We start from the raw sequence: 70384 nt of genomic DNA, 5'->3' as shown, positions 1-70384 counted from the left end.
TCTCTCTCTCTCTCTCTCTCTCTCTCTCTCTCTCTCTCTCTCTCTCCCACCCCCATCCCTCTCTCTCTCTCTCTCTCTCTCTCTCTCTCTCTCTCTCTCTCTCTCTCTCTCTCTCTCTCTCTCTCTCTCTCTCTCTCTATGATAACTATTATGCCTGCGGTCAGTAATGCATCCCGGATGAGAACCACCATAGAAGATGTGAATTGTTTGTTTGTGTGCGTGTGTCTGGGTAGGTGTGTGTGTGCATCATTTTTTTTGGTGTGATCATCGGTAATACTGCAAAGAAGTTAGGAATTATTATTATCATAATTATTATTTGTATTATTATTAGTATTAGTAACAATTTTGCCGTGCCTGCCAAAATAGTCTGAATGCTCTCAAAACTGTTCCAAATGAATCCTTAATTAATTTAAATTATTCCATTCTATTCTATTCTGCCTTTATATCATTTTATTTGTGAATGTTCAATGTTAGCGGAGGTCTGTTTAGGCCTTTGAAAGGAAACAATTCAATTTGTGAAAGGAAATCCCTTTATTGTTAATGCGAGACAGGCCGACTATAATGGCGATATGCAGCCTATACTCTTTAACTAAACTATTCATAACTATTGACAATAAGTCTATGAATAGCCTATTGCTCATATCCCTAGCTTACTTCACCACTACTACTACAACTACTAGAAATGTAATGCCATGGACCAAAACTAATGATTAAGAAATATGAATAGGCCACTAATGATAATCCAACTATTCTGTAATGGTTTCAGTTGTGTTTGTACTTCAACTGCTGCTAGTGAAAGGACTCACTGGGGGACCCCCCTGTTCAGCTAATCACAGGGGCTTATCTCCCCGTAACACGAGAGCACCGTATATATAAACACGCACTCACACACACACATGCACACACTCACCTCAAACACACACCACAGACGCACCTCACACTCACACATACACACACACACACACACACACACACACACACACACACACACACACATACACACACACACACACACACATACACACACACACATAGACACACAAACGCATACACACACACACACACACACACACACCTATCACAAACACACACACACACACTTACACAAACACACACAGCAGTGTCTGTCAAACTATTTAGCAGTGTGTCCATTATGGGGTGCAGCTAGCAGTCATGTGGCAAAACCGAAACTCCAGGGAGAGAGATGAAGGGGGAGGGGGGGGCTTCTTTAATTGCATTACTTTTTTTTTGTTTAGCACACACACACACACGCGCACACACACAGAAGTACACGCGCGTTCCCGCAGTCAAACACACGCATGCACACACACGCACATACGCACGCAACTAGTCTTTGAAGTACCCACAGCGTCTTCAGCGTGCATGTGGTCGCGCTGTGGGGTAAGATTAGAATTCATAGCTTCCTCTCCTCTCTCGCTCTCGCTCTCGCTCTCTCTCTCTCTCTCTCTCTCTCTCTCTTTCTCCCTCTCTCTCTCTCTCTCTCTCTCTCTCTCTCTCTCTCTCTCTCTATCGCGCCTCGCTTTTGCTCTCCCTCCCTCGCTCCCTCTAACGCTGTCTCTCTCTCTGTCTCTCTGCCTCTCTGTCTCTCTCTTCCTCTCTCTGAGTTAGTATTGGATTACAGGTTCACACGCTCGCGAGCAGACCGCCCGTCGCCCCGACCAATTGCTCCATTCATTCCAACGCCGGAGACGGCCGTCGGTCCCTGATTGGTTATCAGCGTTGGCTTACAGAACTTTCCCACGGCTAGCGCGTGCTGACAGCCGGCCAGCCACTCCTCATCACAGCCGGGACAGCGTTTGAGGACAACGCGGAGGGGTGGAGTCAGAGACAGTCACGGACCGAACGTTCATTGGACCGCTGTCAAAAGTTTTTTTTTCAAAGGAGGGGGGCTCGCTTGAGCCAACTGCGCTGTCGCTCAAGCCCAGAGTAGCGTCTTAATTGGCTGTTGGTTGGCCAGGCCCCGCCCCTTATTGGCAGACAGGAGCATTGAAATGATACCGTGGGAAAGCTGAACGTTTCAAACGGATGAGCTGCGGTGGGTGAACTTCAACGGACGCACTTCTGGCAGAGAGGACCAGCGCACAAACACGGACTGTAATAGACTGAACACAAGAGCCTCAACATGAAGAGGAATCACGACTTTAGTTCCTCTGACAGCGAACTGGATGAGAATATTGAGGTGGAGAAGGAGAGTGGCGATGAAAATGGGTTAGTTTGACATTGTTTTCTTTTTCATTATTATTATGGTGGGATTTATTAGGTCACACATGACCTGCACCACAGCATAGAGACAGAAAAATAAATGTTTTCCAAGTTATTTCGAAGAATTCTAAATATGTAAACAAACTAATTTCATATTTTCCTCAACAGCAACATGAGCTCTTCTCTCGGGTCTATGTCTCCCGCAACGACAACACAGGTGCAGGCTAGAAAACGCCGTCGAGGGGTGAGTTATCTAAAGCCTGCATTTATTTGCTTTGAAAACATAAAAAAAACGTCATTGTGTCATGTAAACTGTAGGCGGTCAGCTGACCCATTTCTGTTGTTGTCCTCCTCAGATCATCGAGAAAAGGCGTCGTGACAGAATCAACAACAGCCTCACGGAGCTGAGGAGACTCGTCCCCAGCGCCTTTGAGAAACAGGTAAAACCTGTGAGCTGCGTGCACAAATACACAACTCCAAGAATTGAATATCCGTGACTGAAACTTATCCACACGCAGAGCCTCTTTCCAGCGGGCTGTATAGCTACTTTTATCAAGCCCTCATCGGCAATTGTTTGTTGTTCTGTCTTTTAATCGTAGGGTTCGGCTAAACTGGAGAAAGCTGAGATTTTGCAGATGACGGTCGACCATCTGAAGATGCTCCATGCAGCCGGAGGCAAAGGTAAAACAAGTTTACAGAAAATACTTTCAATTCGTCTGGAAGTCCCACGAAAACCGGGTGAACAGCTGAGATCGGCCAGTTTTAGGACCGACTGAACGAATAAATAATAAATAAATGTTAGGCCTATTTAAAAACAATATTTGCAGACAAGAAGTTTCTAAAAACATGTTTTGGTAAGATGATCTCTCTCTAAAATTGTGATGTCTTCATTACAACATAACCCAGGTTTTTTTGGACTAAGCCCATATAGAATATCGAGAAATAATTTGGATAGTTCTGGAAGGATTAAAAAAAAGGCGTTGCGTAATTGAGTAGAAAGTCCGTCCTGAGCCCCATGCTAACCGACCGTCCCCCTGCAGGCTACTTCGACGCCCACGCCCTGGCCATGGACTACCGCGGCCTGGGCTTCAGGGAGTGCCTGGCCGAGACCGCCCGCTACCTGAGCATCATCGAGGGGCTGGACAGCGCCGACCCCCTGCGGATCCGCCTGGTCTCCCACCTCAACAGCTACGCCAGCCAGCGGGAGGCCCACAGCGGCCTCAGCCACCTGGCCTGGGGCTCCGCCTTCGGCTCCCCCGCCGCCCATCTGGCCCACCCCCTGCTCCTCCAGCACCACCAGCACCTCCCGCCGGGGACCCCCGCCCTGGCCTCGCTGCCCCGCAGCGTGACCAGCAGCCCGCCCACGCCCCCCTCGTCCTCCTCCTCCCCCTCCTCCCACTCCTCCTCTTCGTCCTCCTCCTCGGCGGCGGACGCCCTCCTCGCGGGACGGAGGAGTCGGAGCGCCACGCCCCACGCTGACCAGCAGGGGCCCATCCGGGTGCACCCCGCCCCCGCCCTCGCCTCCTCCACCCCCAGCGGCACCGGGGCCTCGGCCGGCGGGCTGCACCCGGGCCTGGTGCCCTCGTCGGGGGCCAAGATGCCCTCGGCGCTGCCCCTCACCGCCCTGTCGGCCTTCCCCTTCCCCTTCAGCGCCTTCCCCCTGCTCTCCCCCGGCACCGCGGCCGCCGCAGCTGCTGCCATGGGCTCCCAGGGGCCCGCACCCAGCGGGGGGAAACCCTACCGGCCCTGGGGCCTGGAGATAGGGGCCTTCTGAGGAACACTGAGACGCTCTCTGAGAGACTTCACAGACAGAACTAGCAGAGCTGGATTCTCCACGGACAAACGCTGTTTGTGTTTTTCGTCACTAAAAAGAAAAGTGCTTTCTTTTTTTCTTCCTAAAATGCAATTTTCTATGCAAGATGATAGTTATAAGATGCTCCATTTCCCCAATGACATTTTAATGTATTTTGTACAGGAAAAAAAACTGACTGGGGAATCTAGGACTTCAACAAAGACAACTATAATTAATTATTGATTTCTCTAGCCCAGTTTTCGTCCAATGGGAAGAGAACATCTCCAGATGGTCAAGTAATTTTTTGTCAAGTTCCAAGCTGAAATTATCCCCCCCCCCCCACACACACACACACACACGCACACACATACACACCCAACACACACACTCACACCCCACCTACTCCTCCTGGGTTTCCCCCTGAGCTAAAAACACACTGTACCACTACCCTGAAAGAGAGAGCGAGAGAGGGAGAGAGAGGGAGAGCGAGAGAGGGAGAGAGAGAGAGAGCGAGAGAGGGAGAGAGAGAGGAAGAGAGAGAGAGCGGGGAGGGCATGAAAGCAAAAGGGCTTGAAGTACTTGAGGGTCACCCCCTTTTAACTGCATTTTATGGTCTGGAATAACCGAAACCAGGTGTCTGTGGGACTTAATACTGGGAACAGAAGTTAACTACCAACACTCACACACACACAAGATAAATAAGCCATTATTTACCCATGACCTGTTACGGTAGCCTGGCCATTGTTTCAACTCTCTTTCACAATTCTTATATTGTTGTTCGTGCCGGGAGGAAGTTTTGTCCCTTAAGAAACACAGAGCTGCACAATGGCTTCTTTACAGCCCCGGTTTCTCCTACGTTTTACCAGTTGGTCCTCATTTCTAGTTCAGTACACCGTTAATGTGATCTGTATCACCACACAATGCCCGACAGTTTTCCACTTCATATTAGGTATCCTGTGTGTACAACTAAATTAAAATAAATTAATTCTTAGTTAAAAAAAAATAAAATTGGGTATTTCTCTCTCTATCTGAAGGAACAAGTGCAATGGTCTCTCCACCACCTTTTCCCAATTCTTCCATCAATTACAGGCTTTATTCTCTTTCGTCACTTTCTCATCCTCATGTAATGTCTTATATTCTGTCTCCTGCTGCCTCCAGCCTCTCCTTGTAAAATTGAAAAATTTATTTTGTACTAAAGGAGAAAAGAAAAGCAATGACAAATCAGAATTTCAAACTTTTCAAAAGCCTTTGATTGATGATTGATGACTTCTTAATAAAAAACTTCCTTTGTAGCTGTGGTTTAAGTGGTGCGTTCTTGTGGGATTCAACCCATTTGAGTGTGTTTGAAGGTATAAGCAAGGTAAGTGTTTGTGTGTCTTTGTGTGTGTGTGTGTGTATGTGTGTGTTGTTGTATGTGTGCACGTGCCTGTGTGTGTCTGTTTGTGTGTGTGTGTGTGTGTGTGTGTGCATGTGTGTGCGTGTGTGTGTGTGTGTGTGTGTGTGTGTGTATGGCAGTGCCTCATATCAGATTAGGCCTGTAACTGTTCTCTCATCAGACTTCTGTGTGTGTGTGTGTGTGTGTGTGTGTGTATGTGTGTGTGTGTGTGTGTGTGTGTGTGTGTGTGTGTGTGTGTGTGTGTGTGTGTGTGTGTGTGTTAGGGTTTGTGTGTACAGGAAACCATTAACAAGGAGGGGATATCCTGGACCACAGTGGCCCTGCTGGCCCCTACAGGTCGCTGGGTGCCGTGTGGGAACCAGAGAAGAGGGAGACCTGGAGGAGGAGAGAGGGGTTGGAGGGATGGGAGAGAGGGGAGGAGACAGGGGAGGGAGAGAGTGAGGAGAAGGAGAGAGGAGATGGAGGGAGGGGATGGAGAGAGGAGATGGAGCGAGGGGATGAAGGGAGGGGAGGGAGAGAGGGGAGAGAGAGGGGAGGAGAGAGAGAGTGAGGAGATGGAGAGAGGAGATGGAGGGAGGGGAGGGAGAGAGGAGATGGAGGGAGGGGATGAAGGGAGGGGAGGGAGAGAGGGGAGGAGAGAGGGGAGAGAGAGAGAGAGGGGATGGATGGAGAAGTTTGGATGTGGCAAATGAAAGGCCAGAAGAAGAAGGGATAAAGGGCAAAGGGTGGAGGATGGAGGGCAGCTCAAAGGGAAAGGGAAGGGTGATGTGTGTGTGTGTGTGTGTGTGTGTGTGTGTGTGTGTGTGTGTGTGTGTGTGTGTGTGTGTGTGTGTGTGTGTGTGTGTGTGTGTGTGTGTGCATGTTTTGATTTTGTGTATTTGTGTGTGTGAACAAGAGGGAAAGAGTGAGTGTGAGAAAGTGCACAGAGCAGCTTTGTCTCTCTGCCATCATTTCAGTTCATACCAGCTGCACCTTCTGTTGTCCACTCCTACTCTCTCTCTCTCTCTTGCTCTCTCTGTCTTTCTGTATCGCTATTGGCCTCTCTCTCTATCTCTGGACTACTCTGTGTCCCAATCGACCCTCTCTGTACCTTTAGTTGTCGATTTTCTATTCACTTTTTTTCCTTTACCTTAACCGTTTAGTCATTTTTGGAATTTGAACGACAGGGACAGTGATGTAACCGTAGAAATACATGTAAGCCAGACAGACCCTTAGAAACCAACTAGTTAGGTCTTGTCTCCCCCCGGTGGCCCAAATCAGTACTGTCTGTCTTCATAAGTGACAATGTTTATAGTCAAGTAGCAAGATGTCAAAAAAGGCCTTAGTTTTTGAGATACCCCCACCCGACTTAGAACTAAACGCAACCATGTTTTTTCTTATCTTTAAGGTCTCCCATTAATGAAATGGAGTGTTGCGAAACTTTCTTTTGGGGGGAAAATGTGTTTTTGGGCTATTCTTTAGACCTGCTCCAATCCCTGAAAAAAGCAAATCTGAATAGGGCAAAGGTGACCAAAAAGCCTATAACATGAGAATGCTCACTCTTATCTCCATCAGAATTGCTGAGGTATGAACCAGGTGTCTAGCCTACATCACTAAAAAGTCAGAATGTAATTTACCAAAAGGAATACTGAATAACAGTCCTTTAACATAACTTTAGTTTAGGCGGAAATTGTACTTTCTTAGTGAGGACTTCTTTACTTTCTCTCATTTACCAAAGAAAAACATACATTTATGTCAAATAGCTGCTACTCCATCACCTAGGATGCTATTAAACAATAACAAGTTGGTTGTGTGAAGATATCTTGTACTGAGTGCATAGAAAATGAGACTAACTGTTCTCTGTCTGAGTTGACATTGTTGGATTACATACAGTACTCAATCCCTGGATTGAGGCAATTATATATGTGAGCAAAGCACAATGCCATATTCAATCACACATGATGTATGCGGCAGGGGCAACATAAAGCCATGTAATGAATAGTGGAAATATTAATTTATGATTTCAGAAGTAATATATGTTTTATCCAAAGGTGCACAGAGAATTGCAGGGGCCTAAATACAGAGAGCCAATCACAAATAGATGATTGAGATTTAGTAGTTACTTTAAGCAGTAAATTGAAGCCAATTCAGTTCAACCAATGACAGCAGGGGAAGAACTGTGGTTTGTTAGCTAAATAAGCTGTTAGCTAAATCATTACACCTGGCTGTCCAAGAGGAGATATATGCACTGATCTAACCAGGAAAATCTAACCAAGGACCACCAATAAGATGACCGATAATGGGTAAGACACAAATTTATACAAATGTAATACTACTCTTTTTGAAAAGTTTAAATTTGAGGCCTATTTTATGTTACCAAGAACATGAGTAAAATTAATAGTTATATTTTTCACAGTTCACAGTAAAAATGGATCCAACAGAGATGGCAAGCAATGCACAACTTGATGACAAGTTGTGCTTAATATGTGAAAAGCCTCTAGAAGGAGATAAGAAGAATCCATATGTCAGGAAACCTACCTTAGAAGGACTCACAACAATATTGAAGGTTGCTCAGGAACGTGGTGATGAAGTCCATGAGAGGATATCCCCCCACTCGGATGACATCTTGTCCTTTAAGTTTAAAGCTTCATATCACAAGTCATGCAGGGCTAGTTATTCTAGTTCGAGTCACTATCAGCGTACTGCCATTGAGCAAGAACCAGCCAAGGGGCAATATCAGAGCAAAAGACTGACCAGAGAGCCAGGATTTGACATCCGCAGCCAGTGCTTCATTTGCAGCCAGAAAGCCACAAAGAAAGAAGGCCTGACCCCTATAAGCACTGGTACAGGAGAAAGCACAAGGTCAAAGGTCCTCGATGCAGCCGCAGAGAGGTTTGATGAGAAAATTCATCTTCGCATGCTGAATCATGTCGACCTATTTGCGTATGATGCAAAGTACCACAAGAGCTGCCTAGGACACTACATTTCAAAAAATAACATCACAGCAGCCAGAAACAAACATCTTTCAGAAAATAAATTAAATGAACATGAAAAAGCTTTCATTGAGCTAACTGAAGAATTAAGTAAGACCTTGTTTTCCAAGAAGATGACAGTTACCACACTAAGTGCTCTAACTCAGAGCTATGTGGGAAAAATAAGCACTACTCAAGAACCTGCGAAGTATCCAGCTTGGAGACTCAAAGCAAAGTTGAACCAACATGGAGAGAAACTTATCTTCATTGAACGTCCTGGAAAATCAGATCTGATCTGTTCTGGTGCCATTACAGTTGGTCAAGCAATGAAAGAAGCGGCTCTTCTCAGAGAAAAAGTTACAGAAGATAGGGAGACATTGCCGCCACAGAGAAGAGAGTCTCTAACTGATACACAAATCCTACACCAGGCTGCAGGTATATTAAGGAAAGCTATGGAAAATGTAGAGCATGAGCCTCAATTCTACATAAGCAGTGATAAGATGTCCCCAGTCGAGTGCAGTAAATATGTACCAGACATTTTATATGATTTTGTGAACTGGTGTGTTAGTCCACATGCATTAAAAAAGTGCTGACCTGTAATGACGACCCAGCGACAAAAGATAACATACGTGTTATAACATTTTGTCTAATTGCCCAGTGCTGCAACATCCGTACACCTATCACACTTGGACTGGGCGTCATGATCCATCATGAGTTTGGGAGCAAGGCCATTATCAACAAGCTACACACAATGGGTCATTGTGTCTCTTACACTGAAGTGCGGCAGATTCTCACATCTGTAGCAGCAGATCAATTGCAGAGGAGCAAAGGCGTTTACATCCCAAATGGCCTGTCAAGTACAACAGATAATGGCATAATTGATGCTGCTATTGACAACTTTGACCAGAATGAAGAGACACTGGATGGAAAGAATACCACACATGCCATGGCAATGGTTGTGTACAGAAGAGGTGATGTTACTACAGTACACAACCCCATCAAGAGAATTCCAGAAAGATCTCTCACAGCTCTAAACTGTGATTTGGACATTGAAGAAGTTCATAGGTAAATGTTGTTGTCAAATTGTTATCTATTTACAAAAATGAATATAAATAAATAAAGATTATATTATTATTAAAGCAAATTTTAGTTTTATTAATGTCAAAATGTAATATTTTTCATTGTCCTTGTTATTTCATGTCATATGTATCGGATGCTAAGATCCTTTCCTTCTGATTTCAGGTACATCAAGCCACCAAGGCGACCTGAACCTCCGGCGGTTCAGCCACAACTCCTCAAGTCAGACCAAACCAAAGCTCAAGGAGCAGAGGACCAAGACTTGCTTTGGAAGGTGAGCCGTATCGCGAAAGAGAGAGAGCAGAGGATTCCTGGATGGTCTGCTTTCAATGCATACATATCGATGTCAGACATCCCAGTAGCCACGGTACTATATATGCCCTTCATAAGAGCTTCACCATCTGACCTGTCCACCATATACACATCCCTCTTGCAGCTGACAAAGCTTGCTGAAGAACTTGGACAGAGCCACATTCTTGTTACTGCTGATCTTGCCATCTACAGCAAAGCGCAACAGATTATATGGAGTAAACCTGAGACTTTAGATGGGAAGGTTACAATGAGAATGGGAGGCATGCACATAACCATGGCCTTTCTGGCAAGCATTGGAAAGGTTTTTGCTGACGGTGGTCTCTTTGACATCATAACTGAGTCTGGTGTGTATGCTGAGGCATCAGCTCGACAGATGCTTCAGGGGAAACAACTCGCAAGAGGTGTTAGGTGCATCAAGCTCGTATCAGAGGCTCTGCTTAGGCTCTTTTGGACAGCGATGGCATCCTGGCTTGACAAGCAAGGCCAAAGTCTAATGACTGATGCACAAGAACAACTTCTGCAAGATATTCAGCATGCCTTCCATGGCAATGATAAGGCCTCTGCCATGAACCTCTTAAAAGAATTGGAGACCAGCCTTCCTGTTCTGAAGACTAAAATACAGCAGTTTTCAGAGAGTGGAATTCAACAATCAGAAACTTTCAAGTACTGGCTACATTTCATCGAAGGGGCTGATCTCTTACTCAGAATGCTACGTTCAGAGCGTGACGCTAACTTTGAACTTCATCTCAACTGCATGTCAGAAGCAATACCATGGTTCCGGGCTGCTGGCAGGACAAACTACTCCAAGTACATGCCAGTGTACATAGCTGAAATGAAAGCCCTTGAAAATAGCCAACCAGATTCATAAGACAGTGACAGTGAAGAGCCTAATATTGACTGAAACACACACACAAAGAAAAATATGTTTTGTTTGTTTTACATTTGATTTTCCTATTTGTGTTTTCTGAAATGGCATAAGGCACGTTGAGATTTATTATTATTATTATTATTATTATTACCCTTAGTATTATTATTACCCACTATAATTTTTGTTTGTATTTTATCAACATGACATTGAGATAGGAGATGCTGATTTAAATGGTTCAATAAAACTCAGAAGTCTATGCATGCCTTGTATTTCTGTCTTTGTTTCATAGACCTTAAATGTAGTTACCCTATTAGGTTACTCACATTCTGAGTGTACAAGCACCTGGACTTTCTTTAGCAAAATATAATGACCATCATCAACTCAGTCTACAGTACCGTATGTCAACTATCTTCCATTAAGTTACTTAATTTGACTATCTCAGAGAATGGTATATCTAAAGAAGTCTGATTTGCAATAAAACTGTACAAGATCTCTCCACACAATCACTGGCTGTTGTTTAACAGCATCTTTGGCAAAGCAGTAACAGCTTACTTGACATAAATCTAAATGTTTTCATGACAAATGCGATAAGGTAAAGGAGTCCACCACAAAAGTACAGTTCCGCCTAAACAATGGTATGTTTAAAGGACTATGTATCAGTGTTTCTTCAGGTAAATTACATTCTGACTATTTGGTGATGTAGGGTAGACACCTGGTTCATACCTCAGCAGTTCTGATGGAGATAAGAGTGGGCATTCTCATGTTATAGGCTTTTTTGTCAACTTTGTCCTATTCGGATTAGCCTTTTTCAGAGATTGGGGTAGGTCTAAAGAATAGCTCAAAACCACATTTTTCCCCCAAAAGAAAACTTCGCAACACTCCATTTCATTAATGGGGGACCCTAAAGATAAGAAAAAAGATGGTTGCGTTTAGTTCTAAGTCGGGTGGGGGTATCTCAAAACCTGAGGGCTTCTGCTGCTAGACTATTACCTTTCATAAACGTTTATATTCCATGGGATGCGCTTTGTAAACTTTTGATGCTCAAAAACGTGCTTCACTTGTTCCAGATTTAGATCGAAATTTGCGTAATTGTTCCCAGATTTAGCAAATAAACACTCCTCCAAACTAAACTTCAATTTTCATGTCACTTTTTCACAAATATAAAAGTAGAATTATATGTTGAAATCTAAATCCTAAATCTGAATCTACATTTCATAGCCTAAATCGAACTCCCTAATCCATACAACGGATATGTTAATTATCCTACATATAATTGATTCTGACTGCTAAACAGACATATTTCGGGGGCGACATAGTCAATATATACCTGCAGAGCTGTTGATACTGCAGGTGCAACCGCACGTTGGATATTACCAGCTAAATCGCCAGATTTCGCCAAATGGTCATTTCCATTTGTGAGTCTTGTCAAATCGCGTGAACTGCTATGGAGTGGCGAAGTCACGCCCCTTCCGATAGAGTCCATGGGACCTATGAGATCGAAAAATATGAATGGATTTCAATGGAGAGAAAGTAATTATTTTATGGTCCCATTCTTTATATGCCCTGGATTACACACATATGTTGTTTGTGGATTTAAATGATCATTTTTCATGTCAAGAGTTTGACCGTTTATTGTGCAATGTTTCAGTTAAAGGCTGTAGAGAAAACACAATGAGAAAGACTACAGGTCTCGTATGTGACGTCACGCTCCCTGCGACTGGCGTGGACAAGACCGACAATCTCCCCATCGGCATAACAGAAACTCTCCACATGCCCCGACTTATAATGTTTTTCACCTCTTTCGATGCTTTTATCCTCCCCTTGGAACAAACCTATAACATTATCAAACTTCTTCACAAAAATTGTTAGTTTTCTTTGCACGAAAAATGATCATTTAAATCCACAAACAACATATGTGTATCCGGGGCATATAAAGACTGGGACCAGAAAATAATTATTTTCTCTCCATTGAAACCAAGTTTTTTTTAACCTAGTTTTTATGTGAAAAGGTTGAACTATATATTGTGGCGACTCCTCCGGGGTCGCGCAGGGGATCCTGGGAAATGGGGTTGTCAGTTGACAAAAGGGGCTTTTGTCAACTTGTTTTGTTGTTAGGTTAAGTGGGGTTAACGGGTTTGGGGTCTTTATTGGTTGTGTGTTAATTGTGTGTTCCATTGTTGTGTGACGTGTAGTGTGATCGGGACCATTAGTGAGAGAGTTGTGTGTGTTGGTCAGGTGTGCCGTGTTTCTGTTACATTTGGGGTCGTTCAATAAAGGCAACTCTCGGAGTCGTGCGGTGTATGGGGCACAAGAGTTGCGTATACGCTTAACCTGGGCTCCCGTCTCGTCCTTCCCGTGCTGCTCGCCACAATATGTAACAGGTACAAATATAGACTGCGCCTATAAGACGCATCACGTGCACCGGAGAGGAAAACAGGCGGGAAGAGAGTGAGGGATAGATTACATTAGTGCCACATGCACACCGGCGGTGTGCACGGCGAGGTGGTGCGGTTGTATGCTGGTTTTTCCGTTTTTTTTTTTTTTTTGTTAGGTCTAGTACCAAGTTGAGGGTTGGGTTTTGCGTCGGCTCGGTTGCTGAGAGTGGTGCGGCGGTTTTGGGTGTTTCGTTAGTGTGCCTGGACGTCGGTGAAAGCGACGGGGAAAAGAGACCCTCCGTGTGATGTCCTACGTGGTTGCCTAGAGCTGCCCGAAAGCTGGGGACGTGCCAGCCATCGCACATCACGAAGTGCGATCTCTGCTGCGGTATCGTAACCCCTGCACCCCACCTAACCATTTACACTGAAACAGAAGACACACACACACACACCGTGCGCAGCCCGAACAGAACTGTGACTGAACGAACTAACACACACGCACCCACCCACACACACATCCACACGCACTGCGCTGGAAGGAACATTGCACCGCTGTGCATTCCGTGCACATACCCCTGTTCAGGACTGAAGAACAAGTGTCTTTCTTGCCCGAGTATTATAATTGTTATTGTATATATAAAGTGTTATAATTGGATTGTGATTGTGATGGTGATGCGAACGTTAAATGCACGTCGGGTTATTTAACATTGAAATGTGATTAATGTTTTCCTGGTTTAAATATTACTGTTGATTGGAACCAATGTATGTATACTGTGTTGAACAAGTGTCTTTTGAACCATTTCTCTGAAGTTAGCTGTGTTTCATGTTAAGTAATCATCACAGGCAAAGGACAGACATTTTCTATTTTATTTACTTTGTATTGGGCTACTTATCTGGGGGTAGGGGCGCTTCACCTGTTTAGCCAAACCTCAGTAAAGTTGGGGGGGGGGTTGTCAGGTCGCAAACACTGCACACACACACTTTAGGCGATCCCTCAGGACATCCTGAATCCTACCTCTCCCCTGTCTAGTAAGCTACCGTGGATCTAGACGGCTAAACAGCGCGCAACGTGTCCACTCACCTGGACATTGAAGCCATAGGCATTGGGTGTGGGGGACCTAGTTCCTGTATCACTCAGAGTTCTCCAGACCAAGAACTGTGTTACCCCTACAAGGCGGCGGTAGTAATCCCAACCGTCACATATAGATGAAAAAAGATCCACACTTAATTCCAATTTCATTCCATGAATCCCAAATCTTTAATAACCACTGCTTGCTCACAAAGGTACACATGGAGAAGGGGAAACACACAGACGGCAAGAGAGAGAGAAAGGCGGGCAGGCAAGTAGGTGTGGCGAATTTCTGATGTGCATGTGCATGTTCACCATGTGCAACAGATATTCAGTAGCCTTTAACCACATAGTGTACTGTAAGTGATGATGAGTGACATTATACTTTGCGTTGTATTTTTAACCAGAGAAAAAAAGCATGTGGCACTAATGTAATCTATCTACCCACCCTTCCATGAAATACATACACACACTCAAAAAGGCCAGCAGTGTCAATGTGACTGCTGGGTCTCGAACCCATGCATTAACATCCCTGGTAATGTGCGATACGAGTGTTTCAGATAATATTGTGTAGGCTTGACATATTCCAAGCGATTACTTATTGTGTATGGCTTCAACATTTCTAATTGTGTTTATTTTGAATGAACGAGTTCTTTCATTTGGCGGGCATCCAATAGTGAACAAATACTGACATATTCATAAGGAAAAGGTTTGTTTCTCAGATTTGGCATTGCTCCTACTATCTGGCACAAAGTACACAGGTATGTAATGTGATCCACACAATATAATATGGGAATGGTTACTTCACTAGAAGCGGATGTTACACTGTAGCCTTTTACTTTTCTGACAAAAATGGCATGTGCTTGGAAAATGCATCTGTTTTTCTTAATCAATAATTCTGTCAAATGTGTTGCCATGCATTCAAATACTTTAACGGTCGAATCATCAGAATGGATAATGTACGGTCATCTTCGTGATGACAGTTTGTTTTTCCAACTGAGGCCAGCCATTGGTCAGGGATGAGAATGAGCTGTGTTGCTACGGAGACAGAATTCAGCAATAGTTTGCTGTGACTTGCTGAATCCGGCCCGTTTCTGGACAGCCAGTGAGTGAGTACATTCCTATGTATGTTTCTTTAAAACCTGTGTCAGACGGAAGTGTAATATAGAGGCAGAGGCGTCTGGACAGCGGAAAGTGTAGAGAAGTAGAGGGCTATTTTAAATGCTGTCCTAGTCTTGGTCTTTTCCTATTGGTGGGCCTACGCTCATCCACCACCTGCCGGGAGTGGATATACGATGTTTAGGTTCTCCACACGGACACAGAAACAGACCTCAGCTGACCGCCATGCTCTCGTTCCCGTCTCTAGATCAGGTGTAGTTACGCACCCTGTACCTTTAAGTTCAGGTCAGCAGTGGGCGGGAACGAGAACAGGGGGGGGGGGCAGGGCCTAGTTGGGACGCGACCAATTACGACAAACGTCAGCTAGCTAGCAAACTCACAACAATCACCAAAGCCTGTTACCGTACAAGAGAAACTTCAACGAAAAACAAACAATAGAAATGAATGAACCAATGAAGGATTACGTCCATATATGTAGGGAGAGGAAAATTATATATAAAATGGCACACGGCAATCAATACTTTTGCTGCTTGAATCGTACAGTATATAACAAAAAAAAGAAGTATTTACACAAACCAATATCTACTGTCACTGTCAATTCTTTTTTTTTTCTCACATTTGAAACAGAGCAAAAACATTCTTTTGTTTGGGGGGAGAGGAGGGGTACATTAATCACATTTTTTTTATTCCGTTTTTTTAATAATTTTATTTTGTTTCCCCCCCTGCTTCGCTATGCTATCTGTAATTTTAAACGGCTCCCCCCACACAAGGCGCTGATAGTTTTGTAGTAGTAGTAGAAGTAATAGGAGTAGTAGTAGTAGTAATAGTAGTAGTAGTAGTAGTATGGGTGGATGGCGGAGTGGGGATGTGGCTGGGCGGGGGAGGGGTAGCAGGAGGAGGGTGTGGGCAGGGGGTCAGAGGGTAACAGGTGGTGGTTCAGGGGGGGGTCATGTGGGTGTATCTGGCACAGGGGAGGCAGGCGGCGTCGCGTGTTGGCGTGTTCACGCTGTGATCTCTTCCCTCAGCTCCTTGTTCCTGCGCACCTCCTGGGCATGTTTCTCCTACGCACGCACACGGACACGCACGCACACGCGCAAAGACGCACAGAGACAAACACACACGCGTTACATTTTTTATGATCTTGTGGGGATTTTTTGCTTGGTTGCAGCAAATTACTGACCTTCATATACTCTCTCTCTCTCTCTCTCTCTCTCTCTCTCTCTCTCTCTCTCTCTCTCTCTCTCTCTCTCTCTCTCTCTCTCTCTCTCCCCCAGCATTAGCTTGGGAGAGACTTTTACCTTGCAGTCCCATGCTGCCACTCCTTCTCTGCCTAGAAAGACCTTCCTCCTCCTCCTCTTCCTCTCCTGATCCTTACTTACCTCTCTTTTCAACAGCTCATTCCTCTTCCCTCCCCTTCATCTTTCCCCTTTTCCTACTCGGCTTGCACTGCGTTGCTAGTTTTTAACCGATTGAGACTCAACGTCCTCTCTCCATGCTTATTGCTCCCCCTCTCCTCCTCTTCCTCCTCCTCCTCCTCCTCTTCCACCTCCTTCTCCTCCTCCTCACCTTCTGCTGCAGGCGCTCCATGATGGAGGCCAGGTAGGACATGCGGTTCTCCTCCTCTCTCTTCTCCCTCCCCCAACTCCTCCTCCTACTCCCCCCCACTCTCCCCGCACCTCCTCCACCTCCTCCTCCTCCCCCTCTATCTCCCCCCACCTCGTCCTCCTCCTCCCCCTCTCTCCCCCCACCTCTTCTTCCTCCTCCTCCTTCTTCTTCTCCTCCTCCTCCCCCCCTCTCTCTCCCTCCACCTCATCCTCCTCCTCCTCCTCATCATCCTTCTCCTCCCCCTCTAACTCCCCCCACCTCGTCCTCCTCCTCCCCCTCTATCTGCCCCCACCTCTTCCTCCTCCTCCACCTCCTCACCTTCTCCTGCAGGCGCTCCATGATGGAGGCCAGGTAGGCCATCCGGTTCTCTTGGATCTGCTCCATCTTCAGCTGCAGCTTCTCCTCGGCCATGCGGCTGAAGTTGCTGTTCTCCTCCATGGCCTTCATCAGCACGTCGCGCTCGTGGTCCCTCTTCTCCGCCAGGGCCCGCAGCACCTGGGCCTCCTGGGACTGCACAGCGGGGGGGGGCGATAGAGGGGGAGAGAGAGAGAGAATTCTTGTTATTTTGGAACAGATCTATTATATTGCAACAAAGCGAATTTAAATATATCATAGGACCTTAAGCAAGCTTTGAGCTACACAAGGCCTTTGACAAGCAGCCTTTGATATTTTGATTGATCTGTTGGTGGGGGACTGATCAATGCCTAAGCTTCATGGTTGATTGTATTGATGCAGCAATCAATGAAACGCAGGAATTAGCCGATTGACCGATCAGAGGCATCTCTTTATCGGCAACAGCACCACCACCATCATGACGCAGCCAGCCACTAAACATGGATCATAAGTTGTACAACATACCCAACTAAGCAACAAATCATGGTGTGTCAGCACCAAAGCTCATTAAATGATGATGAGTTTCATTGGCCGCCTGCGTCTAATCAGCATAATCTCTCTCATTGATTTTCAACTCAGAGATTGCCACCCTGGGGCTTTATACGGGGCTCAAAGGCTGTCTGCTACGTTTAAAGAGTTAGGGGCTAACAAAGAGACATGGGTGTTGGTGAATGGATCGGCTTTTTGCTATTCACTGAAGCGTCACACCCCTAAAATCATTTTGTAAAACAAATACTCATAATGCAATATTAACAACCATAGACGTATACAAATGAGAACAAACAATATATTTTTTCGTACTCAATTCAACAAAATCCTCTATGTAGGTGCTTCGCATTGGTTCACGTTTTTTTTTTTTGCGCAAGCACAGCTTGGTCTTTCAGTCACACATGCGAGCAAAAGGGGCTTAGTGTGTCGCCCTGGAGACACCTACTGTTATCATCCATCAGGCAGATGACGGGTGGCAGCTGGGTGCTGGAGGGAGAAGAAGAAGAGTAAGGAGAGGTTGACTTACTCTCCTCCGGTCCTCAGCCGCCTCCAGCTTCTTCTGGATGTCCTCCAGGGAGATGTCCTTCTTGGGAGGGGTGGTGACACAGTGGGAGGCGTCGGACACGGGGGACGGGGACTTCAGGATCACCTCGAAGGCCTGGCCCGAGGCCCGCTTGTTGATGGGCTTGATGTCCATGTCTGCGAGCAAAGCAGAGGGCTTCTCTGTGATTGGTTGAATTTTGGAAACGTCAGGAAAGGACAGAAGGAAGGCAGGAAGGCAGGAAGGAAGGAAGGTAGGAAGGAAGGAAGGAGGGAAGAAGAAAGGGGGGGTCAAAAAAACAGAAGTATTATACATGTGGTATTAGACTGATTACATTTATAAGACTTATTGTATTGGACTTATAGAATCATCTTTAATTAGTTAGTATGTGTGCAGATTCAAGAGAAAGGTTAGACTTATCTTAATCTCGAGAAAAAAGGCAAGGGATGTTTATAGCACCCTTCAAACACAAAGACACTTCAGGGTGCTTTGCATACACAGGAATCCCATTTGAAAGACATTTACCGACAAAGAAATTCAATAAAAGAGAAGTCAAATATATATACGAGAAGGTAAATTCCAAAATCCTTACTTCTGCACAACGCCTTGGCAAACTGAAAAGTGTCTAGCTATGTTAAAGTATTTGGTGTTTGAATGTGGAGAACTTTTGCTGGCGTCTCCAACAGGTCCCAACGTACCTTCAAAGTCCCCCAGGATGTCCTTGCGGCTCTCTGGATAGAGACAGGAGCAGATCAGCGATAGAACTGAGATCTCCTTCATCTTCTCTTTGTAGGCTGGGGAGGAAGATTGAAAAAGTATTGTTAGTGTGTGTGTGCGTGTTTGTGTTTGAGGGTGCGCATTTGTGTGTGTGTGCTTGAATGTCTGTGTGTGTCTGTACAGGATGTTATCTCTACGACATGCATGTATCCTCACACACACACACATACCATACACACACACACACAATATCATTAACCCACTTCTCTCTCCTCAGGAGGCCTTTGTATCACATCTCATCTTCAGATAAGGAAAATAAATATTCAGCGAAACCTTCAAACAGACACCCTCTGCTTCAAAGGCTGTCTGGTCTGGTCTGTTGTATTGCCCAGGGTTTTGAAGCCATTTTGGGTGCTTTGTTCTCACTGTGCTGGTATAAATTTAGGCTGTTGTTGTACGGTGGCCTGACTTGCTGCAAATCCTCCCCCCCCATCATACAGAAAAAGTGAGAGCAGCTGCCATCCCCATCGGCTTTCCCACGCGTTATTAGCTATGCAGCACATATCTACAGTATCATTTATTTACCAACTCTGCGTGCCTTGCCTCTCAGCCATTTTGTTTGAGACAAAAATGTTCTGAGAGGTCTGTTGTTAAAGTAAGCCTACAGGTACAATTAAGAAACAAGCCATAATGCTTACAGTTTTGTTTGTCGGGGAAAGCCTGAGCCATTCAAAACACTTGAATAAATCAAGCTGAGGCCAATGACTTAGCCATTGGATTCTATTGTTTTGGTCAACGAGGATGCTGATAGTGAAGGCTTTGTTTTATCAGTATATTGCAGCAATATGCCTTTCTAGTCCCCTGGCCTGCAGTCCCTCTATGAGAGAGATAACATGAGAGGAGCCGCAGCAGGATCCATATCTGGCCCCAAAGCCAGCAGCAAAACCTTTACAGAGGGCATACAGTCAAATACCAGGGAAAAAAACGGCACCACTAACCCTATTTAACCTTGCTTCTTCTGCTAATATCATTTTTGATACTATTTTTAAATGTAGGCCCATGGTTGTTTGGCAGTCTAGGAGAGGCTGGGTGGATATGTCCTGCCCACTGCAGGATGAGCGCAGTGCTCTTCCTTAGCATAAGGTCGTAGCGCGGGTTGGGTATAGTCGCAGTGCATCACCGTGGAACAGCGGCGTGCCAAGAGGCAGTACGCTACGGCGTAATCCATCACACAGCGCCACGGGACAGGCATGTCTGCCATATTGATTCATGTCTGAACAGAGTACACAGTACAGTATCCAAGCTAGGATCTCTCTCTGTTACCTCCTCCCTCCCTCTCCCTATCTCTCTGTTACTCCATCTCTTTCTGCCTCTCTCCCTCTCTGTTACTCCATCGCCCCCTCTCCCTCCCTCCCTCCCTCTCTCTCTCGCTCTCTCTGTTACTCCCTCCCTCCCTCCATCTCTGTTATTCCATCTCTCTCTCCTCTCTGTGAATCCATCCCTCCCTCCCTCCCTCTCTCCCTGTGTTACTCCACTTCTCTCCCTCCCTCTCTCCCTGTGTTACTCCACCTCTCTCTCGCCCTCTCTATCCCTCTGTTACTCCATCTCTCTCTCTCTCTCTCTCCCTCTCTCTCTCTTTGTAACTCCATCTCCCCCCCCCCCTCTCTGACTCTCTCCCTCCCTTACTCTTTCATCCCTCAGGCCCCTGCGCTGTAGACCAGCAGACGCCACAGTAATGTGATCAAGTCTCCCATGCAGCACTCCCTGCTCTCCGGTGGCCTTGTTAACCCCTTCCCCAGAGGGGGAGGGGGGAGAGCCCGGGGGGCGGTGGTGGGAGTGGGAGAGAGAGGAAGTGAATGGGCGAGATAGAGCGAGCCTAGGGGAGAAAGGTGTGGTTGTGTCATGCACTGACAAAGAATGAATAATGTTGAGGGAGGGATTTTGAGAGGAGGAGTAAGGAGTAGGAGTAGATGCGGTGGTGCCTGTGTGTTTCTGCATGTGTGTGTGTGTATGGGTAAATATGTATATATTTATGGTATATATATGTGTTTGTGTGTATGTGTGTGCATATTTATGTTTGTGTGTGTGTGTGTGTAGGCTTGTGTGTGTGTGTGTGTGGGTGGGTGTAAATCTGTGTGTGTGTTTGTGTGTGTTAATATGTGTGTGTGTATGTGTATGTCTGTGTGTGTGTGTGTGTGTGAACCCGGGGCAAGTGTTAAACAAGGGTGGGTTCATAAATCACAGAGAAGAAACAAAAACATGAGGAGTGGCAGTGGAGAAAAGAATAGAAGATGGAGGGAGAAAATGTTCCACATGGGCTCTCACCCGGACCCCCGCTGGTATACACCCCCCTCCCTCCCTCCCTCCCACCCGTCTCCCCCCCCGGGCCCCCTAATGGAGGCAGCCACCTCAGGTGCAAGCAGCTTTAATATATACAGTAATTAGCGGAGCGGACCATTTCAGCTAACAGAGGGGGGTGCATCCGCCCCCCTCCCCTCCATCAGTAGCCCTTGACAGGTGAGGACGGGACCTATTGACGAGGAAGCGGAGTGGATCATCAAGGTTAAGTGTCCCTGGGTCACGTCGGTTCTCCCATTCCCATTACTTGGTTGGTTAGTGGTGTCCTGTCAACCAGGGAGACGTTGTTTGTGGTCGAGTTTATTGGCTGACGAAATGCTGAACGTAGCGGAAATGTAACTGCTATGTTTACTGCCAGGAACGTTGACCACTGCCAAAGAGTATTAAATGTGGATATGGATACCTTTTTGTTAAATCCTGTGTCAGGTTTCCCATCAACATTTAGTATCTAAAATGTTCCTGGATGTGGCTTCGGATAAAACTACAAATAAAAACAAAATAATAAAATAAAGTAAAATAAAATGATTAATGATTAATCAATTGTCCTGGAGGAAGAAATGCTAATTACAATTAATTATTTGATCTTTTGTCTCAAGCAATACATTGTAAACCCCCCCTAAGAAATGGTATATTCCGTGCTAGATTTGTATTTCTACTGCTGTACGTATCATCGTGCAACAGACCGCCAGTCCTGCCGTGATGCGGCAGGGAGGGAGTCACATGACCAAACATCAAGGCCGGCAAGGCTCACCAGCTGGTGCTGCTCCTCCTGCCTCTCTCAGCAGGACCCTTCCTGCCCCCACGCACACACGCACACACACGCACACACACACACACACACGCACACGCACACGCACACGCACACGCACACGCACACGCACACACGCACGCGTGCGCACACACACACTGCACTCCCTTCTCACATCCATCAGGCTGGCTGAGCATATCGTCAATATCCTCCTCTTCCTCCTTCTCCTACCCCTCCTCATCCTCCTCTTGCTTGTATCCTTCAGACTTACCACCATCTCCTCCATTCATCCATCTCTTGCTCTCTCTCTCTCCCCCCTTCGGCTTCATCTGTTGCTGATGCACTCTCCCCCGCAATCTCTTTCTTCATCGCCACTTCCTCAGCCTCTAACAATAGAGATGTCACTCTTTCGCTCTCACTCTCTCTCTCTACTGCACGCTCTCTCCCTCCCTCCATTGCGTGCTCACCCTCTCTCTATATCTCTCTCTATCTATCTATCTCTTTTGGATGCTCTCTCTCTCTCTCCCTCTCTCTCTCTCTGTCACTAGGACACTCTGAGCCCACTCTCAAGGGCCTCCTCCGAGGCTGAACGCCTCGCTCTGCTCTCATCATCGCTCCTCAGCACTTGTCAAGCTCTCTCTCCAACATCTTTTTTTCTTTCTCATCCGATCCAATCTCTCAGTCTGTATGCAGGGTTTGCGTTGAGGTAGGATCGGGCACGGCACCTTGCGCCCAATAAAAAAAGGAGCAAAAGACAGCAACACACACAGCCGCACAGCGCTGTAATTGCCTCTGGTGTCTGAGGGAATCTGGGCTTTCATATTACAGTGTTTACTGCGCCTCTCGGCCCTGTAACCAAGCGGCTGCAGAGTGTGGGCCGGGGCGCCTTGGCAGATAGATGGCTCTGTAAAGCCTCATGCACCAGACGTCCATATAATGGAGATATTATGCAGGTAGCATCGGAGAGGGGTTTACGATGATGGGGCATGTCATCAGACACATATATCAGGGAATAGGGTCGTTAAGGGCAGGATTGGTAGTGGGCTAGATGTGGTGGCCGTAATCCTATCCTCCTGTGTAGATGGAGAGATGCACCAGGCTGACCCACCTGAGATAGTAACAGAAACACTCTTTAAACATTGCCTGATAAACTTCACAGAAACCCATTGTGGTAGTATATCCCATAATACAACCAGGGTAGCCGACAATATATCAACTCAATTGCGTGGGGCATATGAGCAGCTCTCACATTAGTAGTTAACGTGTTGCCTTGTTGAAGGAACCGGCTTTAGAATGAGACGCAGTAGAAGATGTGATGAAAAAACAGTAAAGGGGGAGCATCTGAAGCTCTTGGTTGCTAGACGACTAAAATATGTCTGCAGGGGGCATCGCAATATATTATATATCCTCATCAGGGGAAATGATGCAGACAAATAATCACCATAAAAGTGGCTGACGCCCATGTCCAAGCCAGTGGAGTGTTAAGCTGTGTGCCAGGAACCGGCTAATATATCCTGGTTTGACTGCAGGGTTTAGAGCAGAGGGGCGGCTAAGCGATGAGATGAACTGCATGATTCATACCGCGAGTCGCCACCTTGTAAATAGCAACACGGACCCGGGAATGGAGGCGCCCTCTGAGTGTGCTGGCTGCAGAGGAGACTCTGCCCCACACAAAGCTATTGATTGACCACACCTAATGGGTCAGGACGAGGCGAGCTCCACCGAAGGGTCATATACCTATGCTCTTATACCTAGGGGTTTCAGTCGTCAAGAGACTGGGTTTGGTTTTGAATAGTGTGTAGTTCTATTTATGTTTTGTTACAAAATTGAACGACCCTTTTAAAAGTGACCGTCACTCAAAGTCATTGCGAAACTATCATAGGTATGTCTACATAACCAGTGGACGCCCATTGTGATGCTTCCGACCAAAAAAAAAAAAAAAAATGACGGAGGGAACCAGGAATACCACGTGACGTCCATCTTCAGCAGCAGGGCGCGCGGGTGCTAAGAGTTCGCAATAAAAGCTGACTATAGGCTTTTTTTTCAAGAGCGTCTGGCTCGAGCCCATCCCATTCTGCATCCTTTTCAACAACACGAGATGAACCAGGGAGGGGGCGAGGGTCGGTGGGTGGGCGAAAGAGGGGGTGGGGGATACATATCACTTAGGCCCTAGTGATTAGTTGACTCTGCCGGCGATAAAACTATATTGCTGTCTGTCTGCGCTGGACACCATCCATCACCAGTCTAGTCAGGGGAAGACGATTCTCTAAACGAGACCACGAGGCCACAATTAAGAAACGCAGCTATCATCATTTAATATACTTAATATTATTAATATTACAATATTATAGTCAATTACGTTTTGGTAATGATGGCAGGCGATGCAATTGCAATTACATGCTCTCATACAAAAAAAAATTGTGCTGTGATATCAGAAATATTTTGTCTAAATGATGCCCACTAGGACATTAGAATACACCTAATCTAGGTCAATGTTGTAAACCTGGTACATGATCGACCATATATATGATATCATCTTCCCGTAACATCCGTGACACGTTCATTTATCGCCAATCGTAAATTCTTCCCTTCTTCTGTTCAGCAATTACAAGTGCGTATACCAGACTACAAGATGACATTTCATCCGCACTCCCACATTTAGAGGTCGCATAAAACCCAAAGTGCCCGTTCAGGATGCTTCCAATGTGGGGGTCTGGTCGTGATAACCACGTTTTCCGCGGTCGATTGATCCCGCATCCATCAGTTAGGCTGGCTTGGGCCGGAGAGCCGAGATGTTGGGTGGGGTCGCTGGCGCTGCATTATGCTGCACGGGTGTGCGTCCGGCAGCAAAACGGTGCAGCACTTGTGCATTGAATAAAACCCGCTGTTCCCTTAATAATAGGATAAGGCTGGTATACGTGTTCAACGTGAATGATAAGCATTTGATTTCCTTTTGACTCCGTTGGATTTTTTTTTCCCACCAAGACAGAAAAATATGCGTCAGTGTTGCTCATCCTAGAAATGATTGACTGAAGCCCAGAACGATCTCAACCATCGTCGGCTTTTATCATTTCAACAAATCCAACCGTGGGTTCATTCTCTTTGCAGAGATATAAACATTAAAAAACACATTCGCATAACGCCCTTTGTTTTCACCTGACTTGTAAATGAGTTTGACCGCTCCCCAATACCTCAGCCTTTTGTGCCATGGGTGGGTGTCGCCACAAGAATCCCCCCAACCAACTCAAAGCCTGCGTATACCAACCACGACACAACCGACCAACGCACAAAAAAAATAATATATATATATATATATACAAAAAGAGACTCACCGATCGCTGTCTTAGCCATGTTTTCCGTTGTGTGCGTTGAGTGCTGCTGCTGGGATGGAGGAGGACGGCGGCACAGAGACAGGCGGGAAGGCACTGAGTCAGCACTACTGAGCTATGTGGAAGAAGAGGGAGGACGGAGAGACTGGGCGGCTGCTGCTGCTGCTACTGATGCTGCTGGTGGTGGTGTCGGTGGTGCTGATTCTGCTGGTGGCGCGCGCCTCGTCGTCGTTGATGAGCGTCTGCGCGAGTGTGCCCGAGCAGATTGGCTGCCTACTCCCCCCTGACGTAGATCGTCATAATATCCCCCTATAGAAACAAGAGCTGGTAAACCCAATGCACTAGCTCTGGATGTAGGAGGGCTAGTGTGAAGTTCAAGCCACTGCGTTAATAGTTATTTTTAAAGAGCGGTTGGCTCGTCTTTGTTTCTGCTACGGCTCGTCTCTTTGGCACAGGGTGGGGGCAGGAGACCATGGGCCCTAAGCCTCCATCCATGGGGCTAGAAATGTGCGAATCAAGGCGGTCTGCTGGTGACATGTACTTGCATAGGCCGACTAACACTCACGCCGTTTGTAAACTTTTGATGTGAAGAACGTGCTTGACTTTTTCTAGATTTGGCTCGAGCTTTGCTTTATTTTCCCCAGTGTAATAAACACCCTCCAAAATACACTGCGATTCTCATGTCTCCTTTTCGGATAATTTAACGTAAATTATAGTTATATGTTCAATCTAAATCTTGAATCTAAAACGACATCCTAAATCGAAGTTTTCATTTTATATCTTAATCGAAGTCTTATATCTAAATCTAAATCCTAAAGTATAAAAGGACGTGCGGTTGCATAGTAGCTCTGCAGGTCCGATCTACAGGAATTCTTCTCACACTGCTGTGGCAGCGGTAAGTAGGGCCCATGTTAACATCAAAAGCATTGAAAGTGTCCATGCAGACATCTCTGCCATGGGGGTGGACGGTAGTTTGCCGAACGATGCCGAAGTGCCTTGGACCAGGCCTTGGACCCTTATAGCAGGGCTTGAATTTAAGTGAGCTGGAAGGCATAATCCGGCTACATATATCGTTAAAATGTAAAAAGAGTCTTAATTCACACTGAAATGCCCCATAAGTCTATGGCTTATACAGTTAGCTAGCATAAGAATGATTCACTTTATCATAGCTCTCGGCAGAGGAATGTATTCTATCTGGATGATACATATTCTTTAATTATTTAACATTTATTTACTCTTTTATTCAATGTAGGTTTCAATGCCACCTGCAGTAATAGCGACTACATCACAGAGATTGGTCAAATGATCTGAAATGGTCTATGATGGGAATGGAGTGAAGTCCAGTCCTGCTAGGCAATGCCTACTGGATTGGTTGTCCTCATTGCCTCTTAAGGTTTATATTCTATCAACACACATTTTAATCCTTCAAGCATACTTTATCCAGGTATCTCTCCCATCCATGGCGCAACAAAATGTTCCAGGATCAGCTGGAACTCTGCGATGCTTGCCCTTTTCATCAGTGTCCAAAATAACCATACGCAGAGACGACAGCAGAGCGAAATTAGCCAAAGATGGCCTTATTGGGAAAATATTGTTCTCATCTGGTCTGAAATACTGCTAAGGCAAGAAACTACAGCCATATTCAGAGTGACATTTGGATTATCAGGGAATCTGTAATTTCCATTTCAATCCCTATGCACCATTGAGGGATCCAAAAAGCTTGTGAAACTTATTGTCAATCATTTTCCTACTGGTTGGAAAATAAGTTGGCTCCATTTGTGCAAACAGTTGTCTGTACATCAGGGGACAAACCATCTGAAATGGTATCATATGCATCTGTAACAGACTGCTGGTGTTTGTGGATTACGAGCAGCAGAAGGTGTGGTCCTGCCCCATAGAGCTGGATGGGACTAGCACTTCGTTCTGTAGATATTGGTTATGTGGAGCTCTGAACTCCTTAAGTGTTCTATTGACTCTTGGGAGGTTAATGTAACGTACACAGAAGACGTTGGTTGTTGCTTGGGTCAAGTTTACCTTTTGACCCCAAATCATGGCTCAGCAATTTTTTTTGGAGTCTCTGTAAAAACGTTCCACGCGTTGGCCATGAGCAGAGCTTCCAGTGACCACAGAGAGGACTCTCCTCTGACACTCCTCATGTCCTCCCAAACTCCTGTGTTCTCTGCCCCAGAACAGTCCTAAGGTGCAGTCGTTGGCTAAACTCCTCCACTGCATGGGAGTGTCCCGTTGTCACCGTGTTAGCTCTGTTGTTGTTTGAGCCCTTCGGGAACATCACCATTCTACAGTAGCCGTCCATGGCACTGCTGTATGATTACCATCCACATGTCGGGTGAAATTTGGGCTAGGCAAAGAGTAAAGGCGTCAGTGGAGTGTCGTCAGCCATCGTAGACCGATCCCTTCTGAATCCAGCCTATGCAATGGCTGTTGAAGGAGGTTTCTCTGCACAATGATGCTCCTGGATCGCAGATGACCAGTAACCATGCCATCACCAACATTAGGGCGCAATGCTTTCATTTGCACAATTTCAGCATGAATGAATGCTCTTTATTTGTCAAGCTACAGGGACAGGTACGGGTACAGCGAAATTTGGGAGAGCTCCCCCCTCCCCCTTAAAAAAGAGAGGACAAGGAACATACATAAACAATATATACAGTATGATAAAAAACAAACATAAATACACATCTAAATACATATCTTGTAAACATGATAACCCAATATTGCACAAGTCCTTAGAAAGCGAGTGAGGCAGGTAGATAGATAAATAGATGGTTCACAGTAGGGAATGACACAGTTCATTAGCAGCTGCCACATGTTATGTGCGTGTGCGCAACCCAGTCTCACGGAAATACGCGACACTGTCACGTCATTTAATCCATTCATTTGTGATCTGGTACAAGTAATTTCAATTTTTTCGTGCCAAAAGCACAAATTTCTAACAATATGACAGCTTTTGGCCACCCGTTTCTACTTTCACCTTTGATTCTGAGAAATTGTGACAATTCACAGATATATTTAATGCAGGTGCGCTGCTCTGTAGGCGAATAAGTTTGAAATTTGTGCTTTTCGCACGAAAAAATTGAAATTACGTGTCCCAGATCACGAACTAATAGATTAAATGACGTGCCGTGAGACTGGGTTGGTGTGCGTGATAGTACGAGAGGTCGGGTCTTGGCAACGTTCAACGCCTGTATCTGGCCCTGGGACAGAAGCTAAATTTTAGCTGTCTGAGTTGTTCATCTGTTACAGATGAATATTTATTGATCTGCAACCTGTACTTTCTTGTGAGGTTTACAGGGTGGTTTTGGAATCCCTAAACGTGTTGCAGCCTGTGATTTTGTAACTCATAATAAAAGAAGATTTTGAAGCTATTCTTTTCTGACGATTTCCCGCTCCACGTCATCCTGAAAACACATAGGGTAATATTATTCACAGTGCCACTGCACTTATTTCAGCTTGTTTAATCAGGAAACACATTTTGTATTCTTCGATAAGTTCTTGGATAACTGTTACAACAATAACACTGTTACAACAACAATTATGCAGCAATCGTTAGCTTGCTGTATGTGGCCCCACATAGCCACTGACAGCCGTGGCAGACCCAGCGCCTTTCCAGGATTCTCTATATATTTGTGTGGTATAGATAGTAACCACATGGGGGGGACAGAGTACCGTTTTTAAAAGTTGCAGGATGCCTTCACAATTTGCCGGCCTACGTTATGCAATAAAACCACAGCCTGATAGTTCAACTTTTTAGTTCAAATAGTTCGAATGCTTTGACGAATCAAAGTAGGCAAGGCAAGGCAACTTTATTTATATAGCACTATTCATACACAAGGCAGACTCAAAGTGCTTCACATATAAACATTGTCATACAATAAAAAAAAAAAAAAGATAAGTAAAAGAAAACATATGCAAAGAAATTAGTAAAATAGACCAGCATTTGAGAAAGTGCAATGTATTGAAGATCAGATCAACAGTCTCTCTGGTACGTCGGGACTCCAACCCGTCCTAAAGGACCCGACCTAAAGGAACTTGGTCCTTTCTCTGGGACTCCAACCCGACTTAAGGAACTTGGTCCTTTCTCTGGGACTCCAACCCGACTTAAGGAACTTGGTCCTTTCTCTGGGACTCCAACAGATTCTAGGACTCTAACCAAGGCAGAACTTGGGTCTCAAACCCTCTCTCTGGTATCAGATCATTTATCTTTCTGGTGAAAATAGAAAATAAAGTACAGCTGGATTCGAAGTAAAAACTTTGTGTGTGTGTGTGTGTGTGTGTGTGTGTGTGTGTGTGTGTGTGTGTGTGTGTGTGTGTGTGTGTGTGTGTGTGTGTGTGTGACCCCCATCCCTTTGGATGGGGATCCAAAACGTTTTGAGATCGCTCTGTTAAAACATGTTTTTTTTAGTTTCAATTCAACTTTTATTTCAACGGCACAATCTAGCCTTCTGGTGTAGGAAGCTACAGAATGAAGCCAAAGAAGACCTATATCCGGTCGTACACTATCATGCCAACAAATAGCGCTAAAGCCCATGTTTTCCAGAATTTCGCATGTAGGTGCTATTTCAGACTAGATAGCATGAGGGGAATGCTATGAGAGGAATGCTGTTTGCACAGTGTTGTATGTGAAACCAGTGTGTATTAATATAAAATATTGCTACTTATTGTGTTTATTTATTCATGACTGGGAACTGCAAACTGAATTGTGCACTTCTGGGATGAATAAAATTATGTGAATCTGATTTGTGCAAGTTTTATCACGCGAATTTAGTCGCGCGTGTATGAGGAGAGACTTCCTCTTGTGACCGCTGTTTATTTCTTCCCATTCTCAAACATGGCCAGTCTTTACGTGTTGTGGAATGACCAGAGACGCCAGAGAAACGGACGCACTAAATAATATAGGCCTCTAGATATCTATATAATATAATATTTCATATCACGGCCAAAAGCTGTGCCCAGTTGGCGTGCCATACACGAAGCTCCACTAAAAGGTCTGGGCCATCACAGAGGCACCAGCGCTACAAAATACTATCCAACAACTACGTTCTCATCTTCTGTCTGCTTAGTTATTATGGTGGATTATTCCAAACCTTAGCAATATAGCATGATGCTCACCCGACAAGCCCGGAAGCAACGACGCTCAAGTGTTTCTCTGGTTGTGTCTGAGTCAAACATAACGAGATGCACCGGGGTCTGTGCACTGGGGTCCTCTAGTTACACCAGTACCTCTTCTTTCTCTCCTGCATGTCTGCTCTATTCCACAATCGAAATGCACTTTTCTTTTTTTTTCTTTTCCGACCCTTAACAATCTTTCCTACAATTAATTGAACAGTTTAAAACCTCCCATTACTGTTTGTACACAACACACTCAACCCTGTTATCCGTCAGGCTGCACTATTCTCAGTCTGATCCCGCCCGACACCAATGCATTGGAGTCTGGCTGATGTAAGGGGGAGGGGCTGTTGAAACGGGGCGGGCGCGTAGTAGACCGTCTAATCGGTTTGATGGTGAACATTATATATCACACGTGTTGCCGATGAACGAGTCAATTCGTTGAGGAAACCTCACTCACACTGTACGAGGCTTCGCGTTTCTTGTGTGGTTTGAATCGGGTGCTTTTTGTTTTACAGCGCAAAGTCTCTGATTGAGTATTTGGTTAAGCAAATGGTAAGTACAGCTGTTTTCTCTTCTTTGTTGGAGCTAACTATTAGCATAGGTTGCATCATCCGCCAGGGGCGTTTACTACCTAACCGGTTTCCCGCTATTTGACGTTGGATTGCCCCCCGCTTTGTCAGCGGTGTGTCATTGATGAAATAATAGCCCAGGGCTTTTCTTTTGAATGTGACATTCCGTCAAAGCTATTGTCGTAGAGCAATAGGTCTCGCGCCCATAGGTGATTTCTGACATGCAGGATAAAAGGAAGTGTTTGCGTTTATTTGATATTTTTTGGATCTTGTATACTTGGTTGTTATTTTATCTTATGCATAGACTTATGTGCATGCATTTACCTTTTGCAAAACCATCAGGGAAGGCAACACAATTGATAACCGTCCTTCCCTTTTTCTTGTTCGCTTTTATGTTGGTTCACCTCTATCACCTTTTAATATTTGAAAGGTTGAAGGATAAAAAAAAGACTGGTGGTTGAATGGACGTCTTTACACAACTTCTATGTTAAGGTAGAATTAATTTAATGCTACACTACATAGTTTTCGATAAACGGTTCAATTGATGGACATCAGATTAAATATTTCCCCCTGTTCCTCTAACTAATCAGATTTAGGTTATTCTAATTTCAATTAAACAATCAATCAAAATGTCCAATACCAGTAAAAGACCTCTTACTCATCAGCTTAACCAAATTTAGCAATATAACCGAAATAGTCTAGGTCTACTAACCTACCGCCCTCCCACCCATCTGTTATGCAACCCCCCCCCCATCCATCCTCCCATTTTTTAATAATAATTTCCCTTTCCTCTTTCCAGACAACTTTGTGCGCTGCGATCCTTTGACCCAGCCTAGCTCCCTCATCGATTGGCCCTCAGTAACCTCCTCCCGTGTGCCTGCTCTCCCGCCCCCGCCGCCAAGATGGTGGCCGGCCTGGACAAGGTGTCCCAGAACAGCGGGTTGAGGTTGAAACAGGAGATCTCCCTCCTGCACGGCGTCTGCCTCATCGTGGGTAACATGATTGGCTCCGGCATCTTTGTGTCTCCAAAGGTAGGCTGAAAATAGTGGCTTAGTGTGGCTGTCCTGGTGTCGTGAGGCGCTTTGCAGTGCGGTAGTGGGGATTTATTTTTTTGTGGGGGGACTGTATGACGTCACCAAAAACAAATCCTGTGTGCACACGAACCCGCGCACAACTTCAGAAAAACCACATGTTTAACAATAATGCTTCTTTCTCATTAGCCCATTTATTACAACAATAGGCCTTACCTACAGGTCTAGACAAACTCATGTCACTCAACAAATGTATGGTTCAAATCTAAAATAACCACAGCTCCTAACATCGCCACGCTACCACCAGTTTACAGACGGGCTAGGCCTGAAGTCACGACAAACACAGTGTCTATAATACAAGACAAATACTTTGTCGAGGGTTATATTAGTAAAAAAATTGCTGTATGCAAAAACACAACGGAAGTCCAACATGAACAAACAAACAGCAGACGGCGTTGCCATAGTGAAAACAAACGGGCAAAAGCAAGACGTCAACTTTTTACACGGTGGAGTGCCGGCGGAGGGACGGCGTCACCTGGCCTTTGGATGCAATGCCTCATAATGTATTAGGACCAGCTGGCTATTGACAGGAGAGCTACAAGATGGAATGCAAATTTGCATTGCAAGTGGGCTTCGTAACAAATATGTATGTTTTCCACCTTATGGAATGTCCTATTTATGCAAATAGAGATGTATTGCTCTTCCATTTATCAAAGAAAAAAAAAGTGTTTTCAAACTAGCATAAATCCCTTTCTCTACAGGATGGTAGCCGTGCACTAAGCAGATTCAAGCCTCTCATTATGTCACCTCTCATTAGGTCACCTCTCATAATGTCAGCTAGTACTGAGTTACCATCCCTTGCCACTTTTATCATCCAGCTCCGCCTCGGCATCATGTCTCTGTAGCTGTCTTTGCCCTCACTCTCTGCGGCCGTCTCTCTGAAGGGGGTCCTCTTCCACACCGGGTCGTTCGGGCTGTCTCTGGTGGTGTGGGCCGTCGGAGGCATCTTCTCCGTGTTCGGAGCGCTCTGCTACGCCGAGCTGGGCACCACCATAACCAAGTCGGGGGCCTCGTACGCCTACATCCTGGAGGCCTTCGGGGGGCTGCTGGCCTTTGTTCGGTAGGTTGGCCTCCGATATCAACTCTCGTTTCAAGGTCACACTCGCCCCGACCCCGGCATAGGAAATGTTTGTGCATACAGGAGGGTTTCAATCATGTGATCTGTAGCGCCACAAAAGAAGTTCAATTTCGCTATCTTTCAATTTATTTTAATTTTTTTTTATTCAATTGTATAATTATAATGGTTAAAGAGCACCAAGATCTCGGTTTAGACTGGCTTGAAATCATGTGAAACCTTTAAACTCACACCTGCTAGCTCATTCTGATGTGTAGTAATAATTGTATTTTTTTGACAGCTTTATTCACCAAAGTCAGCTTTAAGCGCCGAAGTCATTCCTAGTTGTGATTTATTGTATGTGTGTTTTCAGTGAGTTTGTCTTGGGGCATTTACCGCTGAGGGTGTAACAGCCCCTGTTGCAGATGGAACTTGACCAAATGTGTATTTGTTTTGTGATATGAAGGTATATAACAAAGCAGAGGTTGCGTATATCTGCTGAAGATTACCAGACGAAGTTATCAGACGAAATTGCCCAGCGCCTAGTTAGTTATGTTGGAGAAGAACTGTAATTTGTCTGCAATTTGTTGATTATTATCTGGAACCAGGAATGAAAGATGATCCTATTCTCCAAATATGAAGACACAATGGGATTAGTGGTTATCCAATTAATGCTTTTTCCAAGCTGCTGAAACTGCTGCATAGGCTGGGTGACTACTTCCAGATTACAGCACTTCCGAAAGGATGTATTATAGCATTAGTTTCTAGTGGCCGATGAACTGAAACGAAGTGTAATGATCCACAGAGCTCTTGGTCCTCTTTGATCTCTTGTCATCATGGCTCTTCGCCTTTTCATTCCTTTGTCTTTCTTTCTTTCATGGGCCGGCTTCTGCAACTTTTTAGAGAGAAGTCGGGCGAAATCTATAGCGGTATATCGAGTATGTATTATGTCACCACTTGCTAGACAATTATTTTATTCACTTAAATAATGTGCAAACTGTATGGGTAATGCAAAATGCCTGACAGAAATTTAATCAACTGGGCAGAAGTTCATGGTTTGCCACTTCTCGTGAGGCCATGTCCTGTCAGAGGGATTTGACACTGATTGATGTGGTGTTGTAGGTTATGGACGTCACTGATGATCGTGGAGCCGGCCTGCCAGGCAGTCATCGCCCTCACCTTTTCCAGCTACCTGGTCCAGCCCTTCTACCCCACCTGCGTCGCCCCTTACGCCGCAGTCCGCCTCATTGCCGCTGCCATCATATGTAAGCCCCACGCCAATTTAATTTTTTTTTCAAAGTCACCCGCGGTGACTCTTTAGATACCTGTCTGCAGCCGATGGGCGTAAGGCATCTTGCTGAAGGATGCCCTCACAGCCCTATGAAAACAAAATCGTGGACGGAATCAACTGTAAAACGTGGAATATTGAAAAATTGTCTATAATTTGGCCGAAAATGTTAAAGAAATAATATCAAAAGTCGGCCTGATTATTGTAGCAACCTAAATGTTTAATAATAGTAAAATTACAGACTTATAGGCATACATACATAATTCCGTTTTCGATCGTGCTGTTTGAGAAGTGGGGGGGTCACATTGCCAAGAGTCCTCTTAAAGGGTAATTCCGGTGTAAAATGGATTTGGGATATGTTTTGTATGATAACGAGTTGAAACGTTTTTTTGGAGCACAAACACCGTATATAGACGCTTTCTTCAGTTGGCTGTTTTTAGCCGATTCTATCAAAACGCTATAAACTTGGAACGATGGGGGCACTGGTTATGGTAAGAACTGAATCGCTATTTTGAACCACTTAAAAGGCTAAAAGTAGCCCGACACTTCTTTGGTAGTATAATAAGGGTCTTAACATATAAAACAAGGCATTGAGAACTTTGTAAGTGTACAGAATGTTTATTAAAAAGGACATTTTATACACACACTACCGTCAGTAGATCACCCGTCAACGCCATTTTGTTTTTAAGACTCGATAGGTAGATTGAGGAACACAGAGATTGTGACATCCGTCAGCAACACGCAAGCTCTGTGTTCGCCAATCTACTTATTGAGTCTTAAAAACAAAATGGCGTCGACGGGTGATCTACTGACGGTATTGTGTGTATAAAATGTCCTTTTTAATAAACATTCTGTACACTTACAAAGTTCTCAATGCCTTGTTTTATATGTTAAGACCCTTATTATACTATCAAAGAAGTGTCTGGCTACTTTTAGCCTTTTAGGTGGTTCAAAATAGCGATTCAGTTCTTACCATAACCAGTGCCCCCATCATTCCAAGTTTATAGCGTTTTGATAGAATCGGCTAAAAACAGCCAACTGAAGAAAGTGTCTATATACGGTTTTTGTCCTCCATAACGAACGTTTCAACTCGTTATCATACAAAACATATCCCAAATCCATTTTACACCGGAATTCCCTTTTAAACACTATAAAACTAACCCTAACTAAAAATATGCGTAATTACAACTTAACAGCTCCGTTTTATCAGAGCATTCCTCCTAAAAATGACCAGCGATCAGCAGATTCATGACGAGAATCTAGTAAGGATTTACAGATAACTGTTCTACTGAATATCGTTCTAAACATCTTTATTGCTGAGCTGTTAACATGCTGATTATTATTCCAAAACTAGGAGCTATTGTGGGGAAATTTTGCGACGCTGTCAGTAGCTGTCTACCTCTTAATCTTGCTCACTATCGTTCCATAGTTCCAACTAGTGCAACGTTGTGTGAATCATTAAAATGCGCTGCTATATCTTATTCAATTGTTAACGTTTTATTAATTCACAAAAGTAGACACAGTCTGATGAAAAAATCCAGAATTCGGCTGGTAAAACACAGATTTTGGAAAAATCTAAATGGAATTTGGGAAAAAATAAAACAGATTTCACATGGCTCTACTTTATGTAAACGGCAATAGAAAGTGAGTTGTATTGCACTTCAAACATGTAGGGTAAATGTTTGTTTCAGATTAGTTTGGTTATTTCACGTTAATCTCAAATAATGTTTATCTGTAATCTTGCCGTGTGACTTTTTTGATCTGCTCACGGGGCCAAAGTCTAGTATTTATTCTTGTCTAGACCTAAGAACCAACTGAACTGAGGAAATGAAGCCACATTTTGTTTTAGGAATTCCTGAGCGGTGTGATGAACTAATACAGAGTCTTTCAAGTTATTTGTTTTATTGTTTATTTTTATTGTTATCATTGTTAGAATATGGAAGGAATGCTTCTGAAATATCTCAGTGAAATGTGGAATGGCTAGCGCTAAATTACTAGCAGTTGGCGCTAGATGCGGTTGGTGTTAAAGGCAGTTAAGATAAAGGTGTGAAATGTGCCAGGTCTCACGTCAGGACAGGCCAATACATGCTGAGACATGACCATACGTTTAAATTCAATCCTTCTGTTGATGTTTTCAACAGAGTTAGCAATTCACAGGTGCTTCCGAAGAAATGTAGAAGTTTTAAATTTCACTGTATTTACCACAAATACGTAAAAGGATATTGTAGCTGAACTTCTGTAGCCAGGTAGTCAGGTGTTCTACTTTATTATATTGCTATTGATAATGTCAGATAAGTGAAAACAATTCAAAGAAAAAATGAAGCTTTCTGTGTTCACTTTCTATCCACCAGGGATTGTGTGTGGAATGGGACTTGGTGTCGAGATCCCTGCTCTTGATCATGCCAGTGTGTTCCCTGCCTAAAGGAGTTTCCTGCCTGTAACAGCTGTGTTCCTCTGCCCCGCCGTGCCCCAGGCTTGTTGACGTTTGTGAACTGCATGAAGGTGAAGTGGGGGGCCATCCTGCAGGTGGGCTCCACCGTGGCCAAGCTCCTGGCCCTTATCCTCATCATCATCGCCGGCCTGGTCAGGCTGGCCCAAGGTGAGTGCGTCCCTCTCTCCCTCCCTCCCTCTCAGCCTGCACCATCTATTGACAATATCTCATTCTTTCCTCCCATTCATTCTGCCTTCACGGTTGAGGTTAGTTAGGTTTATAGTACTTCCCACACTAGAATACCACCCAATTATGTTACAACAATAACCCACAATTGCAGGGGGGGAAAACAGAATCACCCAGCAGGCTTATGAGACCAAGAGAAACGACAAGATTCACTTGTTCACTGACAGTATTACTGATGTTTCCATGTCTCGTACCATTTCCAATACTTCCAACAGTCTGATCCAAAAAACTGTTATTGGGTCAAGGGGAAATGAAAATGAAAGGAGGAAATATTTCCTAGCTGGATATATTACCTAGTGCATTGGCTATCTAGCGGGGTGGGTGACAAGACAGACTTTGTATCTGAATGGATGGCAGCTAGGACTTAACTTTCAACATTGCGATGGTTCAGGAAATTGATAAGAAGAAAAGACATTCCAGTCTTGGAATTCCAGCAAATTAATCTTTGACTGACCCGAACAGAAATGTTTCTACTCCAAAATATGAGGTTGCATCATCTATAATGTATTGGTTACTGGTATGACAGTGTGTAAAATGCGTATTTTTTTTTTACTGTACGCCTCGCTCAAAAACGGCACCTTTTGCTCACCATATGCGTTGGGTATCCGGAAATACAAAATCTATTTGTAGCAATACAATCGTTTTCAGGTATAGACCAATCCAAGAGCTTAAAAACGTAACCTCTTTTAATATTCATTTCTATTCATTACTGTTTTGTATTAATCTACATTCCATCTCCTGTTGAGGACAAGATTGTTTAAAAACAACCAAACCCAATCTCGTCCGTCGTGTTGAGCCGGTTCTCCTGTCATTTTTTTTAGGCTTTTTATTTAATCAGATTTCTTTACTCTCACCTCACAGGTAACCTTTCCTATTGTAACCGGATGTTGTTCCTTCCATTGTGTGTGTGTGTGTGTGTGTGTGTGTGTGTGTGTGTGTGTGTGTGTGTGTGTGTTCCCTACCCATTTCCAGGTAACACCCAGAACTTTGAGAACTCGTTCAAGGGCTCCAAGCTGCTCCCGGGGGACATCGCGCTGGCCCTCTACTCGGCCCTCTACTCTTACTCCGGCTGGGACACCCTCAACTTCATCACCGAGGAGATCCAGAACCCAGAGAGGTGCGGGGCACTGGCCTAGCCCCCCCCCCGTCATGCACTAACACCCCCCGCTCTCTCAGAGGTCCTTGAGCGATTGCTCAGAGGGAATTCTTGTTGAGACTCGTCATGGCTGCTTTGACATTTCTGTAGAGTTCTCTAAATCAGGGGGACGGGTAGGTTAGTGGCCAGTGCAGTGTTTGACCCCCAGCCGAAGGCTACTGGGTCGAATCACCGATGCCTGCGGCCTAACCCCCGGTCATCCATGAATTGCCTTTTCTGTACTTGTCATCCATGTAACTGACCGTAACTGGAAGTAAGGCATTTCTCTGCAACGCTCTGGATAAAAGCTTCTGCTGGATGACTCGACGACCGTAGGCCAAAGCTTGTCTTCGCCCGTTTCCCCCCTCAGGAATCTGCCCCTGGCCATCGCCATTTCCATGCCCATCGTCACGGTGATCTACATCATGACCAACATCGCCTACTACGTAGTCATGGACATGGACACTATCATCGGCAGCGAAGCAGTGGCTGTGGTGAGAGAGAGAGAGAGAGAGAGAGAGACACACACACACACACACACAGACACACACACACACACACACACACTGCTCTTAATTAACAACCTCACGTTTGGCCCCAGCTGGTGATGTCCTCTCCTTCCTGTTGTTGCTGCTGACGGTTCCTCTCCTGTGTGTTGTCTGGTCCTCTCCCCCCCTCCCCCGGGGGCCATTTGGGCTGCACCAAACCGGTGCCCAGTCAGAGCAGTGTGCGCTGAGCTCAGGACTCCACATGACAACGGGGAACCCTAACGCTGTTAGAGGACCGAGCAGGAAGCGAGCGGTTCGGGTGGTGATGTGATTAGGGGTCGCGAGGAGGGTGGTCTCCAGTCGTCCATAGTTACCGGGCTCCTGGATGTCTCTGGTTTCCCAATTAGAATGATTGGAGCTGTAATTATCAGCAATAATTTCCAGTAGGCTAAAAGTCCCTCTAACAGTAAACTGCATAACCGTCAGTATGAGACGGGTTCCAGTACGACCATGAGTTGCGTTTTCTCTAACGCCACTAGTGTCTTTGCTTCCTTGTTGTTGCCGACGGATAAAGATCAGAAGTACAGTGCAAGTGTAATTCAACGTTTTCACATATTAGGGCAACATGGGTACCACGTGTGTTATGTCTGTGCTAGACTTTAGGGTTTGTTCATTAACGAGCATCCACGTCCCGTCAGTTTATTACACCGTTCAGCGCCTTCAACTCTTCCACAGACGATTAGATCAACATGAAATGTGACACTCCGATATGCATGACTGGCTATAAACGTTTCCCTGTAGTCTGATTATGGACAATTGAGGCAGTGTTGTTTCCATGCTTTCTTCTTTTTTTCTGGCGCTGTAACCTGAGAATGCGGAATGAGGTGCTGATCTTCTTTTTCCTCCAGACGTTTGCCGACCTGGTCCTGGGTTGGGCCCGCTGGATCATCCCACTGGCGGTGGCCATCTCCTGCTACGGCGGCCTCAACTCCTCCATCATCGCCGCCTCCAGGTGACCCAGCTCAAACGCACCCTACCAATCGGCTTGAGGAGATGGTCAACATTGTGAACTCTTGATTAAAGACTCAAATCGTCGATTTCAAGCATTTTTTCGTCATTTGAGACGAGTGACGTGGTGATGAGTCTATTGTGAAGCGCTGACGACTCTTAATGGGAACCATGATGAGGCACTTGTTGATGATGATGAGCTCCTCTTGATGATGTCGTTCTAAAAGGCTTCTTGTTGATCTTTACTGTCGCTTCAACGCCCTCAGGTTGTTCTTCGTGGGGTCGAGAGAGGGTCAGCTGCCCAAGGTCCTGTGCATGATCCACATCAAACGCTTCACACCCATCCCCGCCCTGCTCTTCAACGTCAGTGGTTCAGCCAACGATGAATAAATCAAATACTTTGTTTGTATTTAGGTGTTCTGTCATAAACGGCCAATTGATCACCTTCACCTGAATCAGCAAGTCCTGTGCTGTCGAAACTGAACAACTCCTGAGGTTATTTAATCGTCGTTCCCTCCCTTCTGGTTTTGTGTTTTTTATTTTGTATCCGTTCAGGGTGCCATGGCTCTGATCTACCTGTGCGTGAGCGACGTCTACCAGCTCATCAACTACTTCAGCTTCAACTACTGGCTGTTCATCGGCCTGTCCATCGGCAGTCTGATCTACCTGCGCAAGAAGTTCCCCGAGATGTACCGTCCCATCAAGGTAGCCCACACCATCTGCTCCTCAAAGCAACGGTTCACCCTAACCATACAATGCTAGCCTTTTCCACACATTAAGAACCGTCTCTACGTTCGAACCCCTCGTTGATATAGACTGTACTTTCAAGTGGGAGTTCTTCCTTGTGAACATCCAGCGTCCCCTCAGCTGTAGCTCTGCCCCTCATGTCCTGCTCTCCCCCTGGGCGCTGGGTCGGCCTGGATGGTCGGAGGGTGGAGAGGAAGCGTTTGGTTTACCAGTGATGAACGAGTGCGCGTTTAGCTGTTGGCCAACAAGGGATACCCAACAACGGAAACGCAATGCTATCCGTCCCTCTGGGTCTTAGGTAAATCCGCCATATTAGTTTGTTGTAGTTCCGTTGGTCAGTTTGCTCCCTGCATATCCCCGTCCCAGCGACATCATTGGTCAAAATAAATTTGATTCAAACGAAAAAATGAAATGTTCACCCAGTTTTGAGCTTTTCTGCCATCAAAATCTGTTGGATTCACACTTTAATAGGATAGGATGGCATTGAAAATCTAGCAGCAGAAATGTCCACAAATGGCTGCGAGAGAATTAGTTTGAGTTTGTCGTTGCGTAACGGAACCGTGCCAAAGTATTACCTTATCTTGAGTGACGGTCTAATGTCGCGGTTTCCGCATTGACGAGTTAACAGACACGTAATCAACGCTTTGTACATCTGCCTCAATCTGAGGGTCCATACTGATTAAATTGAGTATCCCTTACCAGTGTTTGTAATAACGCCGTTTAAAAGAACGGCGTTAGGTAACGCCGTTATTTTTTCAGTAACGGAGTAATCTAACTAATTACTGTTTCCGTCGTTACAACGCCGTTACCGTTACTGTACGTTAAATGCAGTGCGTTACTATTAATTGATTGAATTGAACTGCGTAATCCGAACGCACCCCTGGCTCTAAACACAAACTGCTAGTGAGGAGACTGTGGGTTAAAAACAAGATAAGCGTTTATGATTGGCTAAGGCAGAGTCATGTTTCATGGTAGCCAATCGGATCCAGTGTTTTACACACAAGCCAGAACATGCGCCACACACACACACACACACACACACACACACACACACACACACACACACACACACACACACACACACACACACACACACACACACACACACACACACACACACACACACACACACACACACACACGTACACCAAACTGATTCGATTAAGCAGCAGAAATGGCGAGTCAGGAGCAATCCGATGAAAAGTTGGCATTTTCTGTAGTATTCGGCAGATGTTCCACAGCCTTTGCAACCAAGCAAATTAAAATTCAGTTGGAAGTATATCAGGGCCTTGAATGGGCAGCTCAACCATCTAAAAAATCCAAATCCATAATCCAAATTCTTTGACATATAGCAACTTTTTTTTTTTTACAGTAACGCAAATAGTTACTTTCCCTTACTTTAAATATAGAGTAATTCAGTTACTAACTCAGTTACTTTTTGGAACAAGTACTGATTAACTATAACTAATTACTTTTAAGTAACGTTCCCAACACTGCCCCTTACAGACTGGCTTTGTTCAAACTAGGAGTACCTCTGTCCTCTCTTGATTGATTTGAAAATGTTCTGCCATTTATTTAAAGTTGAGTAGTATAGGAAGCCAGGGAACTTTGGTCAGTCGTTTCAACAGAATGTTATCACTCGGAAAGCTTGCATTTTGCTTTCCGACAGTTTGATCAAATGCTCATCGGGGGGGGGGTGTTCAACTCAGACGCCTGAAAGAGTGCAGGCCAGGGGCATAGCCACATGGGGGGTCTAAATGAAATATATGGACTAATAGTTTCATCTAACTCTGACTGATTATTCTTTAACAAAAAAAAATACTCAGCGTTGTGATCTTCTCTACACGGCCGGGATTAAAGCTGCGTCTTGCGGCGGTGGAAATAGCCAACACACTTGGTTGCTGCGGGTCTGCCTTCCCGAACTCACCGTTGTGTTTCAGGAGCATATGTTGCCGCATAGTACTTGTAGTACTCTGGTAGCTCAATTTTGCTTGGCATATTTTACATTTCACCTTATGAATTCCTATTTCTGTAAAGTATTTCAATACTTCGCTGCGCTTTGCTCTAACCGCCATCTCTTAACTTTTTGAATTCTGGTGTTGTGCACTCGGCACGGCACGCGCAACACAGAAATTTGATGCATTTCATTTGCTTTGTGCACATGGCACGTGCCAGTGGCGCCGTGCAGAAAATTGATACATTTGCTTCAGAAAATTTGTCTGTGTGTATATGCAAACTCGAGTTTGCCTGTCCACCAACCGAGTTCATTTGTAACGAGGTGTACTCGAGTAATCGATTCCTCACGCCCATCCCTACTGTCTACCGGTCACACCGGTCTCACGGTAACGTCAAAATCAATACCGTAGCGCAATTTCACACCGGTGTACGCTCTATACCGTTTACGCCCCTAGTGGAACTAGACTATTTATATGGCTGTAGGAGGCGGTGGTGGTGGACTTGGCGTCCTCAGGAGAGGCTTCTTAAGCCTGTCAGTCAGACACGGTGCTGTTTAATCAGAGCACTTGCCGAAGATTTTGTTGTCAATTCCAGATGATGTAGCGCGGCGTCACCGGTGCGCTATAGGTCCGTAATCGCATTTATTGTTTAAAGTACTTTCTACGAATAACTCCGTGGCCCCTCGACTAAATCGTCTAGACTCGTCTAAATCCACTAGATCGTTGGAGCTGGAGAGGATTTGTTTTCGCCGTTCACTCTCATGCACTTCAGTATCAACGTGTGTGGGTGTGGGTGGGGTTTTGCACTAGGGCTGCCCGATCTCTCTGTGTTCTTCTGCGATCGTCCGGTACAGCAGACGTTCACCTGTATCCTTTCGGTTTTGCTTGGGATGCAAATATTTCCATAGAGTGAAAGATGGGAGGTTTCGGTAGAGCAATGTATTTACAGAGTAACGCCATAGCCCCGGGACGCTGATGAACCTTTTCTAAGACATTCACTACTTGATTGTTTTGCAAGGACTAAAAAGTAGCTTGCAGTGAATTTGCAGGTTCATGTTATTTAGTAGCGGGTGCGAGTTTATGTTTAAGTAATATTAGGGATTGCCCCTCGTCCTTTCCCTAATGCCTCCGCCACTACACTATCGACCCTGCACATAGATTTTCCTGACAAGACATAATTGATCATCATTTTACTTAATTCAAATGTTGTAGCTGTGGGTTAGGGTTAACAAGCCCCCCACAGTCCATAGGGCCTTGCAGCGACCAAGGTTTGATTCCAGCCTGTGATCATTCTGTCACGCTCTTTTTCTCAAACCTCTCTCACTCGTCTCTTCAATGTCCTGTCCAATGATCAGAATGTCTGGTTTTGACTCCTCTGTGTCCCCTTCCCCCCCCAGCTGCACCTGTTCTTCCCTGTGGTCTACTGCGTGTGCAGCATCTTCCTGGTGCTGATGCCCCTCTACAGCGACACCATCAACTCCATGGTGGGCATCGGCGTGGCTCTCTCCGGCGTACCCGTCTACTTCCTGTGCATCCACCTGCCGCCCAGCTCCAGACCGGCCTTCCTGAACAAAGCCATAGGTAGGCCCCTACTAGAAACAAGTGCCTGTCGTCGTCGTCGTTGTCGTCGTCAACGACGACAGAAGGAACTTGCTGCCGAAACCAAAGTATTTTCTCACGTCACCGCAGTCTGCGGTCGTTTACCGATACACACAAAGGACTCACATAATTAAACAAACATACCACACATGGCAGGGACTTTACTGTAAAAAAAATGTGCTAATGTGTTAATGGAAATTGTTTTAGTGTAGCACTGTTTTGAGTCTCGAGGATTGGAGTTTTAGACCCTGGAGTTTTAGGCCGCCTAGAAGGAGGGATGTGGAGGGATGTTGAAAGGGGCTAAGGATATTCTCTACGTACTTTGCGAAGCTGAAAGCCTGCATTAAGTAGTAAGGGGTTTAACCCACATTTCAAAAGACCCTGTGTTTTATGCCAGAAATCCCGTGTGAGCAGTCATGAGCACGGCCTCTAAACCTCTGTCTGAACCTGCTCCTCAGCGGTACATTGCACTAGTCGAAGATACGCGAGAAATCACCTGACCATAAATTGTCGTCACATCAAGTATTGATTTCTTGCCATGTCCTTTTGTCAACTAAATGATCTTATTATTGTGCGTAAATTGTTCTCAGTGTATTGTGTACTGACTGTACTAACCGTTGCTCCTTGTCCCCTGTCCACTGCCATATCTCTGTCAGACTCCTTCTCCCAGTGCACACAGATGATGTGCCTCTGTTGCGAAGCCTCTCCCGATATCAACCTTGACAATCTGGACCCAGATAAGATTCGATGAGAGGATAAGCGAAAGAGAAACATGCATATGGAGGACGCATTGAGGAAGGTGTTTGGAGAGGTTATTAACCAGAGAAGCGGATGTGAACATGGCTGAAGGAGCGATCCAAACTTGAGTTGAGCGTCCAGTAGGAGGACTGCAAGGATTCACACAGGGCTGGCTGTCAATCACAGATTTGCACTATCCCACAAGGCCGCCTGGCTACAATGTTACTGAGGCTTCGCAGTTGTGGATGTATTTATGTATTTGCAAGACTTTGACAGTGAGAATTGTTGTGATAGTTTAACGTATGCTCATCAACCGGGACTCAACACAGGATGCTGTATACATTGGATTCTATTTTTGTGGTTGTTGTACAATCCAAAAAATATGTTTTTAACTATTAAAAAAACATTGACTTTCGAAATGTATATTTAATATAAAGTTTAGAGCTCCAACGGCCGATAATGCTTGATGAAAGCCAATTTGAAAACCAGTGTAAAACTGTTTCATCCAGTATACTTTTCGTTTATACTGTAGCAATTCTTGAAGTTAATCTTTTTGTACTTTGGTTGCAAATCTGTAGGATTTAGATTTCATGAAGAACATGGCATTCCATTACGGCTCAGTTTCCACGTTCAGGATTTATATAATATAAATTGCCTTCAACACCAATCACCACTCAAAAACTTGATTATATGAACTAGACAACATGCTTTCCCTGTGCTGTATTCTTTATTTGTATGGTACCTTTTGTTTTCACTTTGAGGACCTCATGAACACCTAAATATGTATCTATAAAGGTTCATCTTGTACAAAGCTTCCTCTACACCCACGTTCCTGCTCAACAAATGTCCATGTTCATGTGTTCAGGCTGATGTGTGCAACACCTTGTAATGACCAAATGTTTGACCAAAATATTTAATGTTTTTGTACACACTCATTGAGAACGATTACAGCGTAAGTTACTGATGTGGTTTGATTATTATTTTTATTGTTTGTACTTTTAGCTTACATTTTTCACCTATTTTTGTTTTTGATAGACTTTACACGTGGCACACGTTAGGCGTGTTTCAGATCAAGAACGCGTTGCCTCGCATAGCAATGCATTCTGGGATCAAAACGTCAGAAATGCTGGTGATGACTTCCCTATGCGACATGCCACATGACTTTAAAAACTCGCGGGAGCTCCCTCCGTCTGTATTTCTGTGCATATGGTCTCAAATAAATGCGGACTTTCCTTGACAGCAGTCATATGCTTAGCAACGGTGAATTATCAAAAAAGTATTCACCACCGGAAGTTGTGAAGGCCCATGCGAGTGAACGGAGTGTTCCACATCATTGAGAAGAGCCGTGTAATAAGTAAGGGATAATCACCTCAAGGCAGGGCAATAAACCGTTTATTGCCCTGCCTTGAGGTGATTATCCCGTTTATTCTACTTGCTTGCCAACAAAACAATTCAAATACTTAAATAATTATGCTTTTGTTTTATTCGTATTGCATGCTAATTAAATGTATACTCTGAGTTCATCTCCCTCAAAACGTAGTCCTTTAATAACATCGATCAAACATGTTTTGGACACCTCAAAGGGCATTATCCCGCTTATACCATGGTCACTTGCCAAAGAAAAGAAATTAAGATCAATTATTTATATTTTCATACGTTTTACAATCCAAATATAACGTTTTTCACATGCCATAATTTAGTTTCCCTGGTAAAGTCTGAGGGTTTGACTAAAACCCGCAACAATCATTACCATCCCGTAAGGCTCTTTTGCAACGGAAACGTTGTTCACTCCTCCAGTAAATAGGACAGACCTTAGCTACGACTAGGCAACGTAACCTTCCACAGTGAACTGTCAAACTGTTTATTGCCCTGCCTCTCGGTGATTATCCCTTACATAGTCACATTCATTATTCGATATTCTACCTGACTCCGACTATTCGACGATCGTTGCCCATCCCTTCTATAGGTCCATGTCTGAAACACGCCTATTTATACGGTGTGAAACTATTTGTCATAACTGCAAGAATGCAATGCAAAGTTTGAGACGGTGTGGTTGGTTATGGTTTGAGTTTTTCAGAACTGATGCAGAACTATGGGGCCAGAACAGTCTCATTAATAATGAATGCACAGAGAAGGATTCACAAATGTATTTTGTGATTTATATATAAATTACTCTCTTCTCACAAATACATTTCAATGCACACACAAATGGATATCGGTATGTATAAATGTAAAATAAATCCATAAATATATTAATTAAAAACATGTTTGCAATTTTCATCAAAAATGTATTTGGATGTTGTTACATTTATATACAAACTGTTAAACTTGAATTAACAAGACGCTTTTCATTTGTGAACTTGTTTGCATTTGTGTGTGAACTGGTCTGTATTTATATGTGGATTTTTGAGACTCCTGACGTGGCTGGATTCACAAATGCATTTTTTTCAACAAAGAACTCTCTGTAGCCAATCAGATGCATCCCTCGTTTTCAGCCAATCACAACATCCCTCCAAAGTGCACTACAATTTCAATGTCACTTTTTCAAATACATAAAATTTGAATTAATATATTCAATGAAAAGTATATACTCATTTTTATGACTCCTAACCAGTCATATTTCGGGGGCGGCATCACGTATATTGGGCAGAAAGTGCGCGCATCGAGAATAGTTGAAGCTCGAACTGGCCGTTGCAACTGCGGTAACAGCAGCTCTGCAGGTACGAGCTAAAAATCCGGGGAAACTGAAGCAACGCTCGAGCTAAATCAGGAACAAACGAAGCACGTTTTTTATCAGCAAAAGTTGACAAACTGCACCTCATACAGGCCTCCATGTGTCGGTGTAGGCACTTCCAACGTGTCTTAAGCTGCCACTAGAGGGCGATATCTCCTCCTCCGCTAGAGACGAGGGTTGTTGAGCCCTTTGAGGTGCTCTTATATCGCTGAGCTCTCTGTCAAGAGATGTACCAACCAGTTGTTCCACTGTCTTTCGGGCAATCCGCAAACCAAGGTCCTGCCTCCCTGTGCTCTGGATTTTCAACCCTTCCCCCCCACCCCCCCTGTAGGCCTTTCCCTCACCTGCCTGCTTCCACCCCTACCCCAGCCCCTCCCCTTACCCCTACCCCAGCCCCTCCCCTTACCCCTACCCCAGCCCCTCCCCTTACCCCTACCCCAGCCCCTCCCCTTACCCCTACCCCAGCCCCTCCCCTTACCCCTACCCCAACTGGATGCACAAGCGTCAGGTTTCACCGGGCGCCAATGTGCACACATTTCAGACCCCCCCGCCTCCCCCTGACGGTACAGGTGCTGTGTTTACTGAATCTCTCTCTCTCTCTCTCTCTCTCTCTCTCTCTCTCTCTCTCTCTCTCTCTCTCTCTCTCTCTCTCTCTCTCTCACCAGTGCCAGGGGGGTAATGTTCCACTGACTCATGCATTAAAGATGAAGCCAGGTAAGGGTTGGGGGGGGGGGGGGGGGGCGCGGGGGGGCGAGAGAGAGAGCCACAGATCCATCTCGTCGGCCCTTCCCTTCCTTTCCCAGCACCGGAGCCTCTTCTAGTAGCAGAACTCCCCTCATGCTGGTTCTAACCTTTGCTCCTTATCCCAGTGGTCGATCCGGGCCGGTGGTGACGCTCTCCCCCCAACCCCCAGCAGCAGGCTCTGTGCCGGGGTTAACTCTGGGGAGGTGGGGCCTGCCGGAGCCCGTGGATGGATGGGGTGAGGCGGGCAGAGTGTGACCGGGGGACAGCTTGGCGGCATGGAGCTCCGACGACGCCTGGACTGGATACGCAACAGACCATGGAGGTCCCGCACGCGCCTCAGGGAGTTCAACCGTGAGTGTGTGTGTGTGTGTGTGTGTGTGAACCCCCGTACGGTTGTGGGCAGTTTGTCTGTTGTGTGGGTTTTAACTTAGTTCTCTGCGGTACATGTGTGTTTTATTCGGGGGCTGGGGTTCAAGCTTGAATGGGCTTTGATGAAACCAGTGAAACCACAAAACCCTTTTTCACATATGGTCGCTCGCTATACCTTCCATGTTCTTCTTGTTATTAGACGATAGAAGATAGAAGAAGAGATAACTCATTGGGTACAGATTGGTGTTAGCTTTGTTTAGTGTGTGTGTGTGTGTGTGTGTATGTGTGTGTGTGTGTAAAATGACATGGATGCCAGTGAGTAAAGCACGTCCATTAAAATGCAAGTAAGGTGATGGGGCGGGTCGCCTGTCGTTGCTCTTCTTGCCCCCAGCACTCCTGTAGGCTAGTTCTGTTGGAAACGTTCGTATGAGAGTTAGTATGACAGTATGGTAGAATACACTACAAAGTACTTTCAATGAATAAAGCCGAATATAACATGTCCCTGGAGCTTTCTTGAGACTAGAATGCAAACAACTCAAATATGATATGATGGCTGATGCAGGGCTTGCGCGTGTTGTGTGTGCTTGTTTGACTTGACAGTCAGAATTTCCTGACCGTCAGTTCAGTTCAACAAGTTAGATGAAGTGTTAGCCTCATACATGATTATATGAACGTTTGTGTTGAACCCATACAAGCCTTACAACCTTGTTCTCACTAAAACGTGTAATATTAAATCAATTGGTGTGTCCAATTACACTGCATCACTGGATGTTGACAGCGCCACTAAGCCTATGAGTTTCAACTGCCAACTGCAAAACACAAAGGTGCTTGATAACTAATTCTTGACATAAACCATAATCACAACCATGACCATCCTGTAGCCTGTAGGCCTACCTCCTGGCTACATTTTGTCAAACCGCTCTGTAGAGGAGCCTCAGTGGACAGTGCAGTGGTCTACCTGACCAGAGCTGACCGGTAAATATTTAATTGAAACGACATCCGCGAAGGATCACATTTTGGGCGGGAATGGATTACAACACCGTTGAATGTTTATCTGCCGACTCCTTTGGTCTGAGTTCAAACTACAAAGGCCTACACCCACATTGACACATGCTTTTTATATATTCCTTTTGTGAAAAAATAGACTGATGTTCTCATTAAACAAGGGCCGTATCTGTTATTAGTCTGTCAAAGATATTTCTGACTTTCATGTCTTCTGTAAACGGCTCTGTTGGCTTCAGAACAGAATATTCCCTCAATATCTGTGTTATTGGCAGTATATGCCCTTACTTGAACTAGATATGTACAAAAGGTACATAGTATATGGACAAATGTTACATTCCACATTCTACATACTAATACAATTCTAATTCTAATACAATTCTGTTGAAAGTATAAAGATATCTTTTTTGTCTTTACCCATTTCCTAGGCCTACCCCTTTCTCTGTTTTGAACCAATATTTAATATTTAATATAGTGTAACCAGTTATCATCATCGTTATAATGCCATTCAAAAACGTGTTTTTTATTTGTTGTTGACATATTTGTTCCAAGAACCGCCAGAAGGGGGACTCCAAACTGAATTGTACGCACTGTTACTGCTGTCTTCTTTCATACAGACACACACACACACACACACACACACACACACACACACACACACACACACACACACACACACACACACACACACAAGTGGTGTTTAAAGGGAACCAAGGCGGTTTCTCCCCATCTAATTTGCCTTTGTGTTCGATAGTGAAAAGCGTTACTTCCTGGTGTTTGCCACACCCTAAACAAACACAGCGTGACCGAGAGTGCCGCTCTTGGTTATTATTATTTTTTCAACTACTGAATTTTAAATGTACATCTGTGTATGAAGTTATAATAATAGTGAACATTAATTAACATAATATTCACTGATTTTAAAACTTTTGAAGAAGTTCAGATGCCTTTATCTATGCGGAGACCAGTTTGGCTATGCCGAGTGCCGGGTCGGTACATCAAAGATTTTTCCAGATTGTATTTTTTATCTGTGTCCTTCATGACTCATCATCCCTTGCTCTCCTTTTTCTCCCCTTCTTGGTTATCCTCTCCTCCCTTAAGTCTTCCCTCCCTCCCTCTCTCCCTTCCCCCCATTACTCACCTCTACCGTTGATTTTCTATTATTGCTATATGTTCCTCTCTCTCTCTCTCTCTCTCTCTCTCTCTCTCTCTCTCTCTCTCTCTCTCTCTCTCTCTCTCTCTCTCGATGCAATTTTTATCTTTATTTTTTGTACCTGATGAAGTATTTTTTTCTTTCCCTAGGAGATGTTTGTACTGTTAATGCATAATAATAATAAAATAAAATGAAAATTATATATATTTTTTACATTGGTAGTCAAGGCGGGGCCCTATTGTTGCTAAGGCCTTAACCATACTGTGCTGGGGGAAACACTGATATGTGTGTCGACATAATGTCTGTCTTTACAGTTTTTTTCAATTGCTTGAACACATTTTGCAAAATTTGGCTCATTGTGTCAAAACTCAACACACAAGCAAAAAATACACAACACTGGGAAATAAACCATTCACATCTATGTCAAATTAAAACCTAACAATTCTTTGTAAAAGTGGCACTCTGATGTCAAAATGATACACACTTGCATCATATGAATAAACTTTCAGATCTGCAGCAACACACTGGTCTACTTTATATAAAACACTGCAGTCTTTCATGTTCACTGTTTTTATTCAGTTCCACAGAGGGCACGTTTTCACCACAACCAAAAGATCAAATACTAAATACTGTACATTGCATTACTTACGTACATTACCGTGCAGTAAATACAGTTTGAGCAAAAATAAAACAAAAATAAACATTACTGTACTGTAAACACAGAAAAACATGGCAATTGTGCGTGGGTGGGCTTATGGATCCTGCCGTCTGTTGGGGTCTGGCCATAGGATCTCATCAACATCACAAGCACTGTTTTCTCCCGCTAAGCATCGGGGGACATATTGCCTTGTGTGCCGAATCCATCCATGGATTGACCCTAAGTCAATGTCTCTGCAGGCCTATTCCATTGCCTGCAGAAGAGGCATGCGAGCATGTGGTTGGCGGTCATATACGCGCCATCTCCAAGCCGAAAAAAAATCTTCTATGGGGTTTAGAAATGGTGTGTAAGGGGGCAAGTATAGGACTTCAAATTGATGAAGGTTGGTGAACCAGTTGCGACCAGAGCAGCCCGATGGAAACTAACACTATCCCAGACAACAACAAACCTGGGCTGCTCTGGTCTGTCCTGTACAGCTGCATCGTGAAGTGCATCCAGAAATGTTATTATATGTTGGGTATTTTTGTTGGGTTTTGCTTGATGGTGCAGTAGCCCTTGAAGGCTTATGGCGGGACACAATGAGATATTTCCCCCGCGCTGCCCCAGGACTTGCACAATTGCCCTTTGGCCAATTATGTCACAACCCCATCGTCTTGTTTTGCTGAAGTTGAATCCAGTCTCATCAATGTTAATAAATTCATGAGGCTGTGCAGCTCCATCCATCTCCAAGATGCTCTGTAACAAAACAAAATACATGTAATACATATTTTGGATGGCATTACTCAAAACACTCAACTACTGTACTACACATACAGAACCCCCACCCCATCAAACAGGTACCAGGTACTTCTCTGAATGTATCTATGATACATACATACTGATACAATGGCACATATTCAGCTGTAACTGGATGACACCAATACTGTATTGTAAATGTAAAGGACTGTAACACTTACCTGTACATATTCACGTTGAAGTCCTTTGACCCTGACACTGTTCCTCTCAAATGAGACCCTGTAAAATTGCTTCATGGTAATTTGGTGCTTACCAAGATGCGTCTGATAGTGGAAATGCTTACTCGCTCTATGTTATTGAATACTTCTCTATTTGCAAGCATTTGTTGCTGTAGCTGGTTGAGACGGATTGCATTGTTTGCTCTGACCAGGTCTACAATGGCAAGTTCCTGCTGTTGGGTGAACAGGCGTTGGCGTCCGCCCCCAGAAGGTCTTCTAGTTATTCTATAGAAAAAAGCAACCACAAAATGTTACTGTATTGGTTTGCTTATTTTTTACAGTACTGTATGTACTTTACTTTACTGTATATACCATAGAAAGTACTGAAACATCTCAATGTAGGTAACCACAGTATGTCACAAAACTACCACTTTCGTTCAAAAAGGAGCATTGGCCACCCTGCAATACAGTACATGTGATATGGTACAGTACTGCAAATACTCTAGATACAGTCTGAGTAGAGTAGAAAGTAGAAAGTTGAAGTTTTCCAGTCGGAATGTCATTTACATTTAGATTACATTTAGGGCATTTAGCAGACGCTTTTATCCAAAGCGACTTACAATAAGTGCATTTGTTACAATAAGTACATTTGTCATAAGAAGTGAAACAATATATCGCTGTCGGTACAGTAAAGATGTTCATAGAACCAAGTGCAAGTATTACATCGCTAGGCTAACCCATTCCCCGTGTAAAGCAGCGATAGCAGCTACTGTAGATCCTACACAATTAAGTACCTTGAATAAGTGCAATGTACAAGTGCCAGGACGTACAACATTCAATGGTGGCTGTGCATTGGTTTCTATGCAGAGTCGAGATGAACTCTGAACAGGTGAGTTTTGAGTCTTTTGCGGAAGCTGGTGAGCGACTCTGCGGTCCTGACATCGGTAGGGAGCTCGTTCCACCACTGAGGTCCCAAAACAGAGAAAAGTTGTGACTTCGCTGATCGACCTTTGCTTGCTCTTAGCGATGGCGGTACCAGACGTCCAGCTGAGGTAGTTGAGCGGAGGGATCGAGCTGGGGTGTGTGGCTTTACTAATGCTTGGAGGTAGGCAGGGGCAGTTCCATCGACGGCCTTGTATGCCAGTACCATCATCTTGAATCTGATGCGAGCTATTACAGGGAGCCAGTGGAGGTCTCGGAAGAGGGGGGTTACATGTGAGAACTTTGGTAGGTTGAACATGAGGCGCGCTGCCGCATTCTGGATGCGCTGCAAGGGTTTAATCGCAGAGGCAGGGAGTCCAGCCAGGAGCGAGTTGCAGTAGTCGAGGCGGGAGATGACCAGTGATTGGACTAGAAGCTGAGCTGCTTCCCTTGTGAGGAAGGGCCGGATCCTGCGGATGTTGTAAAGTGCAAATCTGCACGATCGGGCCACCGCAGTGATGTTTGCGGTGCAGCATAACTGATTGTCCAACACTACACCAAGGTTTTTGGCAGTTGGAGAAGGAGATACAGTGATGTTCTCAACAGTGACCAGTAAGTCCATGTGTGGGCAATCTTTCCCTGGTATTAGGAGGAGCTCAGTCTTGTTGAGGTTAAGCCTCAGGTGATGGGCAGTTGTCCAGGTGCTGACTTCTGCCAGACATTCAGATATGCGTGTTGCAATCAGGGCTTTGTCAGATGAGGGAAAGGAGAGAAATAGCTGAGTGTCGTCAGCATAGCAGTGATAGGAAAAGCCGTGGGATGTAATTACAGAGCCCAGAGATCTGGTGTAGAGGGAGAACAGAAGAGGCCCCAGTACCGAGCCTTGAGGGACACCTGTATCAAGCGTGCAAGGTTTGGACAAGGAGCCATTCCATGTTACCTGATAAGTGCGATTCATCAGGTAGGACGTGATCCAGGAAAGGGCAGATTCAGCAATGCAAAGCTCGGCGAGAGTGGCAAGGAGGATCTGGTGGTTCACAGTGTCAAATGCTGCAGACAAGTCAAGGAGAATGAGAACCGATGAGAGGGACGAGGCTCTGGCCGCCCGGAGGGACTCAGTCACCGCGAGGAGAGCCGTCTCAGTGGAGTGTGCTTTTTTGAAGCCTGACTGGTGAGGGTCAAGCAGGTTGCTAGATGAGAGATAGGTGGACAGTTGGTTAGCGACGGAACGGAATGTCCTTATTATGGATGAAACTGTGAAACGGCTTGGATTAGGGTGGACTCTCTGCCTAGCTTCCCTCATAGTCAGACCATGGTTTACAGTTCTTTTCAATTGCTTGAACACTATAGACACATGCTTAAACCAAAGTAACACAACTTGAAGTTTTTGTTACTATACCTTAAACACATGTAACAATTCCTTAAACAAAAGCACTGCTTTGCACTTTAGTTGCTATTCTGAAACACACTTGCTCCTTTCCTGCACACTACACACTATTTCAGACACTTAGTTCAATAATGACATCTCAGTATATCATTGGGAAAACACATATATTCAAAATACAAAACACATAGGGTAATTGAAAATACTTAAAGGGTAATTCCGGTGTAAAATGGATTTGGGATATGTTTTGTATGATAACAAGTTGAAACGTTCGTTTTGGAGCACAAAAACCGTATATAGACGCTTTCTTCAGTTGGCTGTTAGCCGATTCTATCAAAACGCTATAAACTTGGAACGATGGGGGCACTGGTTATGGTAAAAACTAAATCCCTATTTTAAACCACTTAAAAGGCTAAAAGTAGCCTGACACTTCTTTGGTAGTATAATAAGGGTCTTAACATATAAAAATGAGGCATTGAGAACTTTGTAAGCGTACAGATTGTTTATTAAAAAGGACATTTTATACACACAATACCATCAGTAGATCACCCGTCGACACCATTTTGTTTTTAAGACTCAATAGGTAGATTGACGAACACAGATTGTGACATCCGTCAGCAACACGCAAGCTCTGTGTTCACCAATCTACTTATCGAGTCTTAAAAACAAAATGAGCCAATCTTCAAATTTTTAGACCTGCTCCTAGCTCAATTCTGACCAATCAGGGCATCTTTCCCTGATTGATCACAGGGGGGGGAGACAGGACACATGGTGGAGGAGTAGGGAGGGAGGGGAGTTGAGGAGGAATGGACGTTTCCTTGTTTTGTGTCAAAAGCTTGACCTCTCTACAAGCTCTACAGCAGCTTTAATTGTTACACTATAAATAGACACAGACATTTTTTATGTCAATTTGAAACATACATCGTTGTGTAATTCACACTTTGTCCCCTCAGTTATGGCAAAGAATGCTCACCGGGGAGCTTACCTCGTGCTAACCTCAACAATGCTAACCTCAACGATGCTAACCTCAATGGCGCTAACCTCAATCTCGCTAACCTCAACGAGGCTGACCTCAACGATGCTAACCTCAATGGCGCTAACCTCAATCTCGCTAACCTCAACGAGGCTGACCTCAACGATGCTAACCTCAACGAGGCTAACCTCAATGGCGCTAACCTCAATCTCGCTAACCTCAACGAGGCTGACCTCAACGAGGCTAACCTCAATGGCGCTAACCTCAATCTCGCTAACCTCAACGAGGCTGACCTCAACGAGGCTAACCTCAATTGCGTTAACCTCGTGGCGCGGGAGCTACCAATGAACACTATCATAGGACAACAGTAAACGGTGGTTATAAATGATTACAGGCTGTGCTGTTGCCCTGCTAATTAGATGAAGAAGAATGAGTGTCCCTTTATCATACACCCACAATGGTTTGACCGAGGTCGCTACACACATACTACACAAAGACCATAGCTGAGCCAACATGCTCTTTTTCTTCCCAAACATAAACATTGTTCATGTAAATTCAAAAGCTCCAGTGTGTAGTTAAGTTTCATGCTCATATCCATCCATCCATTTATTTGTTATCGTCATGTTTTTTAGAAGGGGGTATTCTAGCTCGGTCTTTGTGAATCACTGAGACCCCCAACAGCTCTGGCATTTCCCCCGTCCTGATTCACTGAGACCAATGAGGGGGCATTGGTGAATAGTGGTTTGGCGCCTGCTGGGAGAAGCATATGCCAGTTCACAGAGTCTCCAAGCCAACATTAGGGGTGGATTGGCCACCCCCTTTGAGCGGATGGCAACCCATACTCAGGAGCTTATGGTTCTCATGTCATTGGGTTTGGTCAGGGTTGCCAGTTTCTTCTTTGTACTTCTCAGCACAACGCCTGGGTTCTCATGGACAACAGGAAGTGGCTTTATGAAGCAGTTCCTCTCGGAGAGTAGCCAGTGTGTGTGTGTGTGTGTGTGTGTGTGTGTGTGTGTGTGTGTGTGTGTGTGTGTGTGTGTGTGTGTGTGTGTGTGTGTGCTTATACACGGCGTGTCTTGGTGACCGACCTTGGTTAAACCCATGCCGGCTGCAAGAAAGATTATTCAGATGAGGATGAACTGAGAAAGAGAGCTTTCTGCTGACTATCAAACCCTGGGACACAATGTCTCTCTCTCGCTCTCTCTCGCTCTCTCGCTCTCTCGCTCTCTCACTCTCTCGCTCTCTCTCTCTCTAAGTTTCACAGCAGATATCCACACTCCATGCGAACCCGGTTACACAGACCCCATAAGAGCTCACTGCCATTCACATTGTTGTTTGAAGTTTTTGTACAAGCTGTAAAATATGTTTCATAATACAATTGTGTCTCTAAGGGCCTAAATGTTGCGATGGACTGAGATATGTAGGTCGGTTGTCGATGTCCCATGCGCACGCTATAATTTAGTGTGTTTTTTCTCCAATGCTCCAGTAGTAGGAGACAGACATGTAGCCACAGCAGATGTTATTACTCGACAGTAGCTTGATTCATTGGAGCATATAGGGGTTACACGGGAACACAGACAGACACACGCACAAATACATACACACACACACGGCCCATCTTTCTGTTGCAGACCCAGCTAGCTTTGGATGCCCTGGTGCGTACGGATCTGCAGTGATGGGCAGTTTCTTTACGCACTGACCTGTCCTTCTCCCTCCTCCCTGATTCGCTGACCACCAGAGCAGAAAGGCTGCACACTCAACACTCAGCGACTAATGCTGTCCACCCCTGGCACTAAATACACCCCTACACCCATTTCCTCACTTGTGACACATCCATTACATCCATTACCGTGCTTGCAGAACACGGGCATCAGCCCTGCAGTCCCCTTTCCCAAGACACAGGAGGGGGAACCCAGCACAGCTGCAATGCGGAGTCATTGTTGCGCATGTTCCGCCATCTTGCCTCTAATGACTAGCGGATCACATGGGCTGTGGTCTAGCCCTGAACCCCCCCCCCTTGGGTATATAGGGTTAGAATTCATGCCACACGTCTGGCTTTGCCCTTGATAGTAAGCTGAGGTGAGGTGATACAATCGGGACATTCACCACCAGCCCTCAACCCACACTCGGAGGGGCCGCCCCATCCCCCAATGACACCATAATCAACCTTTCACAATGTGGGAAAAACATCCCCAACTTCCTCAGATGAGGTTTTTGTGGCCGGCAGGTGCTGTGCACTGTGGTGCACTCTGATTGGGTGTTGGGTTCTTGGGCGTTGGCCTGGGAGAGGAAACTGCGGTTTGGCAGCCTCTCGCCACGCTGGTGGAGACACCCAGCTTGTAACCGCAGGCCATCAGATGGACTGCTGAGGAGCTCAGTGCTCATACCATGGGGATCGTCTTCTGTCTTGGGTGGGTGGAGAGGGGGGGGGGGGGGGGGGGGGGGGGGGGGGGGGGGGGGGGGGGGGGGGGCTTAGCTTGGAGGCTGAGTGGGTAAAGCAGAGGTCATGCCGGGCATGGTTGAAAAGAAGCTAGATTGAAGTCTGGATATATTCACAAGTTCAGCAGGAAACTTCTGTTTGCTAATATATTTTCCATTTCCCGGTCACATCTGTGGCTGTGGTTCATGATTTGAATCTGGGGCCCCCAAGGTCCACGTTAAGCAAAAATAGAAAGGTGTGGTTTACGAGTTGAGTGGGTTGCTCCCCCCCTCCACTGGAGGTGAACTCTGTGCCCAGCCGCCATGCAAGAGGCACCGGCCCTTCCCCGCCGTGCCAGTCCACACAGCTGGCCTCTGCCCTCTGTATCGGCCCCATTGTCCCCCAGCATACAACAGGAGGAGATGGAGAGATGGAGAGATGGAGAGATGGAGAGATGGGGAGGGGGGAGAGGGGGAGAGGGGGAGAGGGGAGAGGGAGGGAGGCTGGCAGAGAGTGAATGAAGGGGAAAGAGATAGGATTGAGGGGACAAAAGGAAAAACAGAGAGAGAGAGAGAGAGAGAGAGAGGAGAGAGAAAAGATGAGTAGAACGTGAGAAGGTCAAAGAGGGAGAGTAGCTAATCGATGAGAAGAAAGTGTGAGGATACAGTGAGAGAGCGAGATGTACGCCGCGTACCAGCGGTACGGCGCAGGAACGTCCTGCAGCAGATGCAGAATGTACCCTAGGTTCTGGACCCAGCGCCACGTCAGAAACTGCCGATGCCGACATGCATACCGTAGGTATCAACTGGACCAGCTCAGAGGTTTAGAGTGTTTTTGGTTTGTTGAATAAGTTAAATAAGTTACTCCTGATCACTTATTTTCGATTACCTTGCGCGGTATTCTTCCGTTCTCTATTCACTTGTACTTATTGTTGGTTATGAAAAGGGCGGCAAGGAGAACTGGTTCCGCAGTTGCTAAGTCGGGGCAGCATTTGGCTCTGGTAGCAGAGCGGGATGACTGGAAGGTTGCTAGTTCGATCCCCGGCTCCTCCTAGCTGAGTGTCGAGATGTCCCTGAGCAAGACACCCAAAACTATCTGCTCGAAACGTGCTGGCTGTCGCCTTGCATGGTTGACCCCACCGTTGGTGTGTGAATGCGTATGATTAAGTGGATGTTAGGCAATATTGTAAAGCACTTTGTGTGGCCACTAGATTGGAAAGCGCTTTTTTAAATGCAGTCCATTTACCATTCAATTAACGCATAGTAAAGGCAATACATTACACACACATTTGGGACAAACATAACTTCTTTATCCTTTTGACAATGTAGTGAACATGAACAAATGCATATCGCATATCAGATACAACCAAATGCTATTGGCTTTGGATATACAAATGATTTGGACGGCATTAATCAAAGAGAGCATTATTATATTGTAATTCTAAATCGGTGCTTTCTTTCAACTTTTTTTATGTATTTAAGAACATATGACTCCATTTGTAAATCTTGAGTTTTAGTTTTAAGCTTGATTTGACTCTGAATAATTTCAACAGCTAATCATCCCACCATTGCATATAATTACAGGGTTGAGAAAAAGTGTGTGTGTGTGTGTGTGTGTGTGTGTGTGTGTGTGTAGCTGTGTGTGTGTGTGTGTGACGTGTTTGTGTGTGTATACGTGTGCACGTGTCTATGTCTTTGTGTACTTTCATGGTCATAATAGCATTTTTTACCTAAACCATGATGTTTTATCAACACACACACACCCATACACACACACACACACACACACACACACACACACACATACACACACGTCAAATTATCCAGTTCCTTGGAAAATCTGCTTTGCCACGCATTCAATGTCCTCATATTGTTTCCAGGGAAACCAGGCACCCGTTCTCAATCATCCTGTTTTACACAGCCTCTTAGAGAGAGAGAGAGAGAGAGAGAGAGAGAGAGAGAGGGAGAGAGATGAGAGGAGGTGGGAAGGTTCAAACAAGTGTTTAATCCTGATGCTCTCTCTGCCCCTGTGCCTTTGTGCAGAGCAGCGGTGGTCCACAGTCAGGAGGAGAATCTGGATTTGAGTGCACTTGACTGATTATTTTAAACTCCCCAAGGGGCTCCAGTAGAGCCTCCACTAGAGGCCCCACTAGAGGCTCCACTAGAGGCTCCACTAGAGGCCCCACTAGAGGCTCCACTAGAGGCCCCACTAGAGGCTCCACTAGAGGCTCCAGTAGAGGCCCCACTAGAGACTCCACTAGAGGCTCCACTAGAGGCTCCACTAGAGGCCCCACTAGAGGCTCCACTAGAGGCTCCACTAGAGGCTCCACTACAGGCTCCAGTAGAGGCTCCACTAGAGGCTCCACTAGAGGCTCCACTAGAGGCCCCAGTAGAGGCCCCACTAGAGGCTCCAGTAGAGGCCCCACTAGAGGCTCCACTAGAGGCTCCACTAGAGGCTCCAGTAGAGGCCCCACTAGAGGCTCCACTAGAGGCTCCAGTAGAGGCCGGCTCTTCCCCAGAGACCACAGCAGTCCCTTTTCTTCATAGTGGGTGCAGGCCCATCCGTGTTGCGTAACAGAAGGTCAGGTCACGTGATCCGGATTGTCCAGGCTAAACCGCATCCACATCGGCTTCTTCACTTCCTTCCCCCTGTTTCTTGCGTCAGAACTTTCCTATCTCCCTGTTACACTCGCGGTCGGAAGGCAGGCCACGCCCGGTTTCATCAAGCTCTTGCTCAAGTCCTCTTTCTACAGCATAACAAAACGTCTTGCCTTTTTTTCCTTTCTCAAATCGGCTTTTTCGTATGAGCTCACTTTTAATATTAGCTAACCTTCTGGGTTGCTAATACTTATGAGCACACACTAGTCCGCTTTCCAGCACAAATGTATTCGATTGTTTCACAATTTGTAGCGAGTTAACAGCGTTTTAACACGTTGTTACTATCATTGTCTTCATAGTTTTATAGTTTTAAATCATGCTCAAACATACTCTTGCTCAAAGTTGGACACTTCTCCAGAACTAGATGGATTAGCATCCATCCATGCTAACGTCCTAGCCTTCAGACTGATGTATTTGCTATGCAAATAGGTTTTGCAGAAGCCCCACAGTTGCAGGCAGCATACTGATGTCTATTGTCAAGGCCAGCCTAGTTAGAGTGTGGGAGGCTGAGAACCTCCCATTCAACAGCCTGGGACACTCAGAATATGGCTCCATTGTTTGACCCCATTCAAAAAACCCTCCATTGTTGTGGGCCTTGATGTGTTGTTCTGTTGGTACTCATCTGCAGATGTACGGGCTACAACTGCTTTACAATTGGCTTGCAAAGGGCAATTGTGAGTGAGTGTGTGTGTAGTATACTTGTGTGTCTAATGACATGTCATGCAGCCTTTTTTTTTCTTCTTTTGGAGACGCTAAGTAGCTGGTGTTGTGTGTATTGGCGCAGGGTCGCAATGTGTAATTTGCGTTTGTGTCTGTAGGCTTTGTGTGTGTGTGTGTGTGTGTGTGTGTGTGTGTGTGTGTGTATGTGTGTAATTGCACAAGGCTGTTTGTGTGTGCTTTTGTGTGTGTGTGTATGTGTGTGTGTGTGTGCGCACACAAGTGTCTGTGTGTGTGTGCTTACCAATGTCAATGTGTGTATGTGTGTGTGTGTGTGTGTGTGCGTGCACACAAGTATCTGTGTGTGTGTGCATACCAATGTCAGTGTGTGTGTGTGTGTCCCTTGGTGCACATATATGGCCCTTTGGCATGAATTTGTGTATCCCGGGGTGTGGGGCTTCCACTGTGGTTTACAGCAGAGCACACAGCCTTCTGGGGAGGGCATCAAGGTAAGACCCCCACATGACCCCAGCGGTATTCTGGACAGACTCAGTCTCTCCAGAGATCCTGGGATATGCAATTAGACACAATATGTGTTTGTGATGTGCTGTTGTTGCCGTGAATATAACATTGGTAGCTCTGTGCAGTGCATGGTTTTAAAAAAACAACCAGGTGTGTGTGTGTGTGTGTGTTGGGGGGGGGGGGAGGAAGGAGGTGTAAGCATAGCTGGTGGGCCCCACTTGTGTCTGTTAATGTGTGTATGTGCACATGTGCGTGCATGTTTACATGTCTGCATGACTAATGCTTGTTCTTATCCGTGCTGTCTGAAGAGTGTATGTGTGGGAATGAAGCCTTGAGCCAGTGAGCACCACATTGGGTTCTGAACACAAGCCCTAGATGACTGTAATAACACTGCTGCTGCCATGTGTACATAAACACCAACTGCTCTGCAGCACCAGAAAGGCTTGTATAATTGATATAGAGCGCCGCACTGTTTATAATTAAACCGTGCCGTGTTGGACAGTGATTGTTGCTAAAGGCAACTCAATCCCCACGGAGCTTACACTACACATAAACTTTTATTGGTTGCCAGAATAGAAATAGCTCACTGTATATGTCAACATCTCTCTCTTTAGCTGCCTGCTCCTGCAGCCATCGCTGTAGTTACATGATTATGTGGGCAGTGACTTATCACCTCTTGTCTGTGTGTGTGCGTGGGATGTACTACATTATTGGGCCCTGCTAACCGCTAACGGTTTGCTCTTCAGAGTGCGAGACAGATGACATAATACATACAGGCAATTTGGACTTATCCAGCGCATCTAACAGTAAAGAGACTGCATACGTTTTGAGCAACGGGAAGCCCGAACCCTGACCGTGTCAATGCAAAGCATCTACCTATCTAGTTGTGATACACAGGACCTCCAGTTTTGCCCTTATTCCATCTACTCTACATCCCCACCTCACCACTGCTAAACGCACAATCAAATGTATTGTCACGGTTACAGTAGGACCCCATGAACTCTGCAGGGAAGACGGAAGGGGTAAAAGGTGTGCTCAGTCAGGGGTGAGGGTGTCTCACTGTAGGGTATACTAGATGCTGCTCTGCTGAGCAGCATCTAAACCACCAGCGCATGTTACCTAATCTGAGGTGATTCACGAATCAAACTTCGTTTTCTGAGATTTATTTTGGACTGGCGTGACATAACAAACGTCAGGACTAATAACTCAGCAGGAGAAGTGTGTGTGTTTGACCCAGCCTGGTCCTTTGGGGACACACATTGGACCCAGAGAGCAACGCTGTAATGTGTAGTTGTGTAGGTGAGCAGGCCACGATGATAACGAGTTTTATCTCCCCCCCCCCCCCCCGGGCTTAGAGTGAGGTGTCGACAGGGGAGACGCGGACCAAGTAGGAGAAAAAAAAGAAAAGATAATGAATTGACTTGAGACCTAATTGCTATTTTGGGCAGCAGTCAGCTCGTCCAATGAACACGCCTCATAGAGAGATAAGTGAGAGGAAGAGGAACCCTTCAGTTTAGTTCCCTTCTTGATAAAAAGGAGAAGGTGGTTACAAGTAGAAGGAAGACAATGACAGTAATGAGGGGTTAAAGTTGAAATACCATTGACTCATTCAATATTTAGTGTTGATTTGAAAGAGCTTAATGTGCAATGCGCCACCAACTTGCAATCCCTTCCAGTAACTGAATTTGGGGCCAAGAAACAAACTGAATGAACACACCAAACTGTACCTGTAGCACACGCTGATCACTGTTCAAATAAGACATTTCATGTTGTAGCGATACAGTCGTACACAGATTACCACGTCATTGGCAATGCTCCTGGTGAATTACTTGTTTATAATGGTACCCAATATCAGGGGACTGATGTTCTTCAATGATTATTTCCAGTCTTTAATGGTATAATTTACATATTCACTGAGTTCACAGTGATGTTACATCAGACAACGTCTCTCACCTCTGAGTTGAGGTAAGAGTTTGGGAAGAAAGACCTCAATTATTGGGCAGCCATGATTGCTAGTGGGCTGTGGAGAAATGACAGGTTGAGGCTGGCCCTGCGCTTCACACTGTTTCACACACACAAACAAGCACACATGAATGCACAAGCACACACACAAACAAGCAAACAAATACAAACACATACGCAGGCACACACAATCACACACACACACACAACACACACATGAATGCACATGCACTCTCTCACACACACATTCACACATTCTTTTGCTGAAAAATACTGATGCTAATTATTCCTGTTAATCACCAGCCACTTTGTCTGACACACGCACACACCCACACACACACACACACACACACACACACACACACACACACACACACACACACACACACACACACACACACACAAACACATACACAAACACACTCACACATAGACACATACTGTATACACAGACAAAAACACAAACGCACATACACATACACACATATACACAATAAACCCCCTCCACACACACACAAATACATACGCACATGCGCATGGAACTTCATGCACCACCGCGAGCAGTACACTCAGGATGTTATGAAATCACCACTGTTGCCTCAACTCACAGAGGGCTGTTGGAGTCCTGCTCCTCACCCACACACACACACACACACACACACACACACACACACACACACACACACACACACACTTTCACTTGCACACACTTCACACCCTCCCTTAGCAATCTGTCTTCCGGCATAAATACACACACACGCACGCACACAGGCACACACACACAGAGCGTAGGGCAGACCACAGAAGCTGTGCTCAGTCCCAGTGAGGCGGTAGAGTCTGCAGCGCCAGGACCGGTCGCCCAGAGCCACGAGCCTTCACTACCTCGTCTCTCAGCCACAGGCGGTGTCTCTCTACCACTCTCTGTCTGCGGCTCTGTATCCATCCGTCTGTCCGTCTCCCGACGCCCGTCTCTGATTGGGGCACAGCCAGGGGGCAGGTTGCCGCGGGCAGCAGAGTGAGGAGGAAGAGGAGCAGCGATGATGTCCATGTCCGTCATCACGGAGCCCGGCCTGGAGCCGGCCGACAGCGAGGAGGAAGAGAAGGAGGGGGACTGCTTCGAGGACGGTAGGGTGGCTGGGTCACTGGGCGGCTGGGGTTGGGTGGTTGGGTGAATAGGTGACTGGGCGGCTGTGGTTGGGTGGCACGGTGGCAGGGTGAATGGCTGGCTGGGGGGCTATGAGGTTGGGTGGTTGGGTCACTTGGGTGAATAGGTAACTGGGTGGCTGGGTGGCTTGGGTTGGGTGGCTGGGTGGCATGGTGGCAGGCTAGTTGGGTGAATGGGTGACTGGGTGGCTGAGGTGTGGTGGCTGTGGTCGGGTGAATAGGTTAGGAAAGACGTAGAGTTACCCAGGTTAGAGTTCCTGGATCATGTCATGTCTACTTTGGTATTGTTTTAGGGTAGTTCTCTAGTTTTCTAGTTTTGCAGTTTTGCAGTTTTCTAGTTTTGCAGTTTTCGTTTCGTTTCGTTTCGAGAGAGAGAGAGAGAGAGAGAGAGAGAGAGAGAGAGAGAGAGAGAGAGAGAGCGAGAGCGAGAGAAGGTCAAAGTGATGCAGTGGGTAATTTTTTGCAGTTATAAAGGTGATTAGGGGGATGGGGGGATGTGGGGGGGCGGGTCATGCACGGTGGAGAAGCTGCTAATAGGCTGTACTTCAGTGCAACCTCAACTGTCACATCTTTTTTTTTGTCACATCGAAAAAGGACAGATCTGGAGCAGATTAGATGATTAGTTTAAGGCCACTTTTTATTGAAATTTTTTTAAAGAGAAAGATAATTAAAGGTGGTTGATTAATTTTATTTGGGCGGGGTTTTCATTGATATTTTTCCATTTCTTATTGGAATTGAATCGTCCTGCATTCCACTTTCGGTGCTCTTTGCCCTGTTTACAAAATCAAAGCGTTTAGCATTTTCCCTCTTTCTTAAGTGGCAAAGTGTGGGCGTGCTTTTGACAAGGAGAGATATTCTAAACCAATTTTTACAGACATCTACACTCTTCACTTTTGTTTTGTTTAAAATGTCAGAATGTAATCCCTTCCCACATTCAATTTGTGTGAGTGCTTGAATAATGAGCCTAACCAGCGTGAGTTTCAGCCTTTTTATTCAGCGTTTCGCTGCGTGAAATGTGTTCTTCAGGACGAAATGCGAAATCTAACACAAGCCATGACTCATGCTGACCAGCCGAGCTGTAAATAACTGCTGCGCGTGCTGAGCCCACCAGGAGCAGAGTGGGGTGTTGTGGGGAGGTTGTTTAGCTCCCAGCTGAAGGGTTCTGGGTTAGATCCCCAACAGCTGCAGCCTCACCTGCAGGCATGCTCAACGTAGAAACCTTCCCCCCTTCATCCCGCTCCTTAATGGCCTGTACGTGGATCCACTCTAAGTCACATTGTCTAAACCAGTGAACTCGTGGTTTACTATCATCCCAATATGCAACAGCCATGTTCAGCACGGGGCTTGATTAAGTTTTATTTTTATTCAAGCATTTAATAATGCCGTTATAAAATATAGTAAATCCTAAATCGAGGATCAGCCGAGCACATCCTGGAGCTCTGTCTCCTAAACTAGACCGTAGGTTATAGATCCACCAGGAGCTCTGTCTCCTAAACTAGACCGTAGGTTATAGATCCACCGGGAGCTCTGTCTCCTAAACTAGACTGTAGGTTATAGATCCACCGGGAGCTCTGTCTCCTAAACTAGACCGTAGGTTATAGATCCACCGGGAGCTCTGTCTCCTAAACTAGACTGTAGGTTATAGATCCACCGGGAGCTCTGTCTCCTACACTAGACTGTAGGTTATAGATCCACCGGGAGCTCTGTCTCCTAAACTAGACTGTAGGTTATAGATCCACCGGGAGCTCTGTCTCCTACACTAGACTGTAGGTTGTAGATCCACCGGGAGCTCTGTCTCCTACACTAGACTGTAGGTTATAGATCCACCGGGAGCTCTGAGCTCTCTGAACCCCCACCATCTCCTCTTGAAGCCTGCGCTGCAGACCCTACAGCCGCCTCCGGTCTCTCCCAGGCCGGGAACAACAACACGCCCATCTCCTCAGCCCCCCGGGGCAGCTCTATATCAGCTCTATGTTAGAAGAGGGGACTGCGGTCAACTGAGGTTGTGTTCACATTCAGTGTCGGTCCAAGGACTTCAGAGGCCCACAGTACACTGAGCTGAGGACGCTGGATGCGAGCAGACTAATACCAAGGGACCTCCTATGTGCCAGTCGGGCAGATCTGATTTTGTTTTTTACTCAGTCAAAAATAAAGTGTGGTAAAGAAAACTAAACGCCAGTGCGACATTGACATTTATTTATAAAAAGAGCAAGTCAAAAAAGGGCTGCACAATCAAGCACGCCACGGGTAGAAGAGGTTGTATATGCTACGCTGCTGCTTCAAATGTCTGCTCTCGAGAATACAGTCGATGTGCAGGGTATAGAGTTAGTCATCGCTACGTGTGTGACCCAGTTGTTCTTCCACTACAACATCTCCAAGTGCCACTGGCTTCAGCCATGGCAGACTGTCGTCATGAGACGGCTCTATACTGCAGTACCCAACAGCTGGGGACTGTTCTCTGAACGACAACATAACTAATCACAGGGACGAGGGTAGAAAAGACTGTTGTACCATAATCACCTGGAGGTGATTCTTTGATATTGCATCGTGTGTGTGTGTGTGTGTGTGTGTGTGTGTGTGTGTGTGTGTGTGTGGGTGTGTGGGTGTGTGGGTGAGTGGGTTGAGTGTATGGAAATATCCCCACTGACCCACTTCTGACTGAGAACCACCAATCAAGTCTCTTCCACTTTCTTGCTCTTGCGCTCTTTCTCTTTTTTTTCTCTCTCTCTCTTCTCTCCCACTCTCTCTCTCGTTCTCCGTCTATCCCTCTCTCTCTCTCTCGTTCTCTGTCTCTCCCTCTCAGAACAACAGAACAACACACAGCCAGGAGATAAAGGCTGTGAGCCAGCTCCTCTCATCAACCAAAAAACAGCCAATCACACAGCTCGGCTTCGGGTGACAGCAAGCCAATTAGAATGTTGTCTCTATATTTGTAGAAGATGTTGAGGGCTGGGAGATAAGCAATGTTTCATCGGGTGCATCTCTTTTAATTTGTTCCTTTGGATTAGCTCTGGAACAATTAATTTGGAAAGCAAAGGCATGAACTGAAAATGTATTGGCTTTTATCCAAGCCTGTGCAAAATGCCAGAAAATATACCCTTTGACTTATTTCTACTCCAATTGCTAACCTGTTCATACGAACGGGCGATGATTCCAGTTCTGTGGAGTTTTGACAGCGTTTCTTTGTTGGCTTGTCTTGGCTATGCCTTACACATAAAAGGGGTAAAGCACAATCCTCATTCTGCCCTTGCACCATACCGAGTTGAGGTTTGGAAGATCTCGCAATATTTTCCCGAGAAATCTTGCAATATGTATTGCAATGTTGCGAGATCTAGCAATAAGTTGTTACTTGAAGTTAAGCATTGGCCCCTTTGTAATGGCCCACAGACAGTGTTTCCATGAGCGTTCATGTCATCACCACCACTGAGTGTAACTGACTAATAAGTTGCCATCACAGCGAGACCTAGAGAACCATACTTCTGATGAAACAGGAAGCAGCTAGGCTCAGATGTTAAAGGGCTGTGATTGGCTGTAAGAGCGGATCCCTTCAGAGCTCATGTGATGCTCTCAGTGCTCTGTCGGCAGGCGCTGGGTAGAAGTAATGACAGGAATGTGTTTTATTCTTATGGATGTGTGCTGAGGTGCCTGGGATATTATGAGTACACAGCAGCACCAGGCCAGGAGATATGAAGAGTGTATTCTCTCTCTCTCTCTCTCTCTCTCTCTCTCTCTCGCTCTCCCTCCTTCTTGCCTTCCTATGTTCAAATGTATCCCTCTCTCTCTCTTTCTCTCCCGTCTCTCCACCTCACTCTCTCCATCTAATGCTTTCTCTATCTCTGCATCTATTTGTCTTGCAATCTATCTCACACACGCATTCAATTAATGGTTGAACGTTAAAAGCCTTGATCCACGTTAACCTTTCAATGTGTCAATTAATTATCTTCTAAACAGAACCACTTTAACCCTCCTTAAGTCTAGCTGTCCTAAAGTCAGTAAATCCATGGAGGGATTGAGTGAGTGCAAAGGGTTTTTGGCCTGGCTATTCAATTTGCTTCAAAAGATAACTGGGGTGTATTGTTTGTTTTTGGTTTGATTAATCTTTTGTACAATTGTATCCTCTATTTTGTGAAAGACTTGCACATTGAGATGAGGTCTCTCTCTGGCTCCCCCCCCCCTCTCTCTCTCTCTCTTTCTCTCTCTCTCTCTCTCTCTCTCCCCCTCTCTCTCTCTCTTTCTCTCTCTCTCTCTCTGTCGCTGTCTCGCTCTATCCCTCACCCTGTCTCTTTCTCTCTGTCTCTCTCTCTCTCTGTCTTTTTCACGACAGACAGAAATCAGACACACATAAGCAAGAACCCCGACTCAGACACACACACTTCATCATGGTATCCTCCTCGTCCTCCTCCTCCTCTAGGGGCCCGACCACAGCACACATAAACATGTAAAACGAGACGGCTCCAAAGGGCCCCCCGCGTGCACGCCGGCAACGCCGCGCTCCGTCTGGATACACAATAGCGTCTTTTCTCTCCTTCTTCTCCCAAATGAATAACTCAGAGGGGACCGCCAGGGCCCCCCCATGTACCGCCAGGGGCCGAGGAAGCAAGCGGTAGTAAAGTGAGCCGGGAGTCCCTCTGGGGACTAGCTTAGCGCCTAGCTTTGCACCAACACAGCGAGTTTTGTGGTCTCAACGGGTCGGCTCGGCGCTCTGAAGGGAGGGCTGCTGTTTGTAGTACAAACAGAGTGACGTTTGGCTAACTGGGTCAGGATGGGTGTGACGGTGAACATGGTTTTTCAGTCACTACGAGGCAAGGCAAGCTTTTGGAAACAGCTGACACACTCAACACACACACACACACACACACTCGCACACACACACACACACACACACACACACACACACACGCACTCGCACACGCACACACACACACACAAATCACACACAATAACAGCAGCCAGCTGTGAAGACGTGACTACTCCTGAAACCTAAGTCGGAAGGAACCCATGCAGTCAGCACGCAGCCAAACGCAAGGCAAGGCGTGGTTTAGGGTTTCACAAATCCATTTCTCGTGTGCAGTGAAGCCCAGGAAACTGTATCCTCCTTTGAGCCGCAATGGAAGCCATGAGACGGAGAATCTCACCGTTACAGTAGAGAGGCCCCCCCGGTCACATGGTCCACAGGGCGGGCTGGGAGGGAGGCCAGGGGATTTGTCTCAACCGTTAGAGATTTGGGGTTTGGCAACTGAGTTTACAGACAACCTTAAGTGACCGTGGCAT

General features: G+C 45.5%; 4 protein-coding genes across 5 annotated transcripts in view; 3 read left to right on the top strand and 1 right to left on the bottom strand.

The window, feature by feature from the left end:
- Positions 1-2056: 2056 nt before the first annotated feature.
- hey1 (hes-related family bHLH transcription factor with YRPW motif 1) lies at positions 2057-5307 on the top strand. Its single transcript, XM_079748943.1, has 5 exons — positions 2057-2229; positions 2392-2467; positions 2580-2663; positions 2823-2904; positions 3264-5307. The coding sequence occupies exons 1-5, from the start codon at positions 2144-2146 to the stop codon at positions 3995-3997; spliced, it is 1062 nt and encodes a 353-aa protein (XP_079605069.1). The 5' UTR covers positions 2057-2143; the 3' UTR covers positions 3998-5307.
- Positions 5308-16183: 10876 nt separating this feature from the next.
- On the bottom strand, positions 16184-25469 carry stmn2b (stathmin 2b; the record flags this gene model as incomplete). The annotated part of the gene is made up of 5 exons (XM_079749114.1): positions 25366-25469; positions 18909-19004; positions 18196-18368; positions 17106-17297; positions 16184-16243 (listed from the first exon to the last, which is right to left on the bottom strand). Exons 1-5 carry the CDS (start codon positions 25382-25384, stop codon positions 16184-16186), a joined length of 540 nt encoding a protein of 179 aa, XP_079605240.1. The 5' UTR covers positions 25385-25469.
- A 5409-nt stretch (positions 25470-30878) lies between these two features.
- On the top strand, positions 30879-46183 carry LOC307085000 (Y+L amino acid transporter 2). Of its 2 annotated transcripts, none has more exons than XM_079749593.1 (12): positions 30879-31044; positions 31964-32092; positions 33037-33212; positions 34329-34471; positions 36968-37093; positions 38144-38288; positions 38677-38800; positions 39703-39806; positions 40069-40165; positions 40358-40507; positions 43902-44085; positions 44760-46183. In XM_079749593.1, the coding sequence occupies exons 1-12, from the start codon at positions 31042-31044 to the stop codon at positions 44852-44854; spliced, it is 1476 nt and encodes a 491-aa protein (XP_079605719.1). In that variant the 5' UTR covers positions 30879-31041; the 3' UTR covers positions 44855-46183. The 2 variants fall into 2 exon arrangements, with proteins under 2 accessions (XP_079605719.1, XP_079605720.1); XM_079749594.1 differs by having other exon boundaries at positions 31861-32092.
- An 18582-nt stretch (positions 46184-64765) lies between these two features.
- The window catches only part of ripor2 (RHO family interacting cell polarization regulator 2), a 46144-nt gene continuing 40525 nt past the window's right edge, over positions 64766-70384 (top strand). Inside the window, exon 1 of the mRNA XM_079749919.1 lies at positions 64766-65074. Within this exon, the coding sequence (XP_079606045.1) occupies positions 64987-65074 (88 nt within the window). The 5' untranslated portion in view covers positions 64766-64986. The remainder of the gene's footprint in view (positions 65075-70384) is intronic.

This window comes from Pollachius pollachius (genome assembly GCF_949987615.1).
Source record: "Pollachius pollachius genome assembly, chromosome: 13".
Lineage (NCBI taxonomy): Eukaryota > Metazoa > Chordata > Actinopteri > Gadiformes > Gadidae > Pollachius > Pollachius pollachius.
Note: the sequence above shows the minus strand (reverse complement) of the source record. Positions and strands in the feature narration are given on the sequence as shown.

What these genes read in the sequence shown, in the direction of transcription:
- hey1 (XM_079748943.1), top strand. Translation starts at nt 2,144, where the DNA reads ATGAAGAGGAATCACGACTTTAGTTCCTCTGACAGCGAACTGGATGAG. An exon ending in GAGAGTGGCGATGAAAATGG is followed by an intron (nt 2,230 to 2,391) that starts GTTAGTTTGACA and finishes TTTCCTCAACAG; the next exon opens with CAACATGAGCTCTTCTCTCG. An exon ending in CCATGCAGCCGGAGGCAAAG is followed by an intron (nt 2,905 to 3,263) that starts GTAAAACAAGTT and finishes GTCCCCCTGCAG; the next exon opens with GCTACTTCGACGCCCACGCC.
- LOC307085000 (XM_079749593.1), top strand. An exon ending in GGGCTGCTGGCCTTTGTTCG is followed by an intron (nt 33,213 to 34,328) that starts GTAGGTTGGCCT and finishes GTGGTGTTGTAG; the next exon opens with GTTATGGACGTCACTGATGA. An exon ending in GCAGCGAAGCAGTGGCTGTG is followed by an intron (nt 38,801 to 39,702) that starts GTGAGAGAGAGA and finishes TTTTTCCTCCAG; the next exon opens with ACGTTTGCCGACCTGGTCCT.